Below are 72,089 nucleotides of genomic sequence, written 5' to 3' on the forward strand. Positions count from 1 at the left end.
AATAGATCCACCGGTTCTGCTGACTTGTGCTCTATCAAGTATCCTCAACACTGGAGAAAGTCACAGCTGAAGGTGTGAAGTGGACACCAAGCCACCACATGACACAGCGATATCCAATCAGCGAACAACGTTTTGACACATCAGCAGCACTCCAGAGGGCCTGTGTCGACTCAAGTGTCCACATTCCTGCTCAGTGGGCGCTTGGCCCGGCCAGGAACACACACACATAAACTGACACAGGCATGCACAATGTGCAGGGTGGAGCAATGTTTCCTGTGAGAAGCAGAGATGAAAGGTCACATTATGGTGTCAGATTAGACATGGCTTTGAGTCCAGCCTTCTCCGAGTTGCGGTCAGACACATTAGAGGGACATGTTTTCCCATCGCCTCATTTGAGGTGCGCTTGTGAGCCTCGTGAAATCCTCTCCCCTCCTTACATCCCACTTCCACCGCCTCAGGCACTCACAGAGAAAGAGAGGCGAGAGTGAGAAAGAGAAAGAGTGTGTGTGTGTGTGTGTGTGTGTGTGTGTGTGTGTGTGTGAGGGAGAAAGAGAGCGAGGATTTCACGAATGCCTTCATCATTTAAACGGCTGTGCTGTCGCTGTAGCGCAGCATGAATAATTCAGTGAGACTGCTCCTTCTTCAAACAGACAAATAGAACAGGATTACGCCTCCACAAAGCAAACGGTAAACACCACAATCAAAACAACAGAATTAATTAGGTAATTAGGGAGACAAAATAAATGTGAAATAATGATAAACTCTTCGGAGACCACAGCTGCAACTCTGTTACAGTATGCAAATATGCAGATTCAAGAGTTCAGAATACATTAAGGGCTCAGAGGATTGTTTGGAATGAATGGCACTGGCAACCATTTTTAAGATGATGAGATTCAACACATAATCCACATCCAAGCACACGACTGAGGAGGAATTTCAAAAGTGTATTTGCAAGACAGCCTTGCACAAATCTATACGAAGCCAATCAATCAATGATGATGAATATTCAAAGCCTTTCTTCAGGGAGATCATCAGTGGAGAATGCATTGCTTACTTGATGTTTGTATTGCTTAGAAAAGCCCCTGTGCTAAATGGACTGGTACTCTTATTAATGCTTGTATTTGAAAGTTGAAAGAGATTATAAATCTTGTCTGGCGAGAGTATATTTGTGTATACACACTGACACCGTTGAGTAGGAAAAAAAAAACAGATGGCGGCTTACATAATTGAAGAATGAACAGCAATCCAGCTCAAGGATTTGTAGTTCATTTGCAGTCTAGAGTTAAGGCATTTATCTCCTCCTCATTCCAGCTGGAGTATTTCACTGCTCTATAGCCGATTAAAAGTGTAAGCAAAGAGAATCCTTCTCATCTCTGAGAAATCCAACCATGAAGAACAAGTGACAAAAGCGTGTGGAGTAGCGGGGCCTACAGAGAATTTTGTTTGCCTTGTGATGTGGAAAGGTCAGGGCTAAACCTTCTGCTAGCAGCAATTAATGTCTTTGACTCATGGCGCAGGAAGTACAGTGATCATCAGCCGACATCCTCGGCTTTCATCGCATGACAGAGCCTGGCACGGGGGACTTAGGTGAATATGAGCTATCCATTTCAAGCAATATTTAAATCACATTTCCAATTTGCAGCCCTTGAACAGCAGTTTAGAGCGGGATGAGGAGGTTGAGGCATAATGACAGCTTCTCCGGGGTTTATTGAAAGTGATGAATGCTCAGAAGAGGGGATTGCTCGATGTGAATTCATGAATTTGAAAGAGATTATTTAAGCAGAGATCAATTTGAAAAGTCCTACAGCTCAACATTGATGCAATGTTTCAAGAGCACAAAAAATAAAAGTACTGAGCACGACCACGAGCACTGAGCCCTTTTTGCCGCTGGAACAAATTAGCTCTCTAAATCTGATAATGCCTCCATCCAAACCAGTTTCATCAGCAATATCAGGGCAAGGGGGACACGACATGACACACTAGAGTGGAGAGACACTGTACAGATACTGTGTGCAGCCTAATCTACCCCACTGTATGTGTGGCAGCAGCACGTACTGATGTATGAGGAAGAGGATGAAAAACAAGCCTTGATGTCCATCAAAGCAGCAGGGGTCACAGAAATAAGAAACAATCAGTATCTGTTATGGCCACAGAGAACAAATTTATAGCCTCTAAACTGCTGGGACTCACTATATTAGCCATTGCTGAATACAAACCCCTGTAGACAGCATTAAAGGCTTAACAAGACAGACTGGAATACAGTGTGCTATCAAAGGACCACAGACACAGATCCCCCGTGTCGGAGGAAAGAAAATACATCACTAATAAATGAACATGAGATACAAAGAAAAAGGAAAATCTGGGACAAAAAGAATGAGGCGCACATATTTCGTGTGAATCCGGGAGTCAAATAGAATAGCGAATGAGGAGCTGCTGCTGTCCTGCAGGGGCAGGGCGGCTGTTTTTCTACAGAAGCACATCCCCGTCTCTGCCAGCACTCATTTACTGATCTCATTAATATCCCTACTCTGAGGAGGAGAGAGACAGCAGCCGTGAAACAGCCTCCCCCATCTCCTCCTCCTCCCTCCATCCTCCATGTGCCTGTTCCACTGGGTCCCCCTCCCTCTCCTCTCATCTCCGCCTCTCTGTAGTTCAGTAATTGGGCTCAGCTCATTGTTATTCAAAACCCTGTAGAACCAATTAGCTGCAGACCTCCTGACCCTGGGTTGCTATGTAATGGTGCAAGCTAAAGACTCTAAGTGAGGAAGCCAAGAGCAAAGGTTTTAAATTCCTTTAGTTCCTGATTAATAATCCTGTCAGGGTGATCAGAGACATTAAAAGAGAGACTCTGGTTAGGCTCCTGCTTTTATGGCTTCTCCCTCATTTCTAGGCTGTCCATTAAAGCTTAATGATGCTGGGGGTCGCTCTCTCTCCTCTGTCTTGTCAGATAAATGTACAGTTAACAGGATGATGAGGAATCCTGATCCTCCAGCAATCTGGGACAAAGCAGGCCTGTGACCCCGCTGGGAAGAAGTAGGACAGCAGGGGGAAATGAGCGAAGAGGACAACAGAGGCAGTGGTGGCGAGGGTGGTGGACCGAGATGTCCGGCTGCCCTGGAGGATAGAGATGAAAGAGACAGGGAGGACAGAACCTGGGTTGGAAGGCAGAGATGAGAGGGATGCAGATAACAGCTCATGCAACATTGATGAGGAGAGTGAAGGTAAAGGAAGAGTAGTGGTGGAGGTTGCACAGACGGCCTGGTGCTACAAGTGATTTGTTTAGCAGGGATACAGGAGTGCAGATGTTGCAGTTCAGCATAAGACTGCCACTGAGGAAATAATAACTAATCATCTACACAGGAAGATTGCTTGTTTACACCTGTTTATGTACACTGGTAGCATATGTCCATAAATTGCTTAATTTTGCATATGAGATCAACATGTCACATGCTGGGGCAACATTTAAATACTAAGAAGCTCTCCAAGGCCTAAAGCAGCTATAATGAGTATTTTTCCATATTAATGATGGATCACATGTGAAAAGCATTGCTAACTCTTAGGTTTCCCTCAGTTCTACAGGGCTGTATGATGTCTTTCAGCTTTTGTTTTGGTTTTACAGCCCCAGTCTCACTTCCTCATCAGCCAAAAAGCTCTAAAAACACATTATGTGCTACCTGCCCAGCACTACACTGCAGACAAACAAAGTTAGCATTTAGCTTGTGAACGTACTGGAGCATTTAGCAGCTAAAGACGCAAATGTTTTCACGAGTAAGTGGATAACGAGTATGTCTATAAAATAAAGATGGACGACATGCGGCTCCCTGAAAGTGAAGCCAAAACATGGCAATTGTCCTCTGGTGCAGCACAGGTCATAAACCTGCCTATTCCATGTTAGCGGGTGGGACATGGACCAAACTAAAAAAAATCCAAATTTTTCACAAAGATAGTTTCTCTCATTTTAGTAAGTTATTATCAGGGTGATGTTTTCATTTTATTTTTCTATTAAATTTGGCTTTCCTTAGTTATTTGATGCCATAGAATGGGGGTGTGACATTAATATTGACAGCTGTAGCCTATGTGTCAATCGCTGTACTTGTGACTGGGCTGAACGGGTTTTATGGGCTGAAACTCAAGACTGCGACGCTGGCTCCAACTGACGAAGATATTAGCGCCTGTAATGAAGATATTTTGGCTTTATTTTTGTACAGTGGAAGGAAGCCGAGATGCATCCTCCATTTTATGTACAGTCTATGGTGGAGACCAAAAACAGAGCCAAAAGGAGAGTAAAGTCTGGACTTATTTTCATCATGTGTCCAGAAACATGACTTCAAATAAATGATAATGTTGCTCTGTGTCTGCTGGATGTGTAAATAAGCAGATTTACCAGAAGTTCACGGCATCGACTTAGGTGATGATATCTTAATGTAGAGTTTACAACTTGTTTCTGCTACGCTAAAGTTGCCAAAAAAGTCTGTTACTGCAGGATTAAAGCAAATATTCAACATTTTGGAAATTATGCTCATTTGCCTTCTTACAGAGAGTCAGAGGATTTCTTATCCATCGATTAAATACGCAGCTAAAGCCTGCAGTTAGTTAGCTAGCTTAGCTTAGCATGAAAACAGGCAACAGGACAAACAACTAGGCTGGCTAATGGATGTGTAAAGAGAACTGGATTCATGTACCAAAAAAGTTCAACACCTGCATATAGAATTACCTGGATGATTAGCACTGCTTGCACATTGTGTGGCCAGTGGAGCAGGTGCACTAGAGACTTCTGCCAGCCGAGCCAGCTACTTTCGGTTTAGCACTCCGCTAGTTTGAAAGGAGATAAAATGATTCAATCGTGCAGCTCTGTTAGACTTTCCAAATGTTATCAGACCAAATGGATCAAATTCTGAAAGTGAAGTGAGTCATTTCATGGGAGTTGTGACGCCCCAAAAATATATATACTGATTTACAGACATCTCTTTCGTCATGGAAGTCTATGGGGGAAAAGTCTTTTTGGGCCACGTGACATCACATGACAGATGTAATTCCACTGTTTGGCCACTATTAAAATTAGCGTCACAGCCCAGTGCACCTACTGGAGGCAAGGCACTGTCCAAAGGTAAAAAACAACAATAACAAAAACCTACCAGTACCTCTAAAGCTCACTAGGCAGATTGTTTTACCTTTACACAGTGCCAGGATAGTTGTTTCCACCTATTTTTAGTCTTTAGTCTAAGCTAAGCTAAGCTAAGCTAGCTAACTGCTGGCTATTTCACGAGAATTGTATCAATCTTCTCATCTGACTCTCAGCAAGAAAGTGAAGAAGTGTATTTTTCCCACATGTCAAAGTATTCCTTTAAAGTATGCTGCTGAACTATCCAAGTCAAACCTATTCCTGACCCTAAATGTATCTGTTACAAGCTTGTTGACTGTTCTTCTAGTTGTTAGTTTCAGTTTAATAGAGTGGATAATTGTATCAAATCCTCACGAGGCACAGAACCGTCATTTCCAAACCGGTCCATATAAGGCCACTGACTTGTCTTGTTTGTGAATCATCTCCACAGGCGATTACAATTTTTGAACCGAGAGGACGCTGAGCTCACACCTGTTTTCTGAAACCTGTTTAGAAAAGTTGTGATGTTTGCATTCCTCGTGCTGAAGTGCTTATTTGGTTCAGTTCTCTGAGCTTGGCCGAGAGTTGTGGGAGGATTCACATGCGATGCTGTAAACACTGGCTGCTTCAAGCCCTCTGACACTGATGCATCGCCTCCGAGGCTGCTATAAATCCTTTTACAACAAACTCCATAAAGCTCTTTGGTGCCTAAATATTTATGGTTGCCTGAGTTTCCCTTGAGGGTTGTTTTCTGTCAAAGTACCGACAGCACTAAGTCATGTGGAGCGACTCCAGCCATCTTATCTGAGAGTCAGGGTAAAAGGCCTGGTGGTCTGGCCATTTCCACCAGAAGAGGAACACACAGGGAGGAAGGGCCACTAATGAGTGCTTCTCCCTCCATCACTTCTCCTCACCGGCCTCCACTGTTAGTGGACTCAATTGACCTGGCAAACAAACATACTGCTGTGTGACCTCTGCTGACCAGACAGACAAACAAACAAACTTTTCCGTGTCAAAACTACCAAGCCTGGACCACAGGGTAGTCAATGTAAGACAAACATGCCGCAAATATCGATGGACAGAAGACAATAACGGACATGACAGGCTGTAACGCGACCTGGCTGCTGGATGACTCACGGATCAGGAGGTCAAATGGTGTTATCATTGCAGTACAAAACCATCAGTGTGTGGATAAGAGATGGTTGGAGAGTAAATACAGGTGTGCCGACGGCGAATCTCATAGGTGGATGCCTTCCTGAAACATGTCATTTTGCCTGTCGCCGCTGTGGTGCTGTCAGCTGCTAAACAAGGTGGCTCCTTGAAACAAGTGTCTCTAAAAAAGCAGCAGTGGGCCTGATGAGTCCTCAAGCATCCTCCCAGTGCTGTGATTACTGACGTTTACCCTCTTTAATATGTGTAATTCCCATTTTCTCTGATTCATGAGTAAGAGCCCTCAGGGGGACCACAGTAAGTGGCAGTCTGCCAAAGCCCTCCTGTAGGAAAGACTCTAAGTCACTTCTCCCTCAGCAGTTAGATACAGCGTGACAGTTACAGGTTGTCTCACTTTACCTTTATTATTGTTATTTGCATCTCAGAGCGCTGATGATAGCTTGATTATACAATGCCTAATGTTATGTGCTGCACATGCAGGTGTGACACAAATATGACTACATACCTATAAAAAGGCATTGAAAAATAGTACAATGATGCTTCACAAACACTGGCTATAAATGAAACGCAAATTGCTACTAAACGCACACCAGAGCCCGAATAATGACCACTGCTTAGCACGGCCAGACTGACCACAGAGGACACTCAGACAGGTATTTGCTTAATCCATTTTCCAATACACTCATATATAAAGACTTTAAGTCATAAAAACATGTGCAGGTTAATACAATACACTACAACATCCCTGTGCAGATACTGTGAAGGTTGAGACTGAATCAAGGAATTGTTGATTCAACTGAATGTGTAAGTCTGAACAAAACAACAGCAAAAAGGAACGTGCACTGCAGCACATATCTGAGCTCACTTTCCCCGATGTTGACTCTGTGGTGATTTCCGAGGCTGTGTTTACTAAAATAGACATCATTATATCATCAACTGTTGTCCACACCCCTCCTGTATTTTAACTTTTGAGGGTGTAACCTGCATTGGTGTAGATTATGCGGGAGGGGTGGGGGCAATGCAGGGGACATGTCCCCCTAAATATTGAAATAATTAGAACCCCCCCTCCCCCTTACAATAAAAACATGAAAGTAGCAGAGGTCCTTTATTTTGACTAAACTTAAAATCATTACACAAAACACTGATGCAGAAAATGCCCAAAATAGTGCATTAAAAATTCACCAGATTGCAGGAAATTAAGTTGCAGGGGTGGACTTTGCCATAAGATCAGGAAACTGGGCCCAAACTAAAAGGGTCCGAAACAGCTATAGATTTATTATGTTTCGATATAAGAAATATTGGATTATGTTACTACTATAACTCATAGTATCCCAAAATAACTTACAAAAGGACCCCAAAAGCACTTTAAAAAACATGCAACTTTGTGCACCTACTTCAGGGGAAAACACTTTACCACTACTTTTACATGACAGATAAATGGTTAAATTCCAGATTCAGATTTTTACGCACAAACAAAACAATGAAAACATGATGCATTATTATTCATTAAACTATCTAGCATTATATAACAATTAAAGGCTCCACCTTGAACACACTTTCAAAAAAATGTAAGTACATTGTCTCAATGAAGCTTCATTTCCATATAGCTTTGTGTATGTATGCAAGTCTATTCATTCCCATGAGAACCGCCATGATTTCTGGGAATATGCCTCAAGTACGCTGAAAAAAATTAAACTTTTGCAGCAGATTCTGGACAGACTGTATGCACGGTGCCACAGGAAGTTAGCATAATAATGAATGCAGCTAACAGACTGATGAATGTAGCTCTATTTATACATTTTTTCTATGCAAAAAGTTTGACAGCACCCTTAGTTAGCTAACACTGGTGGTATGCTAGCAGTGTAACATATAGAGTGCATGCATAGTGGATCATTCGTCTTTTAACAAAATGTTTTACAAAACTGGCTACACATCTTACAGGCCGACCTCCTCACTTATTTGTCAACATGCGTTATTGGTTATTGTTTTTGTGTCTGTGCTGCTCCATGTAGATATTCCACAAGACTGGATGGCGGAAAACACTCGAAATTAACTTTTCTGCCACCTCTTGGGTGGTGTATTTATCCATCCATAAAGAGATGCATCACCTCTCATTGAACACTAGGGCCGTACTCTGATTACTATACGTAAATACAGACACAAAACCAAACTGTGTGTACAAAAGGCGTTACACCCCTCTGTCCCTTAAAAAAATCTATTGCACTTTGACTTTAATAATAGTATTTCTACTGTGAGCTATTAATGGTTTTACTAATGGTTTTACTTCTTCTACTGCTGCCAATAACAACATTCCCAGTTAAAGACAGGGTAAAAATATAGTGAGACAGAGTTTGCCTGAGGCCCCCAAATCACTAAATCCGCCCCTGCCTGGTTGGCTGCAAAGATCTACATACAAGCAAAGACAAACAGCCTGTTGTCAAAACAACATTTCCAGCTTTAGTTTAACAACTAATGGAAATTCAGAGACAAGTCAATATAATATTGGATTTCTCCCACTTCCTGGCAGGAGGTACTCTTCATCTCCACCAGCGGAGAGGATGTGAGAGGTAGTGGTTTCATTTAATGTCTAGTTAGTGTATTCTTTTCATCTCTGGGTTACAGAGTGTGCTACAGGCCAAACACAGAAGGCCCACTGTTGGAGAACAGCTACATGATGACAGACCCACCAAAAATGTTGCCCTGACCGCCATATGTAATACAGCACCAGAGTTCCCTTATTAAGGAGTGAAATAATTTCCACCAAAGTGGTTGGTGGTGCTGACAGCTCAGATTAATGCTCTCTGTAAAACAGCCAAAATAACAACTGCTCCTGCACGCATCGTGAAAACCAGTACGTTTGGCTGAGGGAAGCCTGCCAGCTCTACAAATTCATGCATATTTGGGTCTGTGAACATCTGCCAGCGCAAATAATTTATGCTGTTCTCTCAGTTAAGGGGCAATGAATCCCCTCTGAAAAGTTTTCTCCAACTTCTACAGCAAGCCTGCACCCCTCCTCCTCCTACTCCCCCTCTCCCTGGTGTGAAGTGGTGCAGACACACGCTCCAACCACAGACCAGGCTGAATGAGGAGGATCCTGAGGCGTGTGGGAAAGTCCCAGGCACCACTTCAGTCGACCAAGAGCCAACTGTTTCCTGTCCCTCTTCAGGCCTCGGGGTTAAGGCGCGCTGTCAAGGCCATATCCATAACATCCTCCATGCTGCAGCATGAATAGAGCCTTGCCTTGGGTGGGATCTCCAGCAGCAGCCTGAGACACAGAGCAGATATCTGCATGCACGCCTTGCTGTTTGGGGCCCTGTAGACATGTTTCTCCACTGGAGCAGTGAATATCTTATGAGCACCGTGGAGGTGGATCAAAACATTTGAGCTCGCTGACACTACGGCACTTCCAAAAGCTCTGTTGTTGTGTTCCAACACAATGGTATCAGGTGATTAAACATCCGAAGGGAGTCGTATTGATATTCAAAACGCTGCCACCAACAGATGGCATATTAATCATTAATTGATTCTCTGCCATTTCTGTTTGATCTACAGCACAAAATTCTGGGCTAATTTAGCTCCACTATGTGCTGCTCGGTGATGATAGACTATTTATGAGCATAGAGGGAACCTATCATTTTCCTCTAAAATTATAATAATACACTGCTCCCTGTTCTGTAGTCAACACACCCTGTTGGACATGGAGCCAGCTCATGCTCCATTATATCAGCAAATTAAATAACAACCGTCAAAATATTTTCGTCATTATACACCTGACAACTAATTATAACTTATAAAAAGCACCTGGAAGTAAGAAGAAGGTAGTAATTTAATAAATGAACACTTTGCCCTTTGACTCACACGGTTGAAATGTGTGGGAGAAAAATACCTCAGATTAACTCTACCAAATTTATGTGTGTGTGTTTGTGTGTGTCAGGCGAGGCAAGAAGCTGTCAAGAAACTCCCCTCCCCTCCTCATTACTCCTCTCATCTTCACCCTCTCCTCCCAGTCCAAACCGCTCTCCTCCTCTCCTTCAGTGGACTGGCAGGGGGTCAGCATCGGGCCAATCCCCGGCAGCCCCAGAAGGGAGCTGCTGTCAACAAGCAACATGGATAGTTTGAACACTGAGGGCAGCGCTGTGGCACGCCGAGGTCAGGAGGAATCACTCAACCGAGAACTGACCAACAGCACAGTTGGAGGAGATGTAGCTGTCATGGTTCAGGCCTCCTAATGAGATATCACCATTACATTCCTACAAATCTTAAGTATGCTGCTGCCTGTCCTGTTGAGAAATCCATTTAGAAAGACAGGTTTATTTGATCTGCTATAACACTGCGTACTTCATCCTACCTATTAACTTTTAACTCCAATTTAAGTTCAATCCATAGTGTAATGCAAACAGTATTTTGTTACCTTGTTGGTAAAGCAACTACAAGTGCATCATGCACTTATTTATTAGGTACATCAAGCCAAAATGAACGCAGTCTGATACAACAGTCCTGCAATAAATCTTACCTTAATGAAGTCACAGTGTTCTGTTTTGTTCAAACTGTTTTAGGAAGGTGTTGATTTAACATTTTAAAGGCTCCTTTTGTGTTATGCTGTATTAAAAAGTCTCTTATATTCAGTTTACTCTTGGATAGAAATAGGATGAACATTAAAGGAAGACTTCACCCATGAAATGAACATTTGTAAATCAGATAGTCATCCCGTGTTACTTCGTTTTTCTTGCATGCCTCCATGGAAAATGGTGAACGTATTGATTTAGTAATTGATTGGGGACCACATTTAACAACAGCAAAACTATATCAAAACATCAGTTTACAAACTATCATATAACTCGTGCAGTATAATCCAAGTCTGGTTTATCCAGTCGTATGCTCAGTACATCCCAAACATACTGATTTTTGCTAGAACCTTACTATTTAAAACTGAACTGAAAGTGAAACTTATCTCTATTCTCTTCAGGCCAGACTCCAGTACTAATGTTTTTTGGCGAAAATGCATGCGTTCAGGAAGTACTGAGGATATGACTGGATAATAGAGACTTGGATTATACTGCATGAGTTGTGTGAGAGTTTGTAAACAGATGTTTTGATCGATGCTGGCTCACTCTGAAGTCATCAAAATCGGCACTTGGGCAGTGACTTGCGGCATCAGACACTGACGAACAAACTGTCCTTTTACGTCAGCATGATTCGCAGCTGGTCGCCGTTTTAGTTAAACAGTGCTCTGCGGCATCAGGGGGAAACATGGTAGGACGAGAACGAAAGTTAAGGTGGGAAAAGTCCAAGTTGGGCAGGTGGGAGGGGTAGTGGATGGGTCCAACAAACACTGACTTACACCTGGAAGAGCAGTGTTCACATCCCATAAGATTATAAAGCCAAACCCTGCTCTTATTTCCTAAACCTAACCATGTACTTTTGTCGCCTAAATTTTGAGACACAGTATGGAAACGGTAAATTTCCTATAAAAACGGAAGTGTATTTCAAAGGAAGCCAGTGCATGTAACAGGCAGAACTTGACACAGTGTCGCAGAACGTGAACAACCAATGCACCCGGGGTACCTTTCATGTTGTATCTGGACATGGAATACTGATGACCAAACATCGATATGTGACGAGGTCGGGGTGACAATGTATTTTTTTGATATAATTTTGCTTTTATTAAAAGTCGTCCCCAATCAATTAGCACAGCATGACTAAGTGTTATACAAGTGATCATATTGTGGGTGAAGTATTCCTTTAAACTGAATATTGCAATTTTTTAAATTTAGGATTTATTGCAGGGTGGTTGTGTTGAACTGAATTAATTTGAGCTAGAGGTGCCTAATAGTGACTGAGATAAGCTTCTGCTCCTCTCTGCTCTCAGCTCAACAGCTTATTTCGCAGCTAAGTCTGCCATCTGCAGGTTCAAACATGACAACTGTGTGCCAAATGTGTCATGGAAACAGATTTATTTGTATCATGAGTTTTTGTCATTAAAGGTAGAAGGAAAAAAATCAACCAGAGACTAAAAGACAGCTGTGTGAGTCAGTCAGAGGTTACTTATTAAACTCCTTAAAGTTCATGTTACTGAACTTAGAAACAGGTAAACACCTGTTCACGTTGTCCTATTCATAGACAGTTATCTCCAAGACCTCTGACTTTGTCAAACTGTCCAAAACTTCAGGAAGGTCAAGATCAAACTCACTCCAATGGAATATCCCTCTGTGTCCCACTACAGCACTGCCTAGTGACATCTTTATATTAAAAATTCCCCCTCAAACTTTTATTTTTAATGAGACTACAATATTACAAAATTCAGATTTGTATATAAGTTATGAGTAAAACCTAAATTGGAGAAACCTACAGTTGCCGAAGTAAGACTGTTCCTAATAAAGTATGATGCTGAGAAACTGATGCTTTCATGACTTGCAGGTTTGACTTTTGTAATGTCCTCTTCACAGGCCTGCCAAAAAATCTGACAGGAAAACGTTAGCTAGTTCAGAACTCTGTTGCTAGCCTTTAACAAAAGACTGGGAAAAGAGAGCGCATTACTCCCCTTTAGGCACCCTGCACTGACTCCACATTTCTTTTAGAATTGATTTTAAGGTCCTTTCACTCAAATACAAAGCTCTTAATGGTGTAGCACCTTCTTACATTTCTGACTTTTTATGTCATTGTTAACCCACAAGAGCCCTTCAGTCCTCTGATTCTGGTATTTTAAGTGTTCCTAAAGTGGCTAACAAAACGATTGGGGAAACTGCTATGCCCCAAGACTATGATACACCCCGTCCAGTTACATTAGATACACAAGCCCTGTCACCATCTTTAAAAATCAGTTTAAGACAGACCGATTCAGGGAGGCTTTGGTATGTTTTTATCTTTACCGACTATTTTTACTACTTTTATTTCTCTGTTTTATCTGTTTTTCTTTTTCCATTGTGTTTTGTTGTGTTTTCTTTTAATGCAATACTGTAAAGCACTTTTAGTTTCATTTCATGTACGAGAGGTGCTGTACAAATACACTCCAAAAATGATTCATTGGGTTAGTGGATAATGCCTAAAATAAAGTTTTTCAGCATTAAAAAAAAAAAAGGGATCCCAGGCATATTTTTTGAAACTGTCCAATAATTCAAGGGTTCTGGGGAAGTCTTAAAAGAGGAATTGACAAAATATGGAGGTAGATGTCCCGCCAGACCTATTAATATTTTTGTTAGGAGTTATACCTTTAGATAGATATAGCACGGATCAGAGGTATATACTGAGGAAACTCTTACTGATTGCCAAGAAAATTATAACAGTGACCTGGATATCAGGCTATCAGGCTCCTCTCCTGTGGAATCATCTTCCTGTTACGGTCCGGGAGGCAGACACCGTCTCCACATTTAAGACTAGACTTAAGACTTTCCTCTTTGATAAAGCTTATAGTTAGGGCTGGCTCAGGCTTGCCCTGTACCCGCCCCTAGTTAGGCTGACTTAGGCCTAGCCTGCCGGAGGACCCCCCTATAATACACCGGGCACCTTCTCTCCTTCTCTCTCTCTCTCTCTCTCTCTCTCTCTCTCTTGTATCCTATTACTGCATCTTGCTAACTCTTTCTGGATGTCACTAACTCGGCTTCTTCTCCGGAGCCTTTGTGCTCATATCGCAGCGGTGCCTGGACAGCGTGACGTGTGTGGTTGTGCTGCTGCCGTGGTCCTGCCAGATGCCTCCTGCTGCTGCTGCCATCATTAGTCATTAGTCATACTTCTACTGTTATTATACACATATGACTATTGTCACACATGTATACTGCCAGATGTTAATACATACTTTCAACATATTGTACCACAGTAGCCAGAACTATAACTATAATATTATTAATTTCATTAATGTTGCTGTAAGCTACTGTCATTACCGTCTGTCCTGCATCTCTCTCTCTCTCTCTCTCTCTCTCTCTCTGTCTCATTGTGTCATATGGATTACTGTTAATTTATTATGCTGATCTGTTCTGTACGACATCTATTGCACGTCTGTCCGTCCTGGAAGAGGGATCCCTCCTCAGTTGCTCTTCCTGAGGTTTCTACCATTTTTTTTCCCCGTTAAAGGGTTTTTTTTGGGGAGTTTTTCCTTAACCGCTGCGAGGGTCATAAGGACAGAGGGATGTCGTATGCTGTAAAGCCCTGTGAGGCAAATTGTGATTTGTGATATTGGGCTTTATAAATAAAAAATTGAAATTTAATTGAATTGAAAAGATGCAAAACCACCAACTATAATCCAGTGGATGGAGAGACTCAAAATGGTTTACATGATGGAACGAATGACAGCAAGTCTGCAACTGAAAATTAACACTTTTACACAAAAGTAGACTCCATTACATCTGGGGATCTAAGCAAATAGAATGGGTTGCTGTAATAGATTGTATCATAATGGAATATCACTCAAAATGCCAGTGTTGTGGTCTTCTGTAACTGAACCTGCTCTGCTGTAAATGCAGCCCCACTTTGTAATTCTTAATTTTGTGTTTATTTAATTGAATTTATTTTTTGATTATTATATACGTACGTATATTGTTAACCTGTTATTGTTTTGCTTTGTTTTGTTTGTTTTTAAATATATAATTTTTAAGAGGTCCTATGTCAGGGAATGTTCTGTTATCTGAAAAAAAATGACCGCTAAATGAAATTTTTGTTAAAAAAATGTTTGTTTCATTAACGTGTTTTAGTGAGTTGACAGTTTATTTTAAGAAGTTGGTCAAAATCAGAAACATTTTGGACATTTTTGAGCAGGAATAAATTAAAATAATAAGTTAGAATATCTTAAATAAAATAATTTGACCACTAAATATCACCACAACTTTTGGATAAATATTAAGTTGGTTCAACTTAACTCAGCCTTTTGAGGACAAAGCAAATCATGTTGGTTGAACTAAACTGAGTTTGCCATGTTATGGCATTTTTTGTTTTTGTCTTTATAAGTAGTTGGAACTACTTACAAGGGAGCGTGTAAATTGTTAATCTAACTTTTTTAAGGCAAACGAGTAGATTCTTTTTTTTATATTGTAAATATTATTGTTGTTGTTACAGCATTGTGAGAAGACAATATCTAGTCTTCCAACCTACCTCCAGGTCTGACACTTTTTTTTTTACTATGTTGCATTTTGCTCCACTAACGCATCAATAAAATATAGTGCCACATCTACACTGCATTTAACAACTCCACCTGTATTAACAATTATGTAATACTATACTTATGTCATGTTGTGTTCTATGATGATGTTTTATTATGATTAAAAAAAAAAACTAAATCAGAAGAGCCTCCTGATAAATTTGGATGTCAGCATGATGCGTCACATACAAGACCTTTTTTAACCATGAGGTTGCAAAACCCTGGGCAGGGGCTCCATCCCTCTCAAGAGGTGTCAAGGGTTAAATGACACCTCTGCCCTGCATTTATGTTTTGAAGGGGGCTTTCAGAAATGTCTTATCAGAAAATCTAAATTAACATAGACACAAATCTACAGCACAGAGGCGCAATCATACCCAGACGCTCAGACAGGGATCAAAGCTGTGGGGAGACACGTGGGAATAGCAGATGAAAGAGGTACACATTAAGCTATTTACTAAGGTGACATGAAAAGGTGTTTTAGCTCAGTATTCAGCCTAATGAGGGAGAGAGACCGAGGGTTATCTTATTAGATATTCAGAGCTGCCAGTTCACAGCCCTTCATATCCCTTCGACATCAAAAGAAAACTCAATTTTCAGGCGAAGTGAAGTCTAATAATAGGGAGGTCCATGGAGATTAAATTAACATTTAACTGTTTCACTGACAGGCTCACTTGTACTCGGCCACTAACGGCCTCAACACTTAGTGGTATGTGTTGTGAGTCACTGGTTTGACACTGGCTCCCTATGAGGGCTCCCACAAGGGGTCATTAGATACATTTAAGGGATCTCTAAATGATTAACAGATGAGGAAAGCAGACGTAGCCACGTTAGCGGTGTGGCCATGTTGGTCAGTGTTTCCACCACTGAAATATCTCAACAACTACTGGATGGATAACCATGAAATTTTGTTCTCCGGAGGTCAGATCCCACAGACGCTAGTGATCCTCTGACTTTTCCTGTAGCAACATCATGAGGTTGAACTTTGTGGTTTTCAGTGAGATGTCTCAACAAATACTAGATGGATTGCCATGACATTTACAAACATTCATGTTTAGCTCATGATGATGAATTGTAATAATTTGGTGATGCCATGAATGACTTTTCCACCAGCCCCAAATCAGATCAAAATTCCAATTGGCTCAATACTCGGTTTGTGCTTAAATACCTGTAAAACTTCTGACGTCGGCCTCAGTTGCACATACTAACATGCTAAACTAAGGCAACCATTTTACCTGCTCATCATCAGCATGTTAGCATACTAGCATTTAGCTCAAAGCCCCTCTGTGTCTAAGTGCAGCCTCACATAGCTGCCTGCTGTCATGTGGAAGCTTTAGCCTTTTAAATTACTGGATAGTTTTACTTATTTAAGACCCTGGAAGAAGTATTCACATGAAATGAGTAAAAACATGCGTCTGGTTGAACTGAAGAGAGGTCTCAAGCAGATTTGTTTTCACAGGGCACAAGCCAAAATGGTTGGGTGGACTTCTCTGTACTAGTAAAAGGGCCAAATCCGTTTTACTAATCATCTACAAATTCTCACAAAAGACAGTGTTCTGCATTATAAATTAACTCCACTGTCAGATAATAAAACCTGAATAAAACAAGCAAATTTAATGCCTGGATAGTTTATGTCAGCCTCCCCTCAATTCAATACTTGTGAATGATCTCAAGACCTCTTTTTGATGGTCTCGTCTTTAACTCTGAACCACATTTTTACTCTGGCTTGTCTTAGACAAGGAGGACTTAGGGTTTTGTTCCAAGACCACAACTGTGATACATCACGAAATTATCTGCAAAAAATGAATGTTGACTAAAGATGGTTAAGTTGATTACAGCTCCTTAGTGTTTGTATTTGTTCACTCACAGAAAACAAAGGAAAAATCTCATACATAAAATTTACCTCTGCAATGCCTTTAGATTATTTAACAAGACATGTCACATATTTCTCATGTATATAAACACATATAAACAGTATGGCAATTTTATAAAAACACAACTGTGGACTTACTTCAAACTAGAGGTGGGGATCATAGGATACACGATGCAATATTATCATGATACTTCAGACAAGATACGATATAATTGTGATTTTAAATATGTTGCTATATGCTGAGCATTGAGGTAAAATATATTGCGATACACTGCGATTTATTACCCTTGTTCAACTTTAAATTATGTCCCCAAGGAAAACTTTGTCAACGTCTGTTTTATCTAATAGGAAAGTCTTTTTGCAACAGTAAAATGTAACTAGTGGACTGAAAAAGCAACTGATTACATCGTTCTAGTAGGCTACCTAAAATTTACTTTGTAGTTATCATATTAATAATTGATATAATTAAAAAATGGATACTTGGCACTGTGACGATACGATATTGCCACACAAAAATATCACAGTACTATGCTGTATTGATTTTTCCCTCACCGCTACTTTATACTGTCTAATCACTTTTGTGAATTAGCTCATTCATTTCTATGTCAGATTAGGAGATCCAATAAGACAAGCAAAACCATAAAAATACCAGAGCTGCCAGTAAAAAGTATGATTTTTTTTACCCTAAAATGTGGTGGAGTTTAAGTATAGAGAAACATACAATGTAAATATAAATGTACTTGGTTACGTTCACTGCTCTGTGGTGGTTCCTGTTTCAGCTGCGAGGAGGGCTCATCACACACATGATAAACAGAGTGTAAACTGAGCAAAAGGCCCCAACATGATCTGAGGCCTCCACGATTTCTTAGTCTCCCACTGAGTCGAGATCCTGTGCACAAAACCACTACTACACCGCATTGAAAACAGATGGATCAAACAGTCCTTCCCCTTTATTTGGACTGCTCTCTGTTATTGGAAAGAATTTCAGTAAGAATTACCAAATCTGGCCGCCTTTCAGGAAAACAAATGGACACAGATGTAGTTTTCCATTTTACAGGCTGTTTATGTCTTGCAAATTCCTTCTCCAGAAGAGCGGGGTATGTTCTTTCATGTTTTAATGGCTCAGAGTGACCGCAGCCCTTTGTGGCAAATGCACTTTTCCAATACTAATGACATACAGTCACACAAGGCCCTGGCAGCAGCGTGCTACTGAGGCTGCGTGCCCACTGTGTAATTAGTCTACCACTAACTCCTAGTCTGGGGAAACATTCACGACCACATTAAACACTGACGGTTTTTCACCTCAGAGAGTCTGAAGCAGATGGATACACTCTGAAGGAATCATATAGAGCACAAATGGCTTTCATCAGCCAGTTAAACTGATAACATTTGTTGTCTGCCGGGAGGGGGGATCTCAGCTGTCCCTGCAGGAGTTTGTCTTGGGCTCATGTATGGTAGGCAGAGAGGGATTAAATGACGATCTTTTTATTAGAGAAGCTGTCTCTTATGTGTTCCTGTTAGAAGAAACAAATCGCCAGGAAAATTAAAAAAAAAATCAAAGGAACCAACAGTGTCAGATCCCAGCATCTCACAGAAATATCACAATTACTCGAATTTATAACTGAAAGATGCACAACTTTGTGGGTTTTTAGTTTTTCTGTGTAATCCTGCCATCTGCTGGCTCCAAAGCAGTATTACACCAAATCAGGCTTCTCTCAGTGGAGGTCCTTCACAACCTGAAAAGGATGTTATTTATAAAGTCAGTGCATGAAATGAAAATGTGAAAGTAGTTGCTCGTAGTGATTAAACCATTCAAAATTATCAACTAAATGCAGCCCAATTTGACTTTAGGGAGAGACTTTTAGCTCGTTGTTAAGCTGTGCAGCCCACACATTTCACTGCTCTCATAATTCTCTCATAGTGTTGTGTCAACCACACCAGGCAGCTGTTTTCAGTGAAAAAACTCCAATAAATCCAACATACACTACATGCTCAGCACCAAACAGCAGACATACACGGTTAGCGACTAGCTAGTGAACATAGTGGAGCATTAAGCAGCTAGAGAAATGAATATTTCCCTCAGGAGATGGTGGAGACCAAAAACAGAGCTAAAGGGGAGTAAAAATTGGACTCACCATCACCAGGGGACCAGAAACACAACTCTAAATGGATGATAATGTTGCTCCATAACTGCTGTGTAAATTTAACCTGTTTGCCTACAGGTTCCTCCTATGAACTTAAAGGAATACCTCACCCACTGGGGCACTCATTAGCTCACCTGGTAGTGCAGGTGCCCCATGTGCAAAGGCCGTGTCCATGCCGCAGCGGCAGTGGGTTCAATTCCAACCCCAGCCCTTTGCTGCATGTCTGCAACTGTGTTTTTCTCACATGCCTTTACAGTGAGCCCAGAATCCAAAAACAGCAAACATTTTTGATCAACTGAGGTAGGAGGGAATCACGTTAAACAACAGCAAAACTGAATCAAAACAGTAATTTTTCCTCACTAAATATGGGAGCTGCTAGTTTTTGTGTGTTACTGTGTGACTCTGGTGAGTCTGATTTAAGCCTTTAAAACACCAACGTCACACAATATTGCAAACAAACTGATTGAGGTAGCGGGTGAACAGCAGCTCCCATGTTCACCAAAGTGAAATAGATTATTTTGTCAATGTAATCTGGTTTTGAAGAGTTTACAGATTAAGTTTCACTTTACATTCAACTCCCTGTAGGAAAGGTCTGTCTGTTTGGAAAGCACTGAGTATATGAGTGTATAAATTACACTTGATTTATACTGCAGGGGTTGTATAAGCGTTTGTAAACAGATATTTTGATAAAATGTTGCTTTTGGTAAACGTAGCCCTCTTGACTCCAGTTCATTCACTGTTTTTGGATTCTTCGTTCTCCGTTGAGGCATGCGGCAAAAACTTTCTTCACAAATTTAAGATAACACAGATGAGAAACGGACACACAGACGATAATTTTGAGGCTGAAATATTTCTTTAAGGTGGTGTCAATCTTGTGTTCACAACTTGTTTCCGCTGCTCCAGAGGGGCCAAAAACAACACAACAAACAAACAAAAAAATCATGCATTGCAGATTTGAAGGAAAACATTTAGATTTAGGAAAATATACTTATATTCCTGTCATCTGAGAGTTATGTACCAACTGGACAATTTCTTGGTTTGACCACTTGCCTGGCAACCAGTTGAGACTCCATGAAGACATTGGTCCCAACCAGGAGGTGGCTAATTCAGCATATTGCAAGCTGCATTTAAAAAAGAATTTGTCATTTTTACATGTTGGTTGTTGCACTTATTAATCAAACAATACATAATGTGTTAACTGGAGGTGCTGGTCAATGGATTTTGTACTTTTCGACAGACTTAGGATATGTGTTTCCCCCTGTTTCCAGTCTGTATGCTTTAAAAATGTAGAGTAAAAAACAAAATATTTCTCTCTGAAATGTAGTGGAGTAGAGGTATCAAGTTGTAAAATATAAAGTACCCTAAAAGTGTGCTGTACTACAGATTGACTGAACTTTCCACCACTGACTTCTTTCACACTGAAACATAAAAAGAGCCAAAGCTTATTTGCTGTAATATATAAAACAGAACCATACATAGATGCTAAAATATTCTGTTAAATCCTATGATCATCCCCTACGGGCAATGAACTCAGGACATTTCTGATCCCTGATCCAAGCGGTTCCTGCAGACCTGTCTGAAGTGTGTCTTTTGGTTGGCAGAGCAGACGAACGGGGACGGAAACCTGCTGAAATCATCACTCAGACTCGAACCGGCCTCATTAAACGTGGCTGTATCATGCATATGTCTCTCTCATCTGTGGGGTAATGACAGCAGTAAGGCTCTGTGTCACCAGGGTCACATGAAAGCCCTCACACCAGAGGAAGGCCTCTGGATGACCCTGCCTCTAACGCCGAGTGTGGAGTGTTAATCGCAGCAGTAAATGGAGCCAAGAAAGGAGCAGGCACTGAGGTGTCTCCCTGAACGGATCTGCAGAGGCGTCCTGTGTGCGTGTCAGTCTTTCTGATGGGCTGTTAAAAGCCATCAGGGCGCTGTGATCTGAGAGCACACTCCAGTGAAAACGCATATGGTCCTGGTTAAGGCCGGGGGAAATTGGATTAAAGAAATTCTTCTTGAAACGGTCTGAATTGTTCTTGCCATAACAACTGCAAGCAGCTGACACAGACAAAACCACAAATCAGCCTGAAACTAATATTATGCTTCTCTTTTTCATGTCAAGCAAGTCACAACAGACGGAAAGGGGAGGAGAGAGGGGGACTCTGCTGAACACATTTTCATCCAGAGAGGTGAGGAGCAGGAAGGGACTGTGGCCTGGTTTCAATAGCCTATTACATTTCTTTCCTCAACAAAATGCTCTCACTGCACCATATGCTTTCCATCAGCGGGATGTTATTCCACCACTGGCAGCAGGAGACCTTTGTTTGGTGAATTCACCATCAGAGAAAAATCATCTCAGCCAACATGAGAGGAAAAAGCTCACAGGTGTCTACGTGACCTCAGAGCTCGATCACATTCACCACTTTGCTTGAAATTATTTTTTAAGTGGAGTAATAAGAGCTTTGAGGCAGAGCTGCAGCACAGGCCCAAGACCGTTTCTTTTAAGTGATTAAATTAAGACCACATGTCCAGTTTATAGTAAGTCATCAGTTTTATGTCACTTTTTAAAGAAATGGACGGAATCTTGGCCGCAGTCACAAAGCCACAATTAGCTGAAATAAAGCAGGCTGCAGTCAGAGTGTGGATGCTGCTCAAACATCCCAGGTTAACTGAACACAGCAGACAGAGCAAAGACATGAGCAGACAGTTAGAGAGACTAATCAAGTACCTGTTTATCCCAGCGGAGCCATCACAGAGTGGATGAACGCTCTTCATCTGAAACAACCGATAAACATATCCAGAAAAATGGCGGATGAAAGGAGGCCTAAATGTATGTGTTTTTATTTAATCTTTATTTAACCAGGAAGTCCCACTGAGATTGAATATCTTTTTTTTTACAATAGAGACTGGCTACTGAGAATGTTCAATAGTCACGTAAAACAATTGTTTTAGTAGTTTTAGGAGATGTAGGCTGCTGGTGCAGCAACAAGTCTATGACAAAATTACTTTGTAATATAAAGTGTCAAACTGTTACCAATGTGTTGTTTAAATGCTCTGAGTCTGAGTACAACTCTATCGAATTGTGGCGTTCATGTTCAGGGGTGTAGCACTAAATTCTGGACCCTAAGCATGAGCAGTGGCCCCCTGTCCTTCCACTCTTGATCCATGTCTCTCTTATGCACCTTCCGCAGCACACGCAGTCATTTACTTGTCTTCAAAGATAAATCCTACAGCAGGTCGTTTTAGAAGAAGTTTGATATATGGAAGTATAGTGTATTTAGGTCCTGCACGTCTACAGTTCGCTCACTGCGCTGCAACAGCTGCAGCTGGCTCTGGGACAGGTAGCCTACGCTAGGTCACTCGGTAAAAGCAAACAAAGAGATGACACAGACGATCATAAAGCGATATTACTCACTCGACTGAAAGCTGTCCATCAGCTCCTGCAGGCCTGGGGCGTTTTTTCCAGTTTATCTTAAGAACATGAAAAAATGTTTCAATCACGCCAGGGATAGTGATTGCTGCAAAGTTTTCACTCCTTGTGATGCACTCTCTGCTGCGGTTTTCCTCCTGATGATGATGATATATCTCTAGCCTCCCCAACGATGGTAGCACCGAATCCCATTCTGTGCAGCAAAATGATTTCACCTCCGTAGGCTTAGGTTGGCAAGCCCCGCAGCTACACCATCAATCCGTCTCTGACCTCTGTCTCCCCTTGACCCCTTGCTGTTCCGCTGCCTCGGAGGATTCAGCCTCTCTTCTCGCCCACTCAGCATCCAACACTGGAGTTCCTCATCTGTATACTCCGGCTCAAACAGGTATGGCTCCGGATCTGTGTCCGCTACAAGAAACTCTCCAAAATCACGTTCAAAGTCGTCCATTGCAGCTACTATAGTCTGGAGATAAAGCTAGGCTAAATAAACAACTTGAGTTTTGTTTACAGGCTACGTCTGTGCCTGTGCCTGCTCACTGGTGAATCTCTCCAGCGCAGGACGTACTGACCCCCTATAAGCGCAATGCTAACCGCTGAGACCCAGCCACTGGACGTACAGACACAAAAAAGATATCGATCATGTTGTCTCAATATGAAAATGACAGACAAAGGGCATAACTCCCAAATCGTCGGGCCTTTAATTTCTTTCACACAAAACTGTTTTGTTTTTTTTAAACCAGTATGAATATTACTTGTATAAAAATTAGGCTTAGAGTAATGAATCAATTATGAATTATTTATTTCATCTAGCTCTGACAGACAGCGCATCAGAGAACGAGTGTTACGACATTCTTTTACAACACCCGGCATACTGACACAACACCACTTTATCCTGTTAAAACAATACGCACAACTAGGATTCATTTTTATGAAAATACCCTTTTGATCTGAGGAGCCTTGTAGACTAAAGGAATATGGGTAACTTACCGGGAATTCAAGGAATGGACACATATCCTGACTTTATGACAGACTCAGAGGCAGGAAGTCTCTTTCACATTCGTCTCCCGTTTATCATGTCGGTAAATTTGAAAGAATTATAGTTTTCTATGGTGCTCCTGGTTTCAGTAAAATGAACTGCACAAATAAAGCTCTAGCGAAAGTTCAGTCAGGAAGACAATACTGTTGATACTCAGGCAGTTTTCTTCCTCACATCCTAACTCACTGTCTCTGATATGGGCTCTGGGTGTCATTTTGTGGGTATGTCAGTTGAGTCATCTGCTGTTTTCAGCTGATTTACAATCAAACAATAGTACAGCAGCACACCTTCTCTGTCAGCCTATCATCTTCTTGCTCCTCTTTTTAAGTATGGTTGTTTCTCTGATGCAGTTGTGCGTGCCCTCTGCCTCCCCATCACCACCTAGTCTTCAAAGATTCATCAGCCTCATCTGCCCTAAGCAATCAGCAGCCTCAGAGTCATCAGCCTCCACCACCACCACCAGTGTCTGTATATCTCCCTCTGGTGTCCAAGTGCCAAAGACCTCTGTTAAATATCAATCAGCACAAATTATCTGTTAATCTGTACAATCATATCCATATTGTTTATATTCTCTCTACTTCATTCTTGTCTCTCCTGATTGATGATTTGTGGAGAATCTTACTGAGCTAACAATGTGTAGCATCTCCATACTGACTAAAGTTAAATCATCATGCTCAGTCTAAGCAGCCAACTAACGTTAGCTCAAGTGGGCAGCCAACAACCCTGTTTTGTATATCAAAAAACTTTCAATAAAATGAACTGCTTGACACCCAGACTGGGCATTTAATTGAGACAGGTGTTTATTAGTCAAAATGTGTCGCCACACCTGCTAGTAAAAGGGTCTGGGCGTTTAATTGGGACTAGGCTTTGAATTGTTTTAAAACTGTGTATTTTGTGCCTTTAAGAGTGAGAGGGGTCTCCGGGAGATTTTAACTATTTTTTGGATACAAAGTTCAGTCTTTCAATTGATTAATTCAGCCAATTTTAATTTAGTCAGAATACTACTTGGAAATAAAAAAATAGCAAACAAAAGCATTACTAATTTAATAGTTACTGTTGTACTTCTGTCCAATTATTAATTTTATTTGGCATTTAACTTTCGCACTTCGTGGTTTAACCAAATTTCTAAAGGTCTGAAGATTGAATGACTGCTTCATTGTTTAAACAACCCTCATCAGATTTTAAGTGTCTGACTAGATTTTAAATATTTAATGAGTATTTATTGAAATATAACATTTTAACTCCATTGGCCTTTACAGTTGTTTTTCATGTTCAATTAGATTTAATGCAACAACAAGCATACAATAAAACAGTGGCTCAAATTGGTATCAGCTCCTCTTTAAGTGATATAAAATGACTGCAGAATATGTGCAACCTTAATTACTGTGTGCACAGTTTCAGTGACAGTTTAAATAATTTACTGTTTCTCAAGGTATAAACAACACACAGCTCCTCTCCGAAACATCTGGCATCTGTACTCTTGACTATATCCACTCTGATGCATTTTTTGATGAAGCATTTTCACACACAAGAGATAAGAACATTTAAAACAATAAAACTGAGAAACTGAGAATGAGACTTTTATTAGAAAATGATGACAGCCTACAAGACAAATTTAGCCAGCATCTGAACCAAGACAGGAAACAAAACAAAAAAATCATGATGAAATTCCTTTCGAAAAGATCTTGGTAAAACACCGGACGAAACAAGTGTCATAGAAACTAAAAAGTGGTACTCAAAAACATACCAATACAGGAAGAGCGTACTCAGCAGCTTTCCACATGAAAGAAAATGAATTTGTCCAGGGATTAGTGTGACATCTTGCTCCGAGTCTTCCTTAATAAAATCAACAGATCTCGCACAATCCGTTCTCCGTGGGCTTTTTGTGAAATTACATCCTTTCGTTAGGTAAGAATGCCGTCTCCGCACTTCAACACACAGAGGCTTCAGATCCTACAATAAAAAAACCTTAAACTGCCTTGCGGTGGTACTCGGGAGGGGCAACTTCATAGTCGCTTGCATTGAAGAGCGATGCAGAGTTCTTTACAAGGTACCTGAAATGGAGCAACACTTGACTCATTTCTGCTGCAGATGAATCAATAGGAGTCTTATTAATTAGAGTTTGGCCAATACTCACTTGAGGAAGTCTTGTAGATAACTGAGCAGCAGTGCAAGGCTCTTCTCATCCAGGGGAGTGTACGCCAGCATAGCTCCGATTCTCACTTTGAAAACCAAACAAAGACAGAATTTTACACACCACGTGGCCTCTAACCTTTTTTTATAATAACTAATAAAGCTTCAATAATTCCACTTTACTGATCCTCAAGGAGGTAATTCAAGTGATTGAAACAGCACAGAGCACAGGTCACAGTGTCAAATACAGATGACTACTAGTGTGTACAGAAAGGCAGTTAAAAGAAAGAGCAGTTTTATTTCTAATATCTGTGTGTAGTTCTAGTTGATGCGACGTAAAAGAGTATTTTATTTCCTTATATACAAAAGAAAAATCTAATACTTAAATGCTTGAATTGAACCGATGCACAGATTTTCAGTTTTAAATGTTTACAACAAACTTATGAATTTCCAAATATCAGATTTTTAAAAGGAAAACTCAAAAGAAAGGCTGATATTTGCCACGTGTCTAAGGAGGCACATAAGACGTCTGTTTGCAGATTTGGGGCCATATTTTAACAATCTATAACGCACAGTCCAAACTAATTCTCACTCTGACCTCATCATATATTGACGTTTGCTCATGGACTTTCTACATCCACATAAGACATGCAGGGTACCCCGGGTGCATTGGTTGTTGATGTTCTGGGACACTGTGTCAAGTTCTGCCTGTTACATGCATTGTTTTCTTTCAATATACTTGGGCTGCAACTAACGATTATTTTCATTGCCGACTAATCTGTTGATTATTTCTTCAATTACACCGCGTTCCAAATTATTATGCAAATTGTATTTAAGAGGCCGTTTACACGTACACGGTGATTTTGATAAACGGAGACATCTTCCTTCGTTTGTGCCCTTCGTTTACACGCAAACGGAGATTTCTCCTCTGAAAACGAGTCTTTCTAAAAACTCCGGCCAGAGTGGAGATTTTGGAAAACTCCGGTTGCGCGTTTGCATGTAAACTGAGATAAACGGAGATAAACGGAGTTATAGGCAGCCGACGTCACAGTATGCGCCGGAACTTGCGCCTGTGTCAAAAGTGCGACCTATGTTGCTATGGTGACAATGGATACATGGAAGGCTTGAGCCTCTCGTTACACTGCCACCTACAGGTTTGGCATGCTCTTGTGTATATATACACGGGTAAGTGTAAACGAAGATCTTTTTGAAAACGGAGATGGTGAAATGTCCGTTTATGAAAATAGCCGGCGACGTGTAAACGGCCTCTCAGTGTCATAAAGATTAAATTTTTTGTTTTTCAATTAAACTCATGGATGGTATTGTGTCTCAGGGCTCTTTGGATCACTCAAATCAATCTCAGACACCTGTGATAATTAGTTGGCCAGGTGAGCCCAATTAAAGGAAAAACTACTGAAGAAGGATGTTCCACATTATTAAGCAGACCACCATTTTCAAGCAATATGGGAAAGAAAAAGGATCTCTCTGCTGCTGAAAAGCGTGAAATAGTTGAATGCCTTGGACAAGGTATGAAAACCTTAGATATTTCACGAAAACTTAAGCGTGATCATCGTACTATTAAGAGATTTGTGGCTGATTCAGAGCACACACGGGTTCGTGCAGATAAAGGCACAATAAGGAAGGTTTCTGCCAGACAAATACATCGGATTAAGAGAGCAGCTGCTAAAATGCCATTACAAAGCAGCAAACAGGTATTTGAAGCTGCTGGTGCCTCTGGAGTCCCGCGAACATCAAGGTGTAGGATCCTCCAGAGGCTTGCAGTTATGCATAAACCTTCTATTCGGCCACCTCTAACCAATGCTCACAAGCAGAAACGGCTGCAGTGGGCCCAGAAATACATGAAGACTAATTTTCAAACAGTCTTGTTCATTGATGAGTGCTGTGCAACCCTGGATGGTCCAGATGGATGGAGTAGTGGATGGTTGGTGGATGGCCACCATGTCCCAACAAGGCTGCGACGTCAGCAAGGAGGTGGCGGAGTCATATTTTGGGCCGGAATCATGGGGAGAGAGCTGGTCGGCCCCTTTAGGGTCCCTGAAGGTGTGAAAATGACCTCTGCAAAGTATGTGGAGTTTCTGACTGACCACTTTCTTCCATGGTACAAAAAGAAGAACCGTGCTTTCCGAAACAAAATCATCTTCATGCACGACAATGCACCATCTCATGCTGCAAGGAATACCTCTGCATCATTGGCTGCTATGGGCATAAAAGGAGAGAAACTCATGGTGTGGCCTCCATCCTCCCCTGACCTCAACCCTATTGAGAACCTTTGGAGCATCCTCAAGCAAAAGATCTATGAGGGTGGGAGGCAGTTCACATCCAAACAGCAGCTCTGGGAGGCTATTCTGACATCCTGCAAAGAAATTCAAGCAGAAACTCTCCAAAAACTCACAAGTTCAATGGATGCAAGAATTGTGAAGCTGCTATCAAATAAGGGGTCCTATGTTAAAATGTAACTTGACCTGTTAAGATGTTTTTGATTGAAATAGCTTGTGATTTCAGTAAATATGACCTCCTAATGCTGCAAATTCAACAAATGACTATTTTCAGTTCTTTACAACCTAGAAAATGTGTTGAAACTCTGTTGTGCATAATAATTTGGAACAGTGCATTTTAAGTTTTTTATTTTTGAAAAAAATACTGTTTTCATTGCGAGGTTTGTTCAATAACATTTGAATCAAACTTTAACAGTTGATGACTTGAAAATTATGTTGACTGTCATTTGCATCGACTATTTAGGAAAATCAGAGAAAAATATCATTTGCATAATAATTTGGAACGCGGTGTAGTTGACTAATCATTTATCGAAAAATGTGTTTAAATGTTGAAAAATGTCGGTCTGTCGATCCCAAACCCCCAAATTATGTCATCTAATGTCTTGTCTTGTACTCACGCCAAAGGGTTTTAGTTCACCGTCATGGGAGAGTGTGTAAAGCTGCCAATATTTGAACACAAGAAGCTGCAATAAGAGTATTTTGGGGTACTTTGATAGTACTTTTCTATGAAAAACGACTCAAACCGATAAGTACTACTAAAATAGTCACCGAATTACTTTAATAGTCGATTAGTCAACTAATTGTTGCAGCGCTACAATATACACTTGTGTTTTCACAGGAAATGTACCGTTTACATACAGTCTCTTTCAAAATAAATGCACTACGTCAGTACAGCAACGCAAATTGATGTTTTTTTTCCTTCAACAACAAACACACATGGTTGGGTTTAGGAAAAAAGAACATTCTACAACAGTCTACACATGTGAACCTGCCTATGTAGGCGCAACTTACTATCAGAACAATGCACTCTTTAAACAGCAGGACTATTCTCTTCTTTTCTGACTTCAGATCAGGTTTTTGTTGGTCAGTGGTGCAGTCGCTTTCTGCTGCCTCAAAATAGCAATAAGCCAACAATGCACCTGACCACACCTCATTTTTAAGACCTACACACCTATGGACGCACAGATGGGTGCAAGGACTTAAACAATGTGGGCGCTGGCCTTAAAAATGACAACTGTGTTGGTCAGATACTAGCAACAACTGGTGCGCTGTGTGTAAGAAAGAGCCTATGTTGTTTTATGCTAACAATATAGCAGCTACAGTTCAGTGTTAACATTTTTAAAAGCTTGGACACAAACATGTTCAGTCTTTTGTTTTTGTAGAGGAGGAGCAACACTTTGGGGTTGCTTTTCTTATTATTGCTGTAGCCTGACCTATACTTGAGGCAGATACCGATATTGATGTTTGAGAGTTTTATCTATAATGACATAAAGAGCCAAAGTGAAACTGCTAATAACTAAAAATCCAGCCTTGGAAAAAAGCCTTCTCAATAGTATGTTGTGTGGCTCGCTTCATGTGTTTAGATAAGAAGGTACTCTTTCAAAAAACACTGATATTGTTGTATAATATTTCTGATTTTTAGCTGCCTTTAGTGCATATAATTTCCCATAAGGCCCAGACCTCCGTGGGCTAGTGTGGCTCAACCAAAGAGGTGAATCCACATGTGATTTATACCTCATTTTTGCTCATTGTACTTTATGACTGTGATTACCTTCACAGTCAGACTCATAAAGATTTTTTAAGTCCCAGTGCATTAAAGTCGTCTCCACTTTAATAAACAAGACAGTAATGTTGCACTGGTGTTTTTACCGAAGAGTCTGAGTAGGTGAGGAGCGCCGTAGATCTGAGACATAGATGTATCTGGGTGGTTGGCCAGGATGTCTGCGTACTGCGGCCTCTCAAATTTGTAGAGAAGTTGTGTCCCCAGCATGACGTTGAAATATTCGCGGATACCAGCAACCACCTCGTTCACAGCAAACTCCCTGAGCAGTGGAGAAAAAATGAGTTGTATCTCTATGACACACAGAGCAAACAAGCAAGTCATGTTTTTGCACTGGACAACAACAGCTTAGTAAGTGTGAGGAAGCAACATGACAGAGAAAATGACAAGCAACAATGTGTATTTTTACTTGCTGTCTGAGTTTCCTCTTGATTTCTTGTAGTTTGCATAATCTTCAAGGACTGCATCGACGTTCTTTTTGGCAGGTAGGTGGAAAAGCTGAAGAAGTAAAACAAAAGGACAAAGAGAAACACGCAGATAAATAACTCTGGAAATGTTCTAATGTATTGTTGAATAAAATGCTGTGAAAAAAGACAGTAAACTCTGAGGTTACGGACTTGTTTTTGCCTTGTAATGAGGTCCCAGTCATCCACAAGCCATGGTTTCAGCTCCTCTGGGATTTTTACTTTAACCTCCACTCGATTTATGAAGGTCTCCTCCTGAGCAGACAGAAACAGATTTAAAAAAGGAGCCTTGAGAGGAAGCGTTTAAACATGTTTACACAGTTAATGTCACTCAAACCTTTCATAAATCTCAATGTTTTCCTCATACAGCTGTAACTACAGAGTAGTGCTGACGGGAGGGCTTTGAAGCTATGAAGTTTCCATCACTGCCGTGGTAATCGATGTCAAAATCAGTATTCCAAAGCTCCATTTTTCTATACCATCACCCCAAAAATTCCAAATAGTCCATAAATTATCAACACCAATTATCATTTATTCTCATACAAGGACATTTAAACTTAATGATAGCCCTTGTTTTATGTTATATGACAATTTGATGATCCATGACAGGCCTACAGGTACGCTAGCAAGATGTTGAAAAAGTTAAGCGTCTGTAGTAGTTTCAAAATTTATAAGTATGACCCACAAAAAGATGTGTCAGTATCAGGCAAGCCAAAGAAAACTGGCAAATAACCTGAGAACTGTAGCAGCTTAGCCGTCTTACAAAGTATTTTCTTCTTTAGATATTATGGTTGATGTTACTCTGACCTGCATGCTAACAATGTGGCTAACTGTCACATTTTTTCAGGTGCAACGACTGAAAACGGAAGTCTTATGAAAATGCCGCCCCCCCAAGCTTTGATTGGGCGCAAATATTTCTCAATGGCACAACGAAATTGGAGTTCAGGACAGCCCTGCTGCTGAGGATTTAACTTATTTCTCGGTAGTATCATTTGACATTAAACTAATAATTAAAGAAACCACCAACCAGAAAAATAATTGCTAAAACAGATTCATGAACTTACACTCTCAACTGTTGGATCAACTCGTGCCCTCTTCTTCCGTGGAGGGTGGGTCGGGTCTCCTCCTGAACTAGTTCCTTCTCCTGCACCAGGAGCTGCATGATCGGAAACTTACTTTACTGTTATTTCACTCATAATAGGAAAAAATGCCAAAGTTAATGTGACACCCTGCTATGACTGTAATTATACTCTGATTGTTTGGACTATTCACAGCTTCTGTTGTAACAATAGTGGTAACACACTTGTGCAAACACCTGCTAACTGATATTTTGAAGGAAATGCATTCACACAGTGTCAATTATGCAAATATGCAACATGATATACTTACTCTTTTGTTTGTTCTTTTTGGTTTTCCTACAAAAGAAAAAAATAGAGGTGTTAAAATAATAATAAAAACATCATTAACAGGTATCACACCTCTGAAACAGTTTGGCAGCAGATATCACAGCAGGTGACAGGTAGAGTAACTGATGACTTCAACTCACACATCGTTTTTCTGTGGTGCAACAGGTATCTTCTTATTCGGCGCAGCACCCCTCATTCTTCCTTCTACATAATGGTCTCTGAATAAAGAAAAAAATGTTAATTTACTTGACATCATTTATATTAGAGTCAGTCTGTTTTCAGGAGATCTCAGGATGCAGACAGCAGTGGGTTTATTTAACCTGTATATTTTTGTCAAACCTCTTCTGTATTTTTTTGTTTCAGTACTGCTGTCAATGTCTTTTCTGAATATCAGAATATTAAGTACCATGTTCACCATGCAGACAGACATTTTCTACTAAAATTACATGATATTTTGTCCTAATTTGCTCTCTATGGACCTTAGTCATAAAAAAAATTCATGGTAGTAGTCTTGGTAAAAGCTAAAGTTAATAAAAACAAGAGTATGGACTCACTGATTGGCCCTCTGAAGCTCTTTCTGTTTCTGCAGATTACTGTCCACATACTTAAGCACCCTGCTTTCAGGAACCCATTCGTCCCAGCTGGAAGATAAAACACCAAGAAAGAAATTAAGCACATGGGAAATCTTTACTGTACAAATCTTAAAGACTTGACTTATATGAACCAAAACTTACTTCTTATTCCAACCACTGTAATGAATAAAGTATTTGATTTGCTTGTCCTTGATGTTTATCTTAACACACTGCAAAGAGAGACATAAATCATGGTCATGTTTAAATATTGAAATGTACATATCAGAGACACAGAGGAGGATCACGTGATCAGACAAACAGACTACCTAAGGCATCCTACCTTAGCTTCGTAGAGCAATGGCCCATGAAAACACAGCACTCTTTCACCTGAACACAGTGTTGGGCAATTAAAATCAGCATGAGAGTGGTCCAAATAAAACACAATGAAACTGTAGAGCTGACTAAACTACTTGAAAACACACAAGAACAATAATAACACCCTAAATTTATATTTTTGAACATCTTGCATACACAGCCAGATACAATGGCAGAGAACAATTACATTACATCCAAGTTTATTAATGAGTATTAGCCACACTCGGGGGGACTCAGATCAGATTAAATGAACTCGAGTCAGACAAGAGAAAAATAGGCTGTACAGCTTTTGTTGACAATGCTAAAAAATGTGGAATATTCTTCAAAAAAAAAAAAACTGTAAGAGATGGAGAACATTTTTAAACAACAGCTGAAATCCTACTGATTTAATCTGGCTTTTATTTAATGTATTTGTTCTTCTTATTTTAGATGAATTCTCTCATTTTTAATATGCTTACCGGTCTCTTTACTTTTTACCTTCACTTTCAATTTATTTGATTTATCATTATCTGCCTTTTTATTGTCTAACCTTGTAGTCCATTTTGTTTTGGTGATGCATCTTTATTTGTGAAGCACTTTGAGCTGCATCCTTTGTATAAAAAATGCTCTAAAAATTAAGTTTCTATATTATTATTTTAAGAAAGTAACTTGGTACTGTCTACTGAATTCACGAAGCTATAGAAACATGATTAACACTGTTTATACAATGAATGAAAATGATTAATGAATAAACAAACTCTGATATGACAACTGATTACTGAAAAAATTAACTCATAATTTATTTATTTTTATTACTTGAGAAAAGTTGATTTGCCATACCAAAAAAGACCACTGAAGTACTTTCAATACACGATGCACTTGGTATATATAATTTAGAGAGCTGTAGAAAATCCTAAATGTCAACAGCGGTCTGTGCTAACAATCGGTGGGCGGTGAAATCAATGAGAAGCTAACATCACTGCATGAATGAAGCGACTGCCTCTTCATAGCTACTAACAATATCGCTGCAATTCAAACCCTAGACTTTCACAGCATAATACTACTAACGCTACACTGTGCTGTGAGGAGAAATACTAAGGATATAACCAACGTGGCGAATAAAAATCATGAAGATTTGTTTTGTGCAACAACAATGAAGGCTAACAACGCTAGCGGTGTTAAAGCTAGCTACCATTTCGGACCTTTCCGGCGGCTCCAGCGCTGCACGACACAACGAATCTATCAGAAATTAAAACAGATAGTTTTTTACCTTCTTGAAATTTAGGCTTCGGGTCCTGTTTCGGCGCCATTCACGGATTAAACTAACAAAATATGGGAAAAATTGCTAGCTCCCATTCCAGTCTGAAACGGCGCCGCTCTCTAAAAACGTCATAATCAAACGTGATGGCGTCATAATCCCGCGACCAAAGATGCGCCTCAAAATGACATGACCGCCTAAATGCTTACAAAGTGAAAAATAACTGTCTTTTTAAATATGAAATATTTAACGCCTTATTTCAGTCGTTGTCTTTCATAACTTTTAATTAGTGGTATATTTTAATAAAGAAGTGACTTCCTCCAAATTATAAGCCTTGAAACCGTTAAAATGGACAGATACATTAAAGTCTGATGAATTCAAATAAAAAAAGCTGTTCTGGTTTTTCATCATTTTTAACTATTGTTTCAGGTGGTTTAAATGCCTTCTCAAAACCTTCATTCATTACCAGGAATGTGATGCAGAAATGAAATATATCTCTAGGTTTTTAATGTCATTTTAATTACCTAAAATCAGAAGTATATAGTGTAATTATAAGTGTAATTTTTCTCTAATTGGAGGATGCAAAATCCTCCTCAAAGGTAACCACATTTTTCAGAAACAAGTTAGGATATAATTTCCTCAATACCTTGCACTGGTAATTGTGCTGATGTACAGTATGAGGAGCAGCGTATACTCCATGCTTTTTTTTATGAATTGCTTTGTACATGTGTACAAACTTTATGATAGTTCTGTCACAGTGTGATATTGAAAAAAAGACAACTTGCCTGATTAACTAATATGTGGCAGACCACATATAGTATATTTTGAAACAAGCTGCGGGCCACGATTGGCCCTTGGGCCAGACTTTGGACATGTCTGATGTATAGTTTATAGTTTATAGATTAGGGCCCAAACCTAGCTTACTGTTACACACAAAGAGTTAAACGCTAAAGGCCTCAGTTGAGTTCCTCCAATTATACACCTGTCTGTATAGACCCTGATGGCTGCGTTCCATTTAGGTGTGCCAGTGTTTGGCTTACTGACACACTTAAATGAATCAGAGCCATCTATTTGTTATACCTGTGCTTTTCCTGCTGTGGAAACTCAAAATGTGCGCTGCAATTACGATTTAGGGCAATCTGTCATGGAGCTGATTAAATTTTTAAATTTTAATTTTTTTTTTTTTACAATTAATGACTACCGTATTTCCTTCTGTCTATAATAATACATAAATAATTCAGTTTTACAGTGAAACAGAGAAGCCTTTTAAAAATGTTCTTTTTGCTATTCCATGTCAGTCAGTGCTCTTTGGTGGACAAACTATGTATTAGTCTGGCATTAGCATTAGCATTAGCTTTTCCCTACAACAAAAGTCTTGTCTTTTGCTGAACAAACTGAATCAGAGTGCACACTGCGACACAAGAACACATGCAGCTGAATCAGGACTGTCCTTGGAACAACTCAAAAGTTAGACTTTCTTATATCTGTTTAATTCTTACAAATATCAAACAGCACAGTAGACCTTGTAGCGGTTCAAAATGATCAAAGCCTCTATTGAGTTATTGACATCATCTGATAGTAAAACAAACAGAAAATGTTACAATGCATGTCAAGCAACTATGACATCTTTAAATAGCATTAATTATATAATTACAAAAGAAATATCACATACAATGACAGCAATGCATATCCACGAATCAAACAAATGCTGAAAATATATATGATAATAAATAATCCTAATCGTAAGCACAAGTCAAGAAAAATAAAGGGTGGGGGATGAGTCCATAATAACTTCAATGATTTTAACTTCTGGGCCAAAATATATGTTGTGATACACTCAAAGACTAAGCTATCACAGTTGTCTCGTAGGCTGTTGCAAATACACTTAACGACAAAAAAAAAAAAGCATCCTGTGGCCTCACACAGGAACAGCACAGCACTCACACATGTGAGCTTTCAGGTAATTCGCAGAGACATGCAAAGCTGAAAACTACTCTCGAAGTGTTTGCTGCAACTGTGAACACTTCACTGCTCCACACAGCCTTTATGTAAAGAAGCAAGTGCTAAAATCAAACATAAAGACATCATGAAATGTCAAATTAAACAATTACCTCAAGTGGACGAGACACTAGCTCTGTCTTGAAACATGTTGACCGGCCACTTCCACTTAAGTGTAAAATGCAAAATAAAATTATAAGAAAATACACAACAAGAAGGCTGCTTGCTGGACTAGTGCCACTCATTCACACACCGAAAAAGCCTGGTCTTACAATACAGACTTACTCCCAATTCATATGTATTTTAGGTACAGTCTAAACTATACACTATTGTTCATAGTTGATTGACTGAAACAGGCGAAGAGAGTGCAGAGTAATGACAACAGAAGGATCTAGCGTTTGCTTCTGCAATTCTAGTGGCAACAGTTCTTAGAGGCATAAGGAATGCTTCTTTAAAAAAACAGCATACATCCAACATAACTTACATCATAAATAAATCCTTAAAAATATTATGACCACAGCATGAATGTCTTACAGAAAAATCTACAGTGATGGCAAAAATGGCCAGATCTTTCTGCTGTCAAAACGTGTTTGACAGAAATGATGCCATTTAGAAAATAAAGAAAGTGTTACACATTTTCCTGTTTTGCTGTGACTTGCCTTTTGTACATCTATAACAATGCCCATTTTCTTTATATTCTAAATATCATGTTACATAAGGTGTCACCTCATTGGGCTCTGTGCACATAACATTATACTGAAATAATGCCATTGACATGGAATATCGAAACAAAACTGTAAAAACCAGGTACAAAAGGTACAATATAATCAAAGGACCACATGAAGAGGTGTGAAAAAGTCTTCAGTATTCACAGAAAAATATCAACTGAAGTAACTCACCGGACAAGAAGCGTCCTAAGTTTATATACACATGATAAGTAAAATTGAAAATAGATTTTCCTCTCTGTACATAGCACTGTATTCTTTCATCTTCCTCTTCCTTATTTACAAAGAACTGTTCTCGAGGTCTCCCTTGTTTTTCAGTTCTGTGTGTGGATCTTAGTCAAGAGAGATAACGTCAGATATGGAGCCGTAAATGGCTGCCGCCGCCGCAGCTTCCACCGAGGACCTCGACAATCCTGAGATGGTGTGGCTGTCCCTGTCTCTGTCACGCTCTCTGTCTTTGTCGCGGTCCCGCAGACTGCTGGAAGACACCAAACTACTGGTGCTGCCACTGTTGCTGCCTCCATTGGTGGCTGCCAGTGTGCTGCTCCCTGGGGTGCCCGGCTGCTCCCGTAACATCTGAGGGGAGCCATAGGGCAGGAAACGGTTGAGGAGCAGGTCGTGGTCCTCTGAGACTGATGCTGACGCTGCAGCAGCCATCACCATGTTGTAGCGCTAATAGTACAGAAAAGAATGACCGTTAACACAACAACCAAACATAAACACACTGTGATATGATGTTGATTACGTTCAGCTGTTTGAACAAACATACCTGATTGTCGCCTTGGAGGAAGGAGAAGAAATTTAGATCTGTAAGAAAAGGAAGAAGACTCAATTTACTTCATTCTGGATATAAACTACCAATATTTACAGTTACATACCAATTTGATAAGAAACAAACATCCGTATTGAAAGATAGATTGACTTGTTAAAACTTGTATTGGCTTATGTATACATGTGAAGAGACAGACGGGTTGCTGTAATCATTCCTACTGCCCACATTGGCTATGAAGTGATCCCTTCCTTTGGAGTCTGGTCCTCTGACCAACACAGGCAGCAGTTTGAGCTGCAGCACTGATTACAGATGTATTCACATGGGACTAGTATTACCTAGGGACCTCTTGTGATTTAGAAATAAGCACCCATGTCTGTGTTTTATGTGTCTCATTTGCCTGGATGAGCAAAATCTGTATTTTACCTGAATTTACTGTCATTATCTCCATCTCTCATTGCTAACACTATACAACAGCACCACTGGTGGTTATCTACAGTGTTAACCTCATTTTTTTCTTTAAAATTTAGGTTAAACAAACAGAACATTGTCACATGTTGTTGATCTCATGAGCTTGCTTCTTTTACAAAAGGGTCTTCATGCCGAGTAGCGAGATGAGCCTCCTGCACCCAAAATGCTGTCAATACTGTCATTCATAATTGCCAAGGCAGCCTTTGTAATTCATGACCAAGAAAGAGGCAGAAATGAGGCACGAAGGAAACTAAAACTAAATACGACCCCAAATCACAGAGATGCTGATTCTCAGGGGACTAGAATCATAAAACAACCACTGTGTTTGGGGAAATATGTTAGGTTAAGTGCTGGACTGCCACAATTTGCGTCAAAACTCGCACTCCTTCATAACTCTGAACATACAGACATGATCTACATATTCTTTAATTTAGTGCAACTAACACTTTCACTCCAATGTCTGTAACTAATATACATTCATAAATCCGCTTGGAAATCACAGAGAAAAGAGATGCTCCTTATGACTCCAGTGCTCGCCTGAGAATACTTACATTTTTTTTCAACATCAAAGTAATAGCTGTCTGTACATCAATGGGGACAATACAAACAGGAACACCTAATACCTAATTCAGTATACTTTTAATGGTGCCAATTTGCCAAAATATTAGAAAATATAGACTTAAAAAGGAGCCTAATTATCCCAGAATTAAAGTAAGACAAATAATAACTAGAGAATACAATTTCTGAGGAGTTTGCAGGTGAGTGCTGCATGCTGAAAAGCTGATGCTTCACTGCAAAGCTGGCTTTAAACGTCTAATAATACCATTAATGTACTAATGATGCGGACGTTTTCTTGAAAAGCTAATGCTACACTGAATTGCTAGTTTTGATGTCTAATAGTAAGGTTTAGTGTTAGGAATAGTTGAAAAAGTAGAAGTAGGTCTAATTAGTATTAATGAAATAGAAAATTTGATGATGCCAATATGTGGAATATTTGAAGGTTCTTAAGAAGCTGACGCGAGTTGCTGGCTTAAATGTGTGAGAATGGGTGAATTGGTAAGAATGGGCTTAATTAGTATGAATATCAATGAAAAGCTGAATGATACTCATTATGTGGAATGTTTTAAGGGTTGCTGAAAAGCTGACGCTACACTGTAAGGCTGCCTTAAATGTGTAAAACTGTGAAGTAATTAGAGCAGTTGGAAGAGTGGTAAGGGGTTCAATTAGTATGAATGTCATCAAAAAGTTAAATAATAACCATTATACATGAAAAATGTGGAATATTTAATATTCTTTGAAAAGCTGATGGTAAACTGAAAGTCTTAAGCAGGTTAAAAAACTGGTACGATCTGCTGTCCTCCACAGATTTCTAGTCCTGCTTAACATTGAATTCAATGGAAACAGTAAGTGGAGTTGCTTTCACTTTCAGGTTGACTGTGCCAAATGTGTAAGTCTGAGTGCTTCCACATCAACGTTGTTTGAAAGAGCACAGGTTTTACTCCATTTTCACCAAAAATGATGTATGTAGAGTGAAAACTGTGGGTGTGACAGCAAGTTAAAGTGTTTTAGAAGCGCTTGACACTCTGACAGTTGAGTCCCACACTATATTGCCTCACAAAGGCTAACCGTAGTAACTACAATTTTGGTCGAAACCGGGTTTTGACTTTAATTAAACCTTTGGATGTCTGTTTTATGTTGTGACACAATTTCCTGGATCAATCTTGTTCTGTTCTTGAGAAAATAGGGGGTAAAAATTGCAGTCACTACAAAAATAAATGTAGCTACTGCACTCTGCTTTGGGTGGACCACGAAAAAACGTCACAGTTAAGTGTATTATGGTGAATCGTATTTGTGATGCCAATGACAAAATAATTGATTTTAATCTGTGATGAAGAGGATGTCAGGTAATCTTAATTTAAGTCAAACCTGATGAAGTGATTATTACAACATAATGATACTTGAGGGCTGCTAAATATTTTTACAACAGACATCTATAAATGAACAAACATAAATTGAATCTAGTAAGAGATTAAAACAGTTTTCCTCATACTGAAAAAGATAAGACACTAAAACTGTAGTTTCTGCACTTTGCCTTTGCATTACCTATACAGCTGTTGAGGGTAATACAAAGACAGAGTGCAGTTACTACAGCTACTTAATAAGTGTATTCCTATTTTTCTACCTACAACACATTTGGCTGAACAGTCAAAAAACATTGAAGCCATTTTTCTCAGTTCAGTGTTAGCGTACTTACTGCAGTTTGCCTTTGTAGGGCAGTATAGCTCTGAACATTACATCCAAAACAAACCAATGTAAAAACCTGAAAAGGGCATTTTTAAGTATGAATATTTCAAGACGTTTGAATGGGATTTGAAAGCTGAATACAAGCCAGAATGTACACCCCACATGGAACATTTTAAAGTCTGAATGGAGTTTCTACACGACTGTATGAACGAGGAGATAGGAGTTGAAAATGAATGGAAAAGCATAAATTTGTGTCAAGTTTGAACACACAGTCCATTTATTTGAATGGGGAAAATGAGCCTCATTAAGCTGAATATTTTGATGTTTGCATGAAGTTTCTATGTTGAAAAATGTGGAAGGAGTAGCATGCCAAAAAAGTGGGCGGAATAATAAGAATACAGAATTCTTTGCTGTAGAACAACATAGGTTGTGAATGCTTGCAGACTTCACGCAATACTAATAAGAGTCACAGGAAGTTAGTGGGATGCAAGTGTCTCACATTGACATTGAAAACTCGAGCTTAAAGAGATTGGGCACATTATCCGCAGTCGTGTTTCCATGCCAACACTCATCTTAAGCTAATATGAGGCTTCAGCGGACTGAGTTAATCGAATCAAGTGGGTGTCTTCCTCCTGACAGTCATGTGATCGGGTTTACTGCTGAGGTTTTGTCCCAGCAACAAGTCAGGGCATGTCCCTTCCCCACGTCTCAGGAAGTAAACACAAAGCCTGTAACTATGAAAGATCCCCAAATGATTCAGCAGACTCGGACTGCTGAGCCATCATGTCAGCTTTAGCCGAGGACAAACTTTAGAAGACATATTGCTCCACAGCCAGTATGAACAGAAGAAATGATAACTGTGGTCAATAACCTTTTCAACATAGATATAGGCGTGAGTATTGTATTAATCTCTGAATCTATCCTTTAAGACAAGTGACAGGTGTACCTGGCAGGTCGCTAGCTGTGTGATGATAGTAGCGATAGTCCTGGATAAGAGGAGGAGGCGGAGGAATGTAGCTGGTCTCCACGGGGGGCATGCTGGGAGCTCTGCTCACAGGTGAGGCCTGGCTGTGTAGGTTCAGTACTCTGAGGGGAAACAACACCACATCAGGTTAGGCAACATCCACACACAGACACCACAGTTTAAGCATAGTTTCAGAAATAATCTCCTTCAATACCAAAGGCTCAGACATACTTTCCACAGTGAATGTCCGCGGATAGCTGCAGTCACGCGGACACGCATGCTGTGATAGTCACAGTAAAACTGAAAGTCCATGTCAGTCCCCGGCAGTGAATGAGAAGGTCGGCAGGTGAGCTTATCTACTGCCAACGCTGGGTAAAAGTGAAACTAAGAAGCTGCTTTTGGGTCTGGAGTGAAATCTGTCAAATATCCAACTTAAAACTTCCCCATGGTACAGTGGCTGCACCTGGCTTGACTGCAGTGTTTTGGACTGGACCAGAGTGTGGAAAAAGAGATTGGAAGATGCACAGTTGCCGTGCTTGCTATCCTTAATAGGCAGTCACAAAAACTGGGCTGCATCCTGATGTCTGCATAAGGGTCTGTACGGGCCCTTGCAGACATGGGTGGATGACGACATTCCCGTCACACAGACCAAAGTGGGCTCTTGCTGAAACACAAGAAACCGTGAACTGGCCTTAACATGCCTGTGCATATCATGTGAGTATTCACTGGGCATGAGCGTGCTGGTGTAAACAGGAAGCAGGTTGTCTACTCTGTAGTTGGTTGCCTAGTTGCAGATGAATACTATGAAGGAAGAATGACAACAGTGAAATGTAGGGCCAGAGATTTATTTTCTTTGAACTGTTACTACAAGCCACATGAGTATAAAGCTGTCAAGGTGCTGGAAAACGAATTGGAAATCATTGCAAAGCAAATACGGTAGACTGACAAGACCCAATCAGAAGGCCAATATGGGTGTCTACCTTATTGTTTTCAAAAGTCTCTGTTTCTGTACATCCACTTGAAAACGCAACGCCAGAGTTTTTAAACTAAAATAGATTCAGCAGCATGTCAGGTCTCCGTTTCAAAGGCTACAATTTTTAAGTCTCTTACAAGTAGTGTAAATGCTAGGCGGAAACATAGCAATAGTGTTTTAAATGAAGTTAGTGTGGACACAGCCTTAGAGACAAAAGAAGTAACATGACAGAGCTGAGCAAAGACATCCTAAATACATCTGTTTATGATGCTCTCACTTCCTGTTTGTGGTTTAGAGACTCACCCCTTGTTTGGAGGTGGAGAGACAGGTGACAGCGAGGGACAGGGCCTTTTAGGAGGCGGCTCATCGTCTAGCTCGTCCTCTGAGGAGCTATCCAGTGTCAGGTCAATCACATCAACTTTCTTGTTGTTGTCGTTAGACGATCCCCGTTTCTGCTCGTGTGTGTCTGTCCGAGACGAATCTGCAGAACGAACAGTTAGCTCACACTTTGCTCACAAATCACAATGAATGAGTACACTCAAAGAATCTTAAGTGTGCCAGATACATACCGCTGTCTACGCCATTGTACGAAGCAGACACTTCCTGCACCTCTTTCTTCGACCTCATAGGGGCCCAGTTTCCATCTTCTTTGAACTGGATTTCATCACAGTCAGAACAGCTATTCAAGATTTCCATGAACAACCTGTGAAAGCATCATGACATTTCAATACAGGTTGGCAACTTTGCAACTAGAATTACATACACTTTAGTACTTGAGTGTATTTGCACTTTTTAAAGATGCAATTCCTATCTGGGCATTCAGACCAAACAGAACTTCCAAAAAATCAAGACGTGGGGCTGCTTTGGTGTCGTCTTCAGGTACAAATGAGACAATGAAATATGAAGCAGGAACTAAGGCAATAGGTTCATGAGTGTGAAGACTTATCAGACACCTCGGAGTGTTTTATAATGCCACGAAGACAGATATTTCTTGGAAGCTTGGACAGCAGCAATTATTCTATCCTTCATCTCAGCTACCACCAGGTAAATTACCTCATTATCCAGCGTGACAATAATGTGTGTAGGAATGTGTGACGTGTTGTGCTCACCCGTCTATAATGAGGTGCTCATACGGTGCCTTCTTGTCACAGACTGGACACACCCAGGTTGGCTTTTTTTCATTCATTTGGATGTAAAGTGTAGCATCGAAGCACTGGAGGTGAGAGCAGGTCATCGATCGACAAGGGATTGTCAGCCTCATCTTCCCCAGCTTTAAAAGAAAAACAGCAAAATAAATGTCACCTCAGAACTGCATCAAACACCAGTTTGTTTTATAACGACGGATTTGTTGCAAAGCAACTGTGCTCTAATGAAGTGTACGGTATATGGAGAAATACCTTTTGTCTGTCTGGTGATTTAAAAATTCACTGTGTAATTAGAATTGTGCATTACTTTATTGTTGACCCATTAATATGCTAATAAACTGGTTTAACTGGTTCTACAGGTATTCTCCAGGTTACTATGTATACTTCTCACAACTAGCTACTGTACAGTAACCAGTAGTGGAAGAGGTATTGAGATCCTTTATCTATGTAAAAGAAGAAAAACCTTTGTTTAAAAATGCTCTGTTTCAAGTGTAAGTCCTGAATTTAAAATAATACTTAGGTGAAAGTAGTATAATCAGAAAAACTGAGTTAATATACTACATCACCAACAATAACAATACACACACTACTTTTTAAAATGAGTATGATATTGGAGTATTTACAGGACACAGGAGAGAGACTCGTAGACTGGTGGTGGCGATCTCACTCTCTGGATCAGCTGTTAATTTCTCTTTGACTGCAAGAAAAAAAAAAAAAAAAAAACACAAAAATTAAATACAAGAATTATGACTGTTGAATCAAAGTGTGCAATATGTTCATTTGTTAAACAGGATCCCAAACTCCCCCAGAAATAATTCTTGGTCAGTACACACAGATACAACAGTGTAAAGAGAAACGTCAGACTTGTATAACTTGACATAATACGGTAAAACCAATATATAAATATACCATAGAGGAAAATGTTTTATGTGTATGCAAGAACTGTTGTGGAACAAGCAAACTAACTTTTCCAGGAAATCTTTTGGGAACTTTGCAGAACTTAGTTCCTTTTTTAGAGTCCTTAGTTTATTTCCCAGGACTTTCAATTTGTTGTGACTGTGGTCAAACAAGCCACAGAAAATGCACAGGAGTTACTATATGAAAGAAGTTATTTTTTGTTATTCCTACTCCCTAACAGATGTAGTATCTACACATGTTCTTACTAAAAATAAAGAGGCAACTTACTCAGAGCTCTCGAGTGGTCAGGGTTCCTAATTCCTTTGGCCCGTAGTCTTTGCAACAACACTGCAGACGACTGCTGTCTTACCAGATAAACAGCCATGGAGAAACTCTGACAAAGTGAGCAAAAACAAGTTACACTGAGATGATTTATATCCTCTTTAATGAGTAGTGAGAAATTGGTTCATCAAGCTTAGCCTGGATCTTCTTACCCTCCCAATTTCTGAAGTCCATGACACCACAATTGTGTTGGGGACTGTGGTGGACAGTCGGACGAGAGAGGTTATGTTGATGGGGCGACTGGGCCTTTTTGGTTCAACTCCATTTTTGGTTGGAGGAAGATATCCCTGCAGACAAAACATCAAACATCAGTGACCTCAATTCTCAGTAACTCGTGTTGTAATACACAGATATTGTGACGAGATAGACTGATAAACTGTCTGGACTCACCGGGAGATTACACGGTTTGCCGTTCACCTTCACACACAGATTAGGGGGGAAATGATCCTCCTGGGGACAGCTTGTCTCTGATAAACAAAATCTGAAAATAAAGAAGGCGCATTACGTAAGCGGTGAGACCTAATGTTGAGGGACAAATCTCAAAAAGCAATTTGTTTCTGTAAAGTTGCCACTTTCACAAAAAAGGTTGGCTTGCTTGCTTATTTTACCATTTCAGTTGTGTCAAGTACAGCCACCTCCATCTATGATATAGGAGAGCACCTCTTAAAGGATGGCATTCATCCATACAGTGAGTATTTAATTCTGCAACTAAGAAGAATGTCAGTTTTCTTTATGTCATTTGGTATTTCTTTGCAAGTAAAACAATGCCAACAAAGTGTCTGTTTAGTTTGATTATTTTATGTATGGTCTTAAAGCAAGTTAAGGGACACAGTTGCTTGCCTGTAAATTATCATAAAACTATACTCTTGGAGTTTAACTGCAAGCAAATTTTTAAGTGTGTGGGTGCAAATGACAGCAATGCTTTGAATCAAGTTTTTGCCAATACAGCACTTTGCCTGTATTGTTCAGTAAAATATGTCCCCATTTTTTTATTATTATTATAATAAAAATATTATTTCTCTGTTCTCATTGTAACTAATCTAGATTCCTGCCTTTGTCATAATCATCACTAATAACTCTACCTTAAGAAATAACTTAACTTAAAGTTTAATATTGGGTGAAGGTCTTATGTCTGAATCTGAAAGTCAGACTGAAACCTTAAGAAGAGAGACTGAAATTACAAGACGTACACAGGTGACATGGCTACTACTGGTCGAAACACAGACCCACTACTCACTATTTCTTGGTTAATAGAGAAAGTTATGTTCTTAAGAAAAGTATGTTTGACATACCTTAATTGGACTTGAACAGCAAAGTCACATTTGGTCCCAGATATGTCCCTAAAGAATAAAACAAGAAGTCATTTCAGGCTGGTCAACGCAATTTAATAACAACAACTTAATAACAAATTATTCGTACTGCCTGCTGTGTTAGGACAATACCTGCTTTCTGAATCATGTAAACAGTACAAAGAAAATGGTTTGGTAGTTACAATGCTCTCACAGTATTATTTCTTCTTCCCTCTCATCTCTTACCAGAGAGTTTCTCACTTACATGGAGCTGCTTATCTGTTGAACTTGCTGTGGTGTTAATGCAAAAGCATAACATGCTTCCTGGAACCGCTGACTGTTGTCTGAGGCTACAGAAAAAAAAAAGACACCAGGAACAGAACATGATAGTCAGAGAGGAAACCTATAGAAGTCACAAGGCACTAATCAACTCATACTGAACTTTAACTGAGTCATGGTTCAGGTATCTGTGGTCACAATACTTCATCAGTATGTAGAAGAGGAAGAGGTGTTATCACTTCACACAGAGCTGAGCAGGTAGCGATGAACTCACCCAGGCTGGTTGGCTTAATGAGCTCATCCAGAACGTCGTAGAATGGCAATCTCTGGAGCTTGACATCTGGGTGTACAGGGTGCAGGGCAGAGGGGAGGTGAGGCAGACTTAGCTCATGCTTAGGCCCAAGTAAAGAAACAGGCAGCAGAGGCGATGGGGAGCCGTGGCTGTCAAATCCCAGCTGGGCAAGGCTAGCAGGCAGGCTAGAGGCAGAATGAACACCGGGCAGAGCCAGGTCCACTGGCGAAACCATTTTGGTTGGGAAGCGCCGTCTGTAGAGCTCTTTGATCTTCATCTGCACTGCAGGACTGCAACCGGCCTTGAGTAGGTGGAGAGCTTTGGTCAAAAGTTCGTGTTTGCGCCCGTGCTTATTCCGTCCTGCATATCCCAACAACACTTGGAGCTCCGAAACTCGAAGGCTCATTACCATTTGCTGGTAGGAAATAAAGAGTGGGGAGAATGAGCTATTATTCTCTGAAAAACATAACTTCCTATTCTGATGTAAAGAAACAAGTTTCTTTTAATTTAAAACATTACAAAAGCGTGCCTGACTTTCTTCTGTATGTCATTAAAATCCTTTACTAGGTTGCAAGTCGCCCACACCCTTAATATTTAATTTTTGAGACATGCTTGGAGCAGAGCAGGAAGATTAATATAATTTCCTTGGCCTTCGTCCGGCTTGTATCTCAATGAAAGATTAACATCAAGAGCTTCATCATACAGTATATTCAACAAACACAGTCACTCTGAGATGACTTTGGCAGAGATGGCCTTTTGGCAAGAAGTAACAACAGCACATGTCTTATAATCAAACAGCTTTTCAAAGCTTTCATCCATAAAGCATTGCCACATGCTGCAAGTGATAATACAGGGTGTGGACTCAATAACATGAGTGTCTGTACTAAATAATGAAATTCAATATCTCAGAGAACTTTTCTTGAGACAGTGTCAGAGAGGTGTTAATTCAATTTCTGAGAAAGTGATTTGCGATGTTCTATTAGAGTACATTACACTGCGCAGTGATCCTGTTATTTTGTTGTTGGAGAATGTCAAAATAATAGAAGCATCTAATAACATAGTACAATCGAATGACACTGTTTTTTCATTCTCAGCAAAGTACAAAGTACAGTGTAATGCAGTCTCATAAAGCAACATCGCAAACCTTATAAATGAACAAAGCCTTGGATCAACATCTCTGTGACACAAAGGCAATAAAAACAACACATTTTAATCCCAACAAAAGCAGCGTTTCTGTTGCATTATGTTACATCATACTGCACATGTACTCATGTCCTTCTGTCCACCTAATGTATACTAATCTCTTATGAATAACTAATGAAACATTTAATGTTTGCAGTAAAAAGACAACCAGCAAATAGGAAGTGCAAATGTCACTGGCAATCCGCTTTATCAGTCAAGGTTATCTGTGTGTTAATTACCGAGCCCAATTAGCACTCAGTGTGAAACTGCCAAAGGGAAATTTTCAGTATCTATAAACATCCTGATGACACTTGATATCTGGCCTGTTATTAAAATGTAGTGTCACATACCAAGTGATACATTTAGATTTAGTCAATAAATGAGCTAAACTTTGATGAGCATATGTAAAGTGGCTTTTGCACTGTGTATAATACAGCTCATATGATGAGACAAAGTAGGAGTGTCAACAGTGCAGAGATTTGTTTAGGAAGTGAGCAGATCAATATAAAAGCGTTTCACGAAGAGTGTTTTCTGTCAATTAATAATTAATTACCAACATTAAGAGAGTAGAAGGTGGGGAGGAGACAGCGTAGAGTTAGCATAAACTAGCTAACAGTGCCTGTATGATGCCGGTATAATCTGCCTTCAAGAAAACCTAATGTTGCAATATTTACTTTATCTCGTGTGTTTGAACAACAATCGCCAACATGAGTTACATTACAATAAACCACACTGTGGATAGTGAGTATATTTCGTGGACAACCGCCACATCAAATAAGAAATAACGCTAATGGAAGCTAAACTGCGCTTGTCTTCCAGGGAATAGACAGAGCCCAATTTCAAACAGACATTGCGGTCCGCCCGGTGAACTACTGGTAATGTCAGGTGGCTAACACTACAGTGCCGTTAGGAATTGAACGTTGACATGAATATGGTTTTCATGTGTCACTAAAAGCGATATCTGGCCTTATCTGTAGGTGAGCCGCACAGCAGAGGCAGCCTAACGGAACGTCGGCAACAATAACAAAGCTAATGCTAGCGAGCTAGCCAGCCAGCTAACAGTTAGTCTGGCCTCCACTGCTCTGCTGTTTTGGTATTAAATGCTTTGATAACACATTCATCGGGTCACTACTGACAAGTAACAATGGTGCTAAGGTCTGAAATTCAAATCTCACTGTGTGAAACGTCTATTTGTCAAGCTAATGTAGGGACTCGCTTTACCTTCAGTTCCGCACTCTCCGCCATCTTGTTACATTAGGTGCGCATGCGCAACAGCCATCCTCAAGGGACAGCAGATTCAAAATTGTGTCGTCTCTTCGCTGGAGGCAGCAGGGGGCGCTGCAGCAACACAGAAAACTACACAATGGAAGTCAAGGGTGCTTTACTAGTACTACCTAGTGCCTACCACTGAAACCGCATTTAATTTATTTGAGGAATTTGTTCTGTTCATATAAAAATACACAAAAATAAAACTGAGTGGTTAAGTGGGCAGGTGTGACATAGTTGGGGGAAAGAGGGACTAATTATCCAGGGCCAGGAATGAGTCCTAAAACCTGGCAATGAGTTAGCATTTTGCCACACACATTTCCTTCGTGTCAAAGTCGATAGGTTTTTTGAATGGGTATTTGGTTAGATGCCTGAAATCAGGCCTGTAGTTAACACAAGCTTAAGAGACTTTCACATTTTGTCCTACGACATAAAATACGTCAGTAAATATTGGGCTCATGAACTTTGAAGCTTCTACTTGTCTTAAAAATGGCGGTTGCTAACAAGTCGCTAAGTTAGGCTAAAGAATGTCGTCATGCTGAGCCATGCAGAACATGGCTTTACATTCTTGTTATGGTGGTGGCGTTAGGTCATGCGACCTTAGTGTAGTTTAGCATTAACTTTTTACCAATGGCGATTGCATTTAGGCTTCAGTAATCATAAAATTGGTGTTCATTTTTAAAGAGATTATCTTGCTGAACAAAACGTGTAAATGTTTGTTTGTCACTGAGCTTATTTTTGGCAATAATCCAAAAATCCAAGGGAAAAATCCCATAGGCTGTTTGATGAGGGAACCAGTGCAATGCTAACTTCTGCATCGGCCTATAGTACGTAAACATAAATATTATCCCTGGAGGGGAGCCCTTGAGAAGTCTACAATGAAAAGTCTGGTTTTGTTTGCAATTCTTTATTTTGAGGTAGATAGCGCTCTAACTAAATTAAAATTAGGTGAATAAATCAGTTGAAAGATTGAACTTTGTGTAAAAAATTGTGCAAGTTGTCTGAGGCCCCTCTCACCCCTTTAGGGCACAAAATGTTGTAGTCCGCCCTGCACAAGGATTTGTGTCTAAATGCAGCAAATGAGTGACTGCTTCCCTGCTGAAGCACAAACATTTTAATCATGTCTTTCTCCAAGACAGGCAACTCAGGTACCAAAAAAGAAAAAGAAGAATTTGTGAATAAATAGATGAATAAATAAATGAAACAGAGGAGACTCCTTTCGCATAGGGCCCAGAATTTGCTACGCCCCTGTAGGTAGGCTCCAGATTAAAAAATTATGTCTGTTTTTAAATGTGGTTATATTCTATCTTATCTCTAGCTGTAATGATTAATCGGTAAGGCCTATTTGATGAGTTGATTGACAGAAAATGAATGGCCAAATATTTTAAGAACCAGTTAATCATTTACATAATTTACCAAGCACAAATTGCAAATATTTACTGGTTCACTAAAGTGAGTATTATACCTTTCTCTGTTTTATACAACTGAATATTAAATACAGGTTATTTGCGTTTTGGGGTTGTTGATGCGAAAAAAACTACAACTTATAGATGTCATCTCAGGATCTGGGAACGCTCTGACATTCTCTCGTCTAAACATTCTCTCAATTAATCAGATAAATATTAATCAATATAATCATTGGTTGTATTTTTTCGCTTGGTACTGCCTGATTTAAGGTCTTTTCTTGTGGATATTTTCTTTTTTTTTCTGCGCCAATCAAACGTCTATCATTTGCCTCAGTAATCACATGAAGGTGAAAGTTGCACATAAATTCAAAGACTGAAATTCACTGCTGAAGATAAATGTCTAAAACTAAAAGAGAACTATTTTTGACAACACTGAGAGCAAGAACATGCATTTCTTTTAATAAAATTGTTTATTCATTAGCGATGAAAACAAATATTACATGAACAAATAGGCTACTCTTAATAGAATATGTCGCTACCTACATGTTCGCGGGTGTGTACTAATGTAGCCTACTAACTTCTGTGTTTTGTAAGTCTTCAGAAACAAACAATAGGCATGGTTTGACCGCTACAAATCATTATATTGTAGGCCTATTTCAATGCACAAGCTTTTTTTTAATGGTAAGTCCCATCATCTGTTTAAAGTGCATAACACCCAAAGGAAGCTGTTGGCCTGCAAAGAAGAACACAGCAAAAGTAGTAGGCTAACTCACAATACTGAGAGGATAAGGAGCAATGAATTGGCTAGTCAAAGCTGCTATTATTGACAACGCAAAAATAAGGAAATAACAACCTATAACTATTACAAGATACATACATTGTCATTGCACTTTGCCACAAATAATAATAATAATATCAATGGTATCATTTCAGTAAAACAAATTACACTGTATGCCAGGTGGTTACATAAATGCTGAGGGTGGAGATACACATTTTAAAATATTACAAGTACAAGTTCATTCAACTTGATTCCTCGGAGATGTTTTTTAAATATAGTTTGACAGAAGCTGTAGATGTGTCCTTTAGTTTTTTTTTTTCTGTCATATAAATGTGTGGTGATGTGACTCAGGGTGGGAGCAGAGGAGATTTGAAGGTGCAGGATCCGCTGCAGTGGCGAGGAGTCAACATCTTACACGAGAAATGGTGTAAAGCGTCGTGAGCTTCTATGAAGAAGGAGATAAAACAATCAATAGTGTACGTGCACGTGAGGGTATATCGATCTTATTGAGCTTTATATCAAGGTGCAACACATAATATATGCATTTGCATCAAGCATGTTTGAGGTACACTCAATAATAGGATTAATTGAGTCGAGGCAATGCTGCAAAAAAAAGGTGTTGAATGTGTGGCAGTTAATTGTCTCTATGAGCCTATGGGTGCAGGAATATAATCTGCACATCATCCAGGCTGCTTTTACAACAATTACTTTTAATTTCTGCTAAACTGCATGACAAGTTTCTCTTTTTTTGGTGCAGCTCGTTGCATAAAGCTTCTAAAACCGGATGACATAAAGACGCAGATGCTCACTAACCCTAGGTATAAAATCTCAAAAACAAATGTCATGTTTTATTTGTCATTTCCACTCGGCCTGTATGTTATAGGTCCATGTCTTTATTTAATTAACATGTGGAAATTAACAGTTTGATCACAATTTAAGTGTGAGAAAATCCAGCAAGTGTTAAGTGCAAGTGATTCACGTGAATATAACAGGGCACTTTGCGTATCAAAACAGTAACTGAGAGCCCACAGACAGCCCACGCAGATCCCTGGTATCCTGTATACACAGAGCATTTTGAGCATATAGGCTGTCATCAATCACGTCGGCAAACACGCCACAGTAAATCTGTAAATCCCCGCTGCTGTATCCGCTGCCTCTGCTTTATTTCTCTCACCTCTGACGATGTGGAGCTGCTGAACCATCTCCTCCCTATAGGAAAGCTCCCTCTTCATCTGATCCTGAAAATTATCTGAGGAACAAATGGCAGGCACAGATTCGAGTCAGTGATGTGGTGGGTGAGCCCCCATTTAAACCAAAAAAACAAACAAACATACAAATAAAGCAAACAAACACCACGACAATCAATAAAAACCTAATTTTACGCACACAAAAAGCTTTAATTTAGCCAGTTGGACCCCGAAAATACTGCAAATTATACACGTTTGTTGCCCTGATATTTGTTTTAAATATTCACATTAACATATAAAAAATATGAGCTTAGTTGGATGAAATCCTCCCTATAAATTCTTAATTTTAGTAGATTGATAACACTGATAACATTAAACAGGTCCGGTCCGACGGTTAACCAGCCTCTAGAGGGCGCTGTTCTCAAGATAAAGCGACAATCAAGGGACAAACTCCAAGGCTCATAATTGCAGCAAACACTGGTGTGAAAATACTTACATTTATGTTTTATAGTGAAGATTAGAGCTTAGCATGGTTAAAATAATTCCTTGTAAATAATTAATACTTTGTATAAATTACAGTCTCATCACTGGGTTTCAGAAAATTTGGATGAACGCAGCTCCAAGAGTTTAAATTATGAAGTGTAAATGGAAAAGCAGTTTGCAAAAGTACTCTGATCCTCTTTTATTTAAGCTAAACTTCCTAATAAAAGTCTAAATATGTTTTTTGTCAGGACCTTTTTGAGACATATTTGTTGATGTTGTAATCAACATGCTTTCGCCAGTATTATAATTGTGTCTTGTTTGCACACTAAGATTAGACTTTATCATTTAACACACCTCAGTCTCTTCAGAGTGAATCAAGTGGAATAAAAATGTGGAATTAATGTAGAATAAAGGCATTTTCACCAAGTGTCCAATGCTGTCTTGCACCTGATTATGCTCTGTGTAAATCAAATTCCCAATAGCTGGATCCAAATATGCATGTATAAAGAAAAATGTACTTGTGTATTCAACTTAAATCCACCACACAGGTTTTCGTAATCACCGGGAACTGATATCACACTGTTAGAAAGTGAGGGAACAATAATATCCAAGACCCCCAAATACGTATGAAGTGAATTTATGGAGAATTTTTTAATTTCTAAGACATCCCTCTTTCTTTGACATATGTGAAGTTGCACAAAGGTGACGCAAATCCTTTCAAACAAGTCATATTTGAGGTATTTTTGCTGGTAAAATTATCCCATAAACTGTAAGCGTATGATGTTTATTTACACCCCAAACTGATGAATCTGGATTACATGCACTGGCCTAGAAATGTCACCTATTTTATTTAGATTTAGACTTTCTATACCTCTGTACAACATGACAGGGTCCTTTGTTTTTTTCCTGTCTGTACATCTGAGATTTTAGTTCAGTTAAATGTTACACTAGACTTCTGTTGATTTCTTTTTTTCCACTGCTCTGGTGCAGCAGTTCTGTGCAGTGCATCCAGTCTCCATTTTAATGAGATTCTCAAATGGCTTTTTTTTAGCAAAACAGAGTGTGAAAGGAGTTGTTTTCAAGCATTTTGGGGAGAAGGTGTTACAGAGTTATTGTCAGGTAAAAATGCTGCAGTGGTCAGAGTGTGAGTGGTGTTTTTGTCCTGCAATTCACCTGAGTTCACCTGCTTCTCCTGGACTCAGATGCATTTTCACATTAAGAATTAAGATCTTTACAGCCCCAGTGAGGAGGTTTTTTTTTAAGTAAAGTCATATAAGCTGTGCATATGTGATGTACTGAATGTATGCATGCAGAAGGAAATTTTTGTCACATACTTAACTGCATTGCCATTCAGAGAAGCTTAACACCAATTCTGATATTTAGTTAAACTGACATTCTCTTCAGCTATGGCATGAACCCCCCCCCCCCCTTTTTTTTTTACGTTAACCTTTTTTACATTTCTGTGTGTCCATATTTACTTCAAACATGTATGTGTCCTCACTGAATCAGATCAGGGTTTCTGTAAATTAAACTGAGCCCCAAAATATCTGCACTTCGTTTCCTATTTTCCAAAGATGCATGAATGTTTTTGGACAGAAGGTTAAAATCACATCATTGTTAAAAGGGGTTCTGAAAGCATCTCCTCCCAGGGGGAGTGTGCCCCTGAACCACTTAGTATTTCTGGAAGAATGATGCCCTGTAAAAGAATTTTGCTCCGCAGAGAAGAGCACATGCATGCCACAGCTGAGGTGGGTTTTGGTCATGGCATGCCAAGGGTTCATGTTTTGGCCTGAATCACAAAAGTGACAGAAGAGCTACACTTAACATGCACCAGAAAGCCTTCAGAGTCTCTCTCTCTCGCCAATCAACTGATGTGGTGATAAAAGCCAAATGAAATAGTGGGTGGGGGGAAAAAGCACTGTGGCAGAATTTAGCTTACCTTTCAAGTTTTGAAATTCACGTTCCAGCTTTTTCCTCAGCTCAACTTGCTCTAAGAGCTGCTTCTGTAGTTCCTCTAAAAAAAAGCAGACAAAAATAGAGGACGTTGGAGGAGGACAGGTACAGCAGGCTTTTGCATCATCTTCCTTCTAGGACAGTTTTCTATTTTTAATGACAGTGATGAGGACACCATCATCATTTACAGTCACTATTCAGAGCAGGTCTTCCTGGGCCTGCAGTCAAAAAAAAAAGTTGTCTTTATATATATATATATTTTTTTTTTTTGGGACACATGCTAAAGAATTTCCCTTAAGGCAAAACATAGAAATAAAAATAACTGGAGGAATTGTCCAACTTTCTTTAAATTCAGTAAAAAATGTCTTAATTATTATAAAGTCTAAATTTATAATAATAATGATAATAATGTTTTTTAAGAGGCTTATTATCTGCCAATTATTTTATCTAACAGTAAGACATGGTCTTACCTTTTGCCAGACTTTCTATGGCTCTTTGTGTTGGCAGAGCTCTGGCTGGCGCGTCCTCGCCTGAATGCACAGAAAATAAATTATATTTTCCTATCTGCAATAAAGTAGACCCATTTTTCTGTACTTTTTTTAAAAAAAAAAAGTTTTTTAACAGAGGAAAATAAATCCTAATCGCTGACCTCGGTGTAACTTACCCTCATCCGGCTCTCGCTGGGTTTCCTCGCTGCTTTGTTCATTAAAAGATTTCGTTTCGATCTCCTCCACTGTAGAAGACGGCTCCTCTTTACTTGCACTCTCATCTTAAGAGAAAATAAATCGATGTAACGTTTACCCCCTTTTCTTTTTTCTTTTCTTTTTTTCCTTAAAGCGAAATGCTTTTACAAAAGCATAAAAAAAATGTCTAACCATTTGTTGTAAGTACTCCAGTCTGGTAATTCGCAGGTCTGAACTGATACGGACTGCTCCTTTGTTGCAGCTCACCCCTCTCCGGTGTGTACACCTAAAGAAAACACAATCACCACTTCTTTGAGCTCTTAAAAATTACAAGAGGCTTTGTAGAATAATTATAAACAATTAAAATAAATTCTAAAAATAATAATTAAAAATATACTTAATGCTGAAGTGTATATATTTTTATTTAAAGGGTTGATTTATATTTTTTCCTAAATGTTGTGAACATGCTGTTTGTTGCTACTGTTACACTGTTTAAACATAAAAGACACATTTCCCCACAATAACACACAGATTTATCTGTTTTAAAAAATACACACAAGTCAAGGAAAGAAACCCACTTGCAGGAAACTTTTAGAGAAATATTACAGCTTGTATTTATCGCCAGTGTTTCTCACTTATAAGTCACTCACTTCAGTGAAAGACGCAGCTATGAGGGTTTCTGATAAGTGCTTGTTCTGCAGTTCTCTGTCAGAGGACTGGGCCACGTGCACGCTCATTTTCTGGGAATCAACCACACTGCTCTCCTGCAGGCTCTTGGAGTCTGAGTCGTTTGGGGAAACACTGTGAGCCAAGCCGGGAGGAGTCCGGGGACACACCGAGGACAGAGGCCGGCAGCCCTCCTCCTCCTCTGGTGTTTTATTTGTCTCCACATCCACGTCCGGGTCACCGTCGCTGTCCACGCAGGGGGACATGGAGCGATAACTTGAGCTCTCACTTAAAAAATCGGGCGATAAATAGCCGGTGCGACACCCGTTGTACGCGCCTCTGTTGCCGTACAGCTTGGCGATGCAGTCGGCGTCTTTAATGACGGGTCTGAACGCGGAGACGTAGCTGATTTTCCGGGGCGCGAGGGTCATCCCCTCCAGCGGCCTCGCCTCGTCTCCTGACTTGTCGTCTTCGTTACGCGTGGACTGAGTGCTGGAGCACCGGTCGTTTTCAACCATGCTGTCTTTGGATGTGTTGGTGCTGCGGTCGCTGTGCTCAGATATGTCCATGTCAGTCTGTCTGGGGGGACACAGCAGCTCTGGTGGGGGTTTGTGCTGAGTCTGGGGGTACGGAGGCATGGGCAGCGCGCCCGCCGCGGGCCAGAACATGGGGAAGGAGTGGTAGGCGCTGTCCTTGGTACCAGGCCACAGGACACCTGGGAGGCCCGCTTTGCTCTGCTCTCCCATCATACTGTCGTCTTTCTTCTGGCACAGGCCGAAAGCTGGGAAGCCGTACGGATGAGGGAAGAGCGGTGGTGGGATCTTCTGCAGCATCCCAAAACCTTTACTGGGCACCGGGATGACCGGGTAGCTGCGTGTGCTCGTCATACCGCCCCGGTTGTCCTCGCAGCTGAGGATTTTTGCAGGGATCTCGGGTGAGTCTCGGGGACGGTTGTGTGATTTTAAGGAAGAGCCATGATCTGACCCGCTGCCTGGCAGCGTCCTCTTGCGACTGCCCCCATTGAACATGGCCTTCACATCTTCCCATGCGTGTTGAATATCTACCGCAGTGCCTTTATCTGATAATTTCAGATGCCGCCTCCAAGAATTAAAATTAGCTGCATCTGGTTGCGTGTACTTGGACTCTGGCGTGCGATGTGAATGAAATATGAATTTATTTGGAGAAAAATACATGTTGCAATAGGAGCACTTGATGCACTTGGCCCTGGAGCTGTTGTATCTGGCCGGGATGAAGTTGCCTCGACTCCCCCACGCGCATTCGTGGGAAACATCAAAAGCAAAATTTTCTGGAAGTTTAGGCGGCGCATGAGCTCCCAGGAACGACTTACAAAGTCTCTCGGCCTCCCGTTTAGTGATCATCCCGCAGCGCCTGGAGGAGATTGGCATCGCACCGGCCCTCCGCAGGATCTCCAGCTGGACAGGGGTGCACTGGACGCAGGTGATCCCCAGCGCCACGCGTCGATTGTGTATCTCGTTATAGCTGTAAGTCTTCAGCAGCGTGTTAGATATCTGTGCAAGGCAAAGTCTCTCCTGGCCATCTATCACCAAAGACACGATCGGTATTCCGTACAGCACCGTCTCCCCGACCTGGTTGGGCTTCAGGTTCTTGGTGCTTGGGTAGGAAAGTTCTTGTTTGGAGCTTGGCGAGGAGCTGGAGTCTCGTCCCGCAGGTATGGAGTCCATCCTTGTAGGCCTGGAGGCTGCGGGGGCGACGTTTGACATTAAAATGTGAGATGTGGTCAAAGTAAAAACAGCTTCAAATAGAGCTTTGTAATAATCATTTAATGGAGGCTGATAGCAGATAGTTCAATCTGATAAAAAGAAAAAGGGTGGGCATGCATTTACAGGCCTTTATCTTTTTTTTTTAAATAAAGTTGCATGGAGGTTTTTATTTTTAGACTAATCGCTAAGAATAAAAACAGACCCTGAATAAGAAATATGACTGTAATATGTCGACTGGCGATTGATATAGTACTTAAAACTCTGTTAACATCACGCCTAAATTCTAAATAAGTCCACCTTATAATTCCAACAAACTGTGCGTAAAAACGTTTTAATAGAAGGACGGAAGTCATGACACAAACACAGACTGCACTACTGTCGAAATCAGTTTCCCAAACTCACCTTCAATGTCCGCGCAGCTCCCCTCCGTCGTGAATGAGAAAGCTGTGATCAAGTGAAAGTCGGAGCGATCACAAGTCTATAGTCTGAGTTGGAGGATGTAAAGGTGTTTGCTTTAGGAGTGGGACGCAGTTGTCCGTGCAGCACCGCCTCCCTCCTGCTCACTGTGCCTCCTATCTCTCTCTGCTCCGCTGTCGGTGTGTGCGGATGGTTTGTGTTGCGCCACAAGCAGCAGCAGCAGCAGCAGCAGCGTCCACATGGCAGGCAAACTGTAGTAGGTACAGCCCCCTCTACGACACACACAGCAATCAAGTGACGGCAAAACTTATGGCGAGGCACTCCCACTCTCTCTCTCTCTCTCTCTCTCTCTCTCTCACACACACACACACACACACACACACACACACACACACACACACACACACACACAGTCTGCATTAACTATGGATTCATGACCAATGAAGATGGTTTGGAGTGTTTAGTCTTATAGCAGCCTGCAGGTCTGCACATACGGACACAATGTTGTCTATCATCAAATAATAAAACTAACTAAAGACGTTGTTAAATGCAGCCTATATGTTTAAATACACTCTGAATTATTTAAATGCATTAATCTTTCATTACTCCGCAGCCTATTGTGTCCAACATAATGCATTTAATTAATTCTTTTGCATTTAAAAAAACGCAATGTTCCTGACATTATGCACGGAGGAGGCTGCAGTGGGATTTGGCATTCCGCTAAAAAAAACAGCAGGGACCCACCGACACATTGTTGTGTGCATGAAGTCAGGGCCCGAATACGGCGTGCAGGCCTTCAACATGTGCCGAGTTCCCACGGATTCATCGCTTACAAGCTACACCTCGCCTACATGCGTTTTGACAATAAGCAGCTGCTCCAAAGGTCACCGTGTGATCTGCGCTCAGATTTTTCTTTCTCGAGCTGAAAGGAGGAAAAAAAAAGGATCAGACAGAGGAACAATGTCTCGCGCCATAAGCGACGGACGTTTAACTTTTTAAAGTCAATAAAGCTTTGGGTGAAGCGTTTTCATCTGGCAGCACGCGCGGCGCCCAGCGCTGATGTAATATTGATGAAGGTAACAGGACACGTTCCTGTTGGTCCTATTGACTTCAGTGGGACTGAGCTAATGACAATTTGTCCATAATTATTCAGTCATTTCGAGAGAGGAAGATGTTTGAAAACAGGCGGCACCCATATATCTGGCGCGTAATTTGGAAATAATAATAATATGTCTGGTTTATTAAAGCAATAATTTGATCCTAAATGCAAAAATATCATCATGTTTTTTTGTCACATGGTATTTAAAAATGAAAATGTGAAACCTTTATTTTTTTCTTCAGCTGAAATAGAAAAAATATAATAAAAAATGATTACAAAATGATACTTTTACCATTTTTTTTTTTTTTACAGTAAAATGGTCATTTTACAACCGCTGATTTATTTTCCTGTTGGATTAAACATCTTAGATCAATGTCAAAAACATGCAGTAAAATCTAAATATGAAAATGCATTTTGCTTGAGAGCAGAAGTCCATGTCAGTGAACAGACGGTGGTCCCACTTGAGGCGTCTCCTCACGTCAAAAGCGCAAATTCAAATCGAGCAGCCATCTCCTCCATCTGCCTATCCATCGATTATTGAACGGGTATGGGCTGTTACACCTCGACTGTCATCAACACCAACATCTTAATTAAAAGTCATTGTTGCCTTAAGATAAATCCAAAGCTCTATTGACAGTGTGAACAACTCCAACTGGAGTGACCCGAAATGCCTTTTCAACCAAAGAGAGTGCAAATAAACCCTTGAAATTCAGATTCATATTTTCCAACTAATTGCAACATTCACAGACTCACTCAGTGAAGTAGTGTACTATGACTGCCTGCATAAGGAAATGAGAAAAGTAACCCAAAAAGTCAGTGAGGTCATTATCAGGCTCGTGCTTCCTCTACCTTTTTTTGTGCAAGAGAGAACAGCTCATTTAAAAGTGTGTCTGCATTAATCACAGTGCTGCATCAAAGTATGATAATCACCTGAACACTCTATTAAAATAAAAGTGCCAGCCCAGGGGAAATCTTACCTTACTCTTTAATTGTTTTGAGGCTTTGATAGGCTTTTTAATCTAAGATTAATTTATGCATTCTTAAATAACTCTACATATGATTAATAAGCTTGAAAATTAAAAGGAGACTGAAGCAATTATAACAAGTGGTTGGTCATCACCTCATTAGATGGTATTAGAAAGATGCAGTTTGTGTGTGTGTGTGAATGTGTGTGTGTGTGTGTGTGTGTGTGTGAGAGAGAGAGAGAGAGAGAGAAGGAGAGAGAGAGAGAGTGTGTGTGTGTGTTTGCCTGATTGGGTATCACAAAAATTAACAGTGGAAGGGTAAGAGTGGAGCAGAATGTGGAGAGACTGAAGACAATCACAGGAAAAGTGCTGCTGGCTAATTATTCTGGATCTTTCTAATCTGCTCTCTATGACTGGATGAGTCACAGTCGTTTATTAGAAACTTGATGTGATACATGACTTATTCTAACTGACCTACTGTCAGTTATAGCTGCACAGATCCCAATCAAGACTGCTCAAATCATTCACCGTTGACCGCAGTGTTGGTCCTGGCTGGATCCTGAGCTGCAAAGACAACAAAAGAGAAAGATCAGCTGTTTGAGAGGCCACCGGAGAGATGCAGTGAAAACAGCGAGACTTGCTAAATGGTTGCTAATGTGTAAACAAGACATCACTCCTCTCCTGCTCTGATGTTTATTTGTCTCCTAAAAGCCCACCCCTGGGTCCTGACCCCAACATCCTCCACTGCTAAACGGAACATTTCTTCTCGCAGGAGGTGGTGTGCAATATATGTGTGTGTGTGGGTGGGTGAAGGAGGGGGGGAGTTGGGGGAGTTCATCACTGCATCAAATGAGGCTGAGCACAGGGACCCTTTTGTCACAGACAGGGACTCATCTGCCAATGGTGAGCTGTGAGGTCCTAGGGGAAGGCAGGAACAAAGGTGCTAAAAGGCTGTGTGACAATGAGGGTGCTCCGAGGAGAGGCTTCAAGTGTAGGACGCAGGCTGCATGGGACAAGCTGTGCCAATCACTCCGCAATTACTTTTTTGTGTCAATCCAGAGGCCTTGTGTGGGCATTCATGGAGAGACGCAAGGACACGAGCAGCCACGGCAAGGCCCGTGTCTCTCTGCGCTCTGCTTCTTACACAGAGCTGACCCTAAGCTCATCAAGGCATACCTACATGTACAGTAAATCACCTGCTCTTCTGTTGGTTTGAATGTTGAAAAAGCTGACAAGAGAACCTCTGCGAATTCAGCCTCTTTTCACTGTGCTCTCCATACCCATCAGAGAGGAGGATTACATTTTACAGGAAGGATTCACAGTTTTATCTCTTAATTCATAGTAATCTGTGTCGTGAAATGCAATGTGGCATATGCCTGAAGTTGTGTTAAATAAGAATTAGACAAAAGAAATACACACAAGATTAAATCAAGATGAAAAAAATACAGAAATATAATTAAAAAGCAAGATGTATATAATATAAAATGTGCAAGGAATGCAAAGGATGTGGAGGCTTTTTCTTCATCTTGCCGTGTCTGGAAAAAAAAGCATGAAATTGCAGTGAAGGTAGTTAACTTTGATCTGAAAGCTGGCAAGTCGTGTTTACCACTAGGCCTTGGAAATGTGGCTGAAATCTGTATCAGAATAAAAATATTTTTCTGATGGTGATACATAGGTGTGGATATCAGGGGGGACGCAGGGGACATGTCCCCCAAAATATCTCAATGTTTAGAACGTCTGCATTTCTTCCCCTTCTGCATAAAAGCATGGAGTAGCAGGGGACTTTTATTTTGACAAAATTAAAGTCATTTATACCATAAATAGATACAGGAAAGGCAAAAAAATGGTGCATAAAAACTGTACCAAATTGGCAGGGGACCTCCTTTTTAAATGTGTCCCCTCCCCAGTGTTGAAACCAAACCTACGTCCTTGTGGTGATACACATCATAACATAAAAGTGCATATGAAATTATCAAGATAGATCAGACAAAACTCATTCTGTCAAGATTTAAAGTTCAAGACCTTGGAGACAGTAGTTGACAAAGAAAACCTCACCACAAGGTCCACTGTCAACTTATTTAGTTAATTTTTAATTCCACTTTGCCTCCAATTATTAATTATAACAACAGAGGTTTTTAAAAAATAATAACAGGACATAACGCTATGATAATACCGACTCATCACTTAGCCATATCTACAACAAATAAGCACAATAAACGCCTCTGTGCTGCTAATTCACGACAGCTCTTATGCTTAATTGTCATTACACCGACTGCCTCGCCATGTTTATTTAGAGGGTTTAACTTTTGTGTATCAACACTGGATGCTACAGTGTAATAAAGAAAGATGCAGGAATTTGTCTATATCCAACCCCGAGCAGTTTCAATGGTGTAATGAGGAGTCAAGTGAGAATGGGAATTATCGTAATGATAACAAAGGTCTATGCACCATAGCTTGGGGCTATATTGTAGGGCATTACCATAAAGATGCGATGTGCTTGTATTGCAGGGTTTTTGTGAGGGAGCAGGCCAAAGAGATAATAACTATTAGTAGATGACAGTGCTTTGTGGGATTCCAGCTGTGGAGCCCAAATTTCCATACAGATAGAATGGCTCTGGGTGGATGATATGCGTGTGTGGGGGAAGGGCTGGGTGACTCAGTGGACTCATCACACACACACACACACACACACATACACACACATAGTCTGCAAGTGGCAAACCTCAGTGTTGGACTCGGTCCTGGTGTCCCCAGTCAGACTTTGGGGTGAGGTGAGAGCCTCCGGTTTGAACACTCTGCAGGTCTCTGTGGAGGAACTGTCCAGAGTACTGAAACAGCCCGCTGTTACTCTGCTGACAGCTTTCAAAGTCAGGAAGTGCAAATAGCTCGGGCTCCCTATCTGTGTGTGTGTGTGTGTGTGAGTGTGAACACAGGACCAGAGATTTCCATCTAGATCACATGCAGGTGAGAGTGTGTGCAACATACTTGTCAGCACCAGGGATTGGGGGGAAACCTTGCCTTACAAACAAGTAAAAGCCCCCTCCCAAAAAGACCTGCCCTCTCAAGGTTACAGACTTTTAAAGCACATGCATCCCAGAAATATAAGGCTCATCCAACATGCATGGGAGTAAAGATGTATCGTGTAAAGGAGCTAGAAATTTTGCATTTTGGGAAATATGCTTATCTGCTTTGTCGCTGAGAGTTAGATGAGATTGATACAACTCTCATGTGTGTATAGACAATATGAAGCTACAGCCAGCAGCCAGTTACCTTATAGCTTAGCATAAAGACTGTAAAGGAAGACTCTCGATGGACCACTACAACCTGTAGGGTGAAGGTCACATGACCGACAAGGGCAGCAGAGCTTACCTGCATGGTTACTGTTGGCTGCACTAAAAAGACAAAACAACTTTATTTAATTTCATGAGGGTTTTGTTACAAAGCATCTCCAGTATTTCAGTAGGAACTGATATTTGTGTTCCCTCATCGTTATCTGATGTTTTTCTAACCAGACGTACTAAATAGAGTTTGTGGAAGTCTTTTGATGGGCGACTGATCTAGACAAAGAAGCTCTGGATTTTGTGATAACATATCTGAGTTACAGAACACCTTTTAAAATCTGATTTACTAGAAATTATGTTAGCATAGAGATTTGTGAAGGGTATTTTGGAGGGAGGTTGGCTACAAGTCTATAGCTTGTTTCTCTTGTAATCGTTTTCACATGGAGATATTTTTGCACTGATTAAGTGAACAATCAAAATATGGTGATAAGAGACTGCTTTGTTAAAACAGATAGAGGTAAATGAATAATAAAATTTGTCAGGTTGATTAACAAAATTTGCAAATTTTTTTCACTTTGCTCCAAGCAAGGCAACCCCCAAAAAACAGAAGCCTACACTTGGCTGTCTTTGTAGCCTTGCTCTGCCGAAAGCTAAAATATTTTTGGCCCTCCAGCGCCTGAAAATGCCACATTGTGGTTTTACAAGGAGATAGTCACTGCAGGAAGTCACTGTGCATACACATAATTGTGCATATAAAGATGGACAACAACACAGCTCTATGCCCCCAAGAAGTGTGCCGGACTTTGAAGCCAATTTTAAACAGCGGCAAAACCATGTGACTACAACTTAAGGATCTGCCACATGATGCCATTAGGTCCAAAAAGTTTTTTGAGGGTCACAACCCAACCTAAAATGATGGGAATTATTTGATCCAGTTGGTCCGATACCATATTGCAAGATATAGAAGAGCTGCATGATTAAATTATTCGTATCTCCACTCAAGTTAGCAGAGGGCTATACCGGAAATTAGCCACTTGGATGTCAAAGTCTGTAGTGCACTTGCTCTATGGGTCAGTTATGCAGAAGATCTGGAGAATTTCACACCCAGGAAGTTAAAAGTTTTTTGCCGCCGTGTGCCACTTAGCAACTTTCATAGGAACGAAGGAGGCCCCGCCTCCAATGTTGTATCCAGGTCTCTTTCTACATCCATGGTCAACTCCCCAAAAATAAAGCCAAAACATCTCAATCGCCCCCTGGTGGCTGGCTGCAGTGTAGATCATAAACACTGCCCCTTCCATGTTAGTGGATGGGACATGGGTCAAACTAAAAGATCAAAGTACACGTCAAATAAATTTCCCAAAGTCATTTGTAGTTATTATCACGCTGATGTATGTTCAAGTGTTCTTTTTTCTTAAAAGTTTAGCTTTAATTAGTTATTTGATCCAATAAAAAGGGTGTCTTATGTCATGATTGACAACTGTGATTGAGCTTGTGACTGAGTCGGGAGGGTCTACAGGCAGGATCTTGACAACGTGGCTCCACTACCCAATCATTACTGTGCAGACTCAGTTACAAGTGCAAGATAGCAGTGCCCGTATCCAGAATGTTTCGGCTTCAACTTTGTACAGTGGAAGGAAGTGGAGATGCATCGTCCATCTTTATAAAGAGACAAAACCAGAAAATGACACGCTGTGGTTTTACGAGTGGGAAAGTCACTCCAGGAAGTCACTGTACCCGGCCAAGGATTAGGGCACGGTTACAACATGAGCAAAATGAACACGAAATGTTCACCTACAGTTAGCTTCGATTCAATGCGAGGAGAAGAGCAAATGAAACATCCACTTCCAGTGGCAAATTTGCATATTAGCATCTTTGCATCATGTGGAGTTCAACTTTGGTGAACTTTAACTGGCAAAGTCGCAGCCTCAACCAATAGCAAAGATGTGTGTGGATTAGATATTGATTGTTGCTGTGTCTAAAAAGCCGATAATGTATAATATTGTCTAAGAAAAATAAAAACTGCCCCACATGAGCAATACTATCTGGCTGGCAGTTAGTCAGGAGACAAGTATGGAACATGAGAAAATGGAAAATGTACCAGTATTTATTAGCAAGCTAGCTAACATTAGCGAGAGAGTCGTCTTGCACTTCTAAGATAACTCTCAACAAAAAAGTGACTGTGAGAATTTCCTATAATATCAAACTACTCCTTTAAAGGGTCAAAACTGGAACTGATTTTCCATAGTAATTAATTAAACTGGTGTTCCCTCTATGTGAACTTGAACAGCAGCTTGCAGAGAGTGTGTCATTATGACCCAGAAAGGACACGTAGATGAGAGGATTCAGGGCTGAGTGAGACACAAAAAGTGTGAGATTAGACGGTAACGGTGATGAATTATCTATGGGAGGAGGTTAGGTTAATAATAGCAGTAGATGTGGTGGTGGAGAATTAAAGTCTGTTGTCTCCTGAGTTCCAGTCAATCCACTGGTGTAAATAAATCCACAAACATCTGTAAACAATGGCGCACATGTTTTCTATTAAACAAACACAGCTGTTTAAAACGGGGCCCTGGAGATCGAACAGGTAAGAGGGCCGGGATCCCGCCACTGAGCAGCAGCTTTTTTTTGGTCGACTTCCAGTGCCAGACATGCTGTGTGCGTTTATGTAAGGGCGAGGCTAACAGAGAGGAGACAAAGATAGTGAGAGCAGAGAGCGTGAGGAAACCAATCACCCTGTAATTATCCCCCTGGTGTGTGAACTGCCCAACTCTCCGTCCTTGATAGATTCACCTGACCCAATAACACAACACACGGCCACAATGGACTGGAGGCAGGATAAAGACAACACCATAGATCAGCCAGGGATCAGCAATGAGACAAAGACCTAACATCTGGGAGCTGCGGTGAAATTAAAGAACTGAAAGACTGAACCAATCCTGTTACAGCTTTCCATTAATAGCCTGGGAGCTGCTTGAGAAACGGCACAAGTGAGGTAATGCGGGATTCAATTTCATTTGATATTAAAGAAACACCCCTTGGCATCTCTCTCCCGCTCTTTCTCATACTCTCTCCCTCTGCTGCTCACACATCACTCTGTTACCTTAGAGTGATGTATTAAGCCATTTAAATTAACAATGAAATGACTTATTCTAATACGCCCGTCCTGAGGAGAGCCTGGGATGCTTGGTGGAGTGGGACATCAACACCACCTCTAAACCTCAGGCTGGGCAGCGATGCATGTCGCTCCTTTCAGATAGCCCAAACAATCTGGCCAGCACTCCATCCAAAAGGCAGGCATTCATATGGTCATTATGATGCGGAAAGGGTGAATAACACCACTGAGCCTGTCATTACTGGACCCCGAAAACTACATCTCCCAAAGACGGGTAAATACATGTCGTTTCTGTGGTGGAATCGAGAGGAAAAGAATCAGTAAATACACCAAAGTCCTATAAAGAAAATGACTTTTTTTGGGAGTTTGAGGCAGCGAAGCAGAAGCTGCAGTCTTTATGAACTTCAGCAGCAGCTTGTAAAATCTCATATTACTGCATCTCATCCAGTCTATGCCTGATACAGACTTCTAAATCATTCATACTAAGGCCTTGGTCAGCTGAATACAAATGAGGATACAGTGGGTGCCCCGTCTGTCCCTGAGGGGGTGTACAGAAATAGATCTGCGAAAAGCACGGTTTGATTGATGCTGCTACACTCTGAATAATGATCGGTTCAGAGGTCAAACTACTTCAGTGGCACACATTATATCATTAATTACAGACATCAATAAACAATAGGACACTGTCCATATGTTTTAAGTGTGCTTATGTCTCCTCTTTTCCCTGCTGGATGATTTCACAATTAGTAACCGTTACACGGTGACCTTAAAAAATACTGGAGAAAAAAAAGACACTCATCAGCTATTGATTGCATTCTCAGAGTATCACAGCAGAAAAATGTGGTGTAGTAATTACACGTGATGAGAGAAGCACATTTCGATCTCACAGTTACATATGCAATTAAAATATTATTCATTACCTCTTAAATAAAAGCCTGGATCTGAAATCCCATTAAATTTGGGATAATTGTGTGTGTTTAATTATAAGCCGTGGCAGGAAGGAAGGAAGGAAGGAAGTTTCGGAGAAAGTAGCAGAATGTGCTGTGACCTAGATAGCGGAGGAGACATTTTGTTTTAAAAGTGACCTTGCTGTGAAACCTCAGCTCAGAATAGCTCAGATAGTTTTCCACGGACTCTCGGTGCACGGACCTATCACTTCAGGTTCTGGTTAAACAGCTCTGAACAGTGAACAGAGCCATCAAGTCTTCACAATTTTTGCTGATAAAAAGCTTATCATCTAAATCAGAATATAGACTGTAATACTTTGATATAGTCAGACTGTTTACAGCTACAAAAACATTTTTTTTTACAGCTTGATGTGCTGCTAAAACAAACACTGCTGGGCTGTCTATACTAGTAAGTGCTGGCCTTTTTTTCAGCCCAGTTGCCAGAAAAAATATTGGCAATGTGCAATTCTAAAAACCCTGCATATGTTGAATTTGTATGTTTTAAACATATGATGTAGCTCAGATTAGAGGAGATGGTGGATGGTGTGACACCTAGGTAAGATGGCTTTCAAGCAGCAGACCACAGTTGGAGACCAACAAAAGCGGGTGTTTGTTGATGAGAATTTGGGTCATGTCCAGCCAAAATTGTAGCGACAAAAGCAAGTGTTCTTTAACAGGAGTTCAGGACATTTCCAGCCAATTTTGCAACGACTAAAACGAGTATTTTAATCCAAAATGTTTTTTTTTCCTATGCTAACCAAGTGATTGTTGTGCCTAAACCTAACCACATGTTAACCACAGCACTGTCACATCATAAAATTGAAAACTGGACCATAAAGATTAAAACAAACAAAACCCATAAAAAGTTTAAAAATATGATGCATTGTTACACATCAAACTACCTAAAGTATATAATGTAGCTAGATTAGCTTCCTCTCACCCAGCTGCAACAATTAAAATACAACACATCACACACAATGCTTTATCATCTGCATAACAGGAACTTTTACTTTTGATACCTGAATGGGACAGTTCACCCTCAAATCAAAAATACATATTTTTTTCTTTTACCTGTAGTGCTATTTATCAGTCTAGATTGTTTTGGTGTGAGTTTCTGGGTATTGGAAATAATCGGCCACCTTCTCTTGAATACAGTAGAACTACATGGCAGTCGGCTTGTGGTGCTTAAAGCGCCAAAAAATACATTTGAAACTCAACAGTAATGTCTCTTTCCAGAAATCATGACCTGGTTACTCAAAATAATCCACAGACCTTGTTGTGAGGAGTTTCATGTAGGAACTATTTTCTTTCTGCCAAACTACACCTGCTAACTGTATTCCCATGCAGAAGGAAGCGTGCATCATGGACTAGAGGCTCGTACTTGTGACAGTGTGAGATGCAAATATTGCAGCTGAGCTGTAATGTGAGCTAACTCAGTGAAACTTTTGAAATCCTCTTTCCTTCAGTAGGATGGGTTGTGGAGGACCAGTGCAGTTATACGATTGGCGGGTGTAGTTTGGAAGCAAGAACTGCTCACAACAAGGTCTGTGGATTAACTTGAGTAATTATGCCATGTTTTCTGTAAAGAGACATTGCTGTTGAGTTTTTCAAATGTAGTTTTGGGCGCTTTGAGCTCCACAAGCTGAGTGCCATATAGTTCCATTATACTGAAAAGAAGACAGACGTATCTATGGCTGATATTTCCAACACTCTGCAACTCACACCAAAACAATCTAGACTGATAAACAGCACTGTGAGAGGAGAAATATCTGTGTTTGAATTTAGGGGTGAAATGTCCCTTGAATGGGGTATTTTTAAATTGTTGTATTGTTACTTTCACTAAAGTAACAGATCTGACTACTTTCTCTACCACTGCATATTTTTAGATTTGTGCCCACAGATTTGCTGCGGCCTGCATAAGTTCATGTGTAAGCTGTCTGCTGCTGCCCCGGCCCAACATCCCCTGCTGGCTCCCTCAGAGCAGCTTGGCTCGGGCCGGTGGCTTCAACCTGCAGGCAGCCATAGGACAGCCCAAGCGGAGCTGTCTGCCACTCCTGTGCTTCATTAGGAAACAAAATATAAGGTTTCCACTCCATTAGGAATGACTTTAGGAGTGAAAGCACATAAGACGCCGACTCACCTCATCAACAATGCATTGCAATAACGGCTGAGGATGAATGAGAGTGAGCAGAGAGGGGAGAGAGAAAACAGCATTAGCCTGTATACAATGTCTTTACAGCAGAGCAGAAAGGGAAAAAAAAAATCATTAATGCAATAAAATGTGGTCAGATTAATCAAACGCCTCAAACTCTTATGAAAATATTACAGGGAGAGAATTTTCTATTACATCTAATGGTATCTAATCTAATACTGGCAGTTAAAGGCTTGGGCATCTATTTATTGTGAAACACAATTTAGGAAGTTTAAAGGGAAGCAGTGAAGCATGCGTGCCACATAGCCGTCAGGAACATAGGCAGAGATCTTTTATTTTCTTTCCTCCAACTCATAAAAGCTTACCATTAAAGACTGGAGGTCTCTCTGAGTTTGGGGGGTGGGTGGAGGGGGTACACAGGAAAGGCAATATGTAATTAGCGTGTCATAATCAAAATGACCCGCTCGGACACTTTATGATCAGCAAGGCAAAATTACTGCACCACTGGTGGCAATCTGTGGGCATGTGTTAACACCATTAACATAATGAAAATACACAAATGTTAATAGCCCGCCTCTTCATACCGACGAGGAGCTGAAGCACAATGTTAATTTCACAGAGCATTTTCACTAACCTGCAGGTTGTGGGGAAACGGCAGGCTGAGAAAACATACAATCTTTTTGTAAATGGCTTGGAAGAAGAAAAAAAAAGAAGAGAGTCTCCTTGTCTCTTAAAACAATCTGCGAAAAGTATCATTCCCCTGCCGCACATCTCCAGTGAGAGACTCTATGGAAGATCTCATTTTCAATTAAAATCTCATTTGCTTGGAAGTTGAAATGAAATCATGTTGTGAATTAGCACATGAATTTACATACTGGGATGGCTGCCAGTGTGCACGGAGACTAATTTACCTTAAAGATTGATTTTTTTTTTTTTTTTTTTAAAGGATCTCTGTGATGGCGTGAGAGCAATGATGCATAAGTGAGATCTGAGGAAACATTTACCAACATCCAGCAGCAATGAAAAACTGGATTGTAAGATGTAACTAGTGAGGAAAAGCCAATTCTGTCTCTGCTGATGCACAGTCGAGGGGCTCCTCTTCAGAGAGGAAAAAGAATGTCTGCAAAGTTACAAATATAAAAACAAAAAAAAACACTTCACAAACTTTTGAAACCTTCACAAACATACACTGAAGGATGATAGATTTACTCTTAATGCCAGCATGAAAATGGATCACTTATAAATGGAAAGGACACGTCGAAGGTTTTCATTCTTTATTATGGATTTACAACATGTATGCACTTCACGATCTGATGAGTGACAAAGAAACATCCAGTGTTTCTGTCATCGTATGCTGAGGAGGAAATACAGTATTGACAAATTACTTCAGTCACTCCTCAGCGCTGACGCTAACCATGGAAGTGCTTGTCCTTGTTGTTTGTTAAGTTTTTAAGATCCCCACCTGCATCTATATACACTTGATGGTCTAACAGAATACACTCCTTCAATCAGCTATCCACTAGGCCTCGGATAGTCCACAGTAAATTACTTGCTCATTTCGCAAGGCCTTCTCTGACAAAGGGCTACAGCTGTTATTGATTCATTCTTTCAATTAAATAAAGCTTTGCTCTCTCCGCTCCTTGTAAATACCTAGAGACCCCCTATCCAACACAATATCCATTCTTCTTACACTGGTAACATTATCAGTCTGCACGCAAAATTAATTCCCCCACTATTGCTGAAATAACTATAATTGCAAACTACGCAGAGAGAGAAATTGGAAAGGGGTTTTAATATACATTTCCAGGTGTATTCTCCATTTGTTCAAGTCAATAACATTTTTCATTAACATCTGTAATAAAAAAAAAGAGCAAGTTCTGTCCCCCTGCTCATTTCCTTTTTAATTCAGAGATGAATTCACCGCACACTTTCCAAACTGCTATGTGCTACACTTTCTCATTTAATTTGGTTTAAGACATCCAAATGAGATTAATGTTGGCCATCAACGATAAAACATTTTAATTTACATATTTATCAGCTGAATGAGCCGTGACTCACAATAGGTAAGATGTATTAACATGATTGCATGTTGATGCAACACTTTAACATAATAGAAAATCAATATGTGGATGAAAATGGAGAGCAACTGTAAGAGTGCAACTCTTGTCATTTTAGATATTTATTGAGTTATTTCTTTGACAGGATAAGTGTTTGTAAGGATGCCTTGAAAATTCCATCTGCTA

At 40.3% G+C, this 72,089-nt stretch overlaps 3 protein-coding genes across 5 annotated transcripts; all 3 read right to left on the reverse strand.

Moving 5' to 3' along the window:
- Positions 1-25,442: 25,442 nt before the first annotated feature.
- Positions 25,443-34,286, reverse strand: morf4l1 (mortality factor 4 like 1). Of its 2 annotated transcripts, none has more exons than XM_033634121.2 (12): positions 34,152-34,286; positions 32,868-32,914; positions 32,690-32,757; positions 32,510-32,596; positions 32,096-32,173; positions 31,939-31,964; positions 31,614-31,705; positions 30,703-30,804; positions 30,495-30,583; positions 30,175-30,347; positions 26,013-26,097; positions 25,443-25,929 (listed from the first exon to the last, which is right to left on the reverse strand). In XM_033634121.2, exons 1-12 carry the CDS (start codon positions 34,189-34,191, stop codon positions 25,845-25,847), a joined length of 972 nt encoding a protein of 323 aa, XP_033490012.1. In that variant the 5' UTR covers positions 34,192-34,286; the 3' UTR covers positions 25,443-25,844. The 2 variants fall into 2 exon arrangements, with proteins under 2 accessions (XP_033490012.1, XP_033490011.1); XM_033634120.2 differs by having other exon boundaries at positions 31,614-31,720.
- A 1,321-nt stretch (positions 34,287-35,607) lies between these two features.
- Positions 35,608-48,993, reverse strand: pias1b (protein inhibitor of activated STAT, 1b). The gene is made up of 14 exons (XM_033635911.2): positions 48,931-48,993; positions 46,510-46,942; positions 46,222-46,306; positions 45,960-46,007; positions 45,058-45,148; positions 44,820-44,954; positions 44,614-44,719; positions 44,052-44,125; positions 43,393-43,553; positions 42,853-42,986; positions 42,587-42,764; positions 41,293-41,432; positions 37,632-37,669; positions 35,608-37,534 (listed from the first exon to the last, which is right to left on the reverse strand). Exons 1-14 carry the CDS (start codon positions 48,952-48,954, stop codon positions 37,196-37,198), a joined length of 1,986 nt encoding a protein of 661 aa, XP_033491802.1. The 5' UTR covers positions 48,955-48,993; the 3' UTR covers positions 35,608-37,195.
- Positions 48,994-50,832: 1,839 nt separating this feature from the next.
- skor1b (SKI family transcriptional corepressor 1b) lies at positions 50,833-58,568 on the reverse strand. 2 transcript variants are annotated; one of them, XM_033634475.2, is made up of 8 exons: positions 58,276-58,568; positions 56,116-57,851; positions 55,658-55,751; positions 55,447-55,551; positions 55,253-55,312; positions 54,769-54,843; positions 52,334-52,408; positions 50,833-51,601 (listed from the first exon to the last, which is right to left on the reverse strand). In XM_033634475.2, exons 2-8 carry the CDS (start codon positions 57,832-57,834, stop codon positions 51,507-51,509), a joined length of 2,223 nt encoding a protein of 740 aa, XP_033490366.1. In that variant the 5' UTR covers positions 57,835-57,851; positions 58,276-58,568; the 3' UTR covers positions 50,833-51,506. The 2 variants fall into 2 exon arrangements, with proteins under 2 accessions (XP_033490366.1, XP_033490365.1); XM_033634474.2 differs by having other exon boundaries at positions 50,833-51,604.
- Positions 58,569-72,089: the final 13,521 nt, after the last annotated feature.

The sequence above is a fragment of the Epinephelus lanceolatus genome, chromosome 5 (genome assembly GCF_041903045.1).
Source record: "Epinephelus lanceolatus isolate andai-2023 chromosome 5, ASM4190304v1, whole genome shotgun sequence".
In the NCBI taxonomy this organism is placed as follows: Eukaryota; Metazoa; Chordata; class Actinopteri; order Perciformes; family Serranidae; genus Epinephelus; species Epinephelus lanceolatus.

Bases quoted from the DNA above. Each gene is read 5' to 3' on its own strand.
- morf4l1 (XM_033634120.2), bottom strand. From the start codon at position 34,191: ATGGCGCCGAAACAGGACCCGAAGCCTAAATTTCAAGAAG. The intron at 32,915-34,151 runs GTAAAAAACTAT...CACTGTGTTCAG, and splicing joins GAAGCCTAAATTTCAAGAAG to GTGAAAGAGTGCTGTGTTTT. The intron at 32,758-32,867 runs GTAGGATGCCTT...CTCTCTTTGCAG, and splicing joins CATTGCTCTACGAAGCTAAG to TGTGTTAAGATAAACATCAA.
- pias1b (XM_033635911.2), bottom strand. From the start codon at position 48,954: ATGGCGGAGAGTGCGGAACTGAAG. The intron at 46,008-46,221 runs GTAAGTGAGAAA...TTTATTCTTTAG, and splicing joins CAACAGATAAGCAGCTCCAT to GGACATATCTGGGACCAAAT. The intron at 45,149-45,959 runs GTATGTCAAACA...CTTTATTTTCAG, and splicing joins GCTGTTCAAGTCCAATTAAG to ATTTTGTTTATCAGAGACAA.
- skor1b (XM_033634474.2), bottom strand. From the start codon at position 57,834: ATGGACTCCATACCTGCGGGACGAGACTCCAGCTCCTCGCCAAGCTCC. The intron at 55,313-55,446 runs GTAAGTTACACC...CTGTGCATTCAG, and splicing joins CCAGCGAGAGCCGGATGAGG to GCGAGGACGCGCCAGCCAGA. The intron at 52,409-54,768 runs GTAAGCTAAATT...TTTGTTCCTCAG, and splicing joins TGAATTTCAAAACTTGAAAG to ATAATTTTCAGGATCAGATG.